This window comes from Tenrec ecaudatus, chromosome 15 (genome assembly GCF_050624435.1).
Source record: "Tenrec ecaudatus isolate mTenEca1 chromosome 15, mTenEca1.hap1, whole genome shotgun sequence".
NCBI classification, from domain to species: Eukaryota; Metazoa; Chordata; class Mammalia; order Afrosoricida; family Tenrecidae; genus Tenrec; species Tenrec ecaudatus.
This window is the reverse complement of record NC_134544.1, coordinates 79,665,510-79,737,598: the sequence shown is the minus strand read 5'-3', so window position 1 is coordinate 79,737,598 and position 72,089 is coordinate 79,665,510. Positions and strand designations below refer to the sequence as shown.

At 41.5% G+C, this 72,089-nt stretch overlaps 2 pseudogenes; both read left to right on the top strand.

Annotated features, from left to right (window-relative positions):
- The first annotated feature begins 25,613 nt into the window (after positions 1-25,613).
- Positions 25,614-45,256, top strand: LOC142427536 (COMM domain-containing protein 2 pseudogene; annotated as a pseudogene).
- An 18,774-nt stretch (positions 45,257-64,030) lies between these two features.
- LOC142427535 (nicotinamide phosphoribosyltransferase pseudogene) overlaps positions 64,031-72,089 on the top strand; it is a 9,751-nt pseudogene continuing 1,692 nt past the window's right edge.

Here is a 72,089-nt window from a genome sequence, read left to right as displayed (position 1 = left end):
TTACTACTGTCTTGCACTTTGAAGCATGACAAGGAAGGATGTCAACTTCTAACTGGGTTGTGAACCAAATCCATTCACCTGACACCAAGCAGGGTGAGCATCCCTGGGGTTCCTGGGGGCAGCGCTGGGCAGAGGAACTAGAGGAGAAGGAGGATGGATCTGGGCTTCCTGGAGTCTGAACCCAGGAAAGCACCAGTGTACAAGGACCCAAGCTGCCCCAATGGTCAGGGTCCGAGCAATTTGCGCATCTCCATGAATGATAGAATTCACTGGTTACATAACCATTTATAATTAGAACTTAAATTATGAGCATTCCAATTTGAAAAAGGCTGGTGCCATAATGGTTACAGTTTGGACTGCTAACTCGAAGGTTAGCGGTTCAGAATTACAAGTCACCCTGGGGAGAAAGGCAGAGTTTCCAATATTGTAAAGAGTTACAGTCTCAGAAATCCACAAGGGGCCGTTCCACCTCCTTTTAAAGGGTCGCTGTAACCAGATTCCACTCGCTGGCACTGAATTGTGTTTAAGGTTTTCGTTGCTGATGACAGTGACAACTCTGTCCATTTGCTGCATCCCCACTTTGATTAAGCCTCCTTGAATTCTTTCTGATCATTAACCAAGAATGTAGATCATCTTCCCCTTGGGGAGAATGCCTTAGAAAATAGATTGCCTGCACTCCTCTCCAGCCAGCACCCTCCAAGGGCCTGCCTAGATGTGTCCTTGATGGAGCTCACCTTACTGAGGGCAGCACAGGGGCCGTTGTCATGAGTCTGGCCTTGATTGCCTCAGTTTGAAGGGCCTGGACGATTCATGTAAATCCTTCTATCCAAAATGTGCATGTCCCAATTATGGTCCCATTCCTGCTGATACAGTCCCACCTGTAGCTGTGATGTATTGATCTGTCACCAATCATGGTCTGTGACATGGCCTTTTGTTCTGTGCCCTGCTTATCCAAGGTCTCGACTGTGCATTTGAACTACTAATGGCCTCCCTTATCCATATGATGTATGTGTGTGTTTCTTTTGTTGTCTCTTAAAGTTTAGTAAATGTTCTCCTTAAATTATATTTGACAGTGGGATTACTTTTCTACCCTAAAGCACAATTTAGGATCATCAGTGACTCAAGGTCCAGTTCTTTGGGACAGCATCTTAACAGCCACCCTGCAGGTGAGGTCAGGCCCTGCAACCCTCCTGGCTTCTGTCCTGAATGGGCATATGTTACAAAGGTCTTTTAGTTCTGCGGATAAATGCTCTCTCTGCACCTTAGCCTCACACCAAACACACTCAACTCTATGTGGGTTGGCAAATCTAGTGACCCAGATAAGTATTCAGATGTACCCCCAGTTCACCTCCTAGCCTCCTGCCCAAATGCACTCAGCTCTATTGTTCTGTGGCCTGGGAATCCCACTGGTCTGTCTCAGTCTCTTGGTTCTGCTGCCACCATGTCTCTGTTGCTGCTTCTCCCCATCACTTCCTCTCTTGTGTCACAGCTCCCTGTCTTCTGGATTGAAAAGTTTTAGTGCAAGAATCTAGGATCCAAAGGCCTCTACTTCTGCCTCTTCTTTTTTGATGGTAGTGAGATCCCAGTTTCTGTCTCTGAAAGGACTCAATTAGTCCTAACATGATTTCCAATGTGACTAATTCTCAGGTTTGGTTTCAGACAGTTTATTTACATAACCACAAGGTACAAAGGTACCAATATATTGTTGGGTAAACTGCCCACTTCTCTTGAAGCAAAAAAACAAAAACAAACTCACTGCCATCAAGTTAACACAGACTCTTAGCGACCCTATAGGACAGGGTCGAATAGCCCCTGAGTTTCCAAGATTGTAACTCTGCAGCGGAGTAGAAAGCCATGTCACTCATGGTAGAAGGAAGCCCCATCCTGCTTTCGAGGAGAAATTGGTGGTTTCCAACTGCTGACCTTGCAGTTGGCAGCCCGACAGTCACCACTTTGCCACCAAGGCTCCTTTGCCTCGTTAGCATTGGCAGGAGACAAACCCACGTAAATGATTTGGAGGGAGTTAAGGGGACATAGCTAGAAAGACTGTATACTTGTATAGACCAATGTCTAACTCAGTGATTTTCAGCCTTCCTAATGCCGTGCCCCTTTAATGTAGTTCCTCATGTTGTGACCCCACAATAAAATTGTTTTTGTTGCTACTTCATAACAATAATTGTGCCACTGTTATGAATCAGGTGACCCCTGTGAAACGGTCGTTCAACCCCCAAAGCGGTCTGTACCCACAGGTTCAGAACCGCTGATCTCACTGCATTAGGAACTACAAATAATGCTACATTAAAAAGTTGATCTCTATTGGGATTCAAAGTGCACTTACTATTGAGGGAAGTATACTTCTTTATTTCAAAATATATACATAAATTTCAGTCTAACAGATGCCATGTGTTTATTATGGAGCCTTGGATTTGACATTTGTTAACAGTTGGACCTCAAGGTCAGAGGTACACACCCATTAGCTTCCTGTCCTGACTTTAGAGTCTCGGAAGCTCTGTACAGCAGTTCTCCTGGGTCCTAGCTGCAGATTATACGTCTAACTCTACAGGATGGTGAGTTTTAAAGTGTTTCTAAGTAATTATACAATTTCTAGTTCTTATATAAAATAATTTTTTATTTGTAATAGCTGTTTATATAGCCCATTTTAAATGTTTCCAGATGCTTAACATAGTCATCTTCAAAGTTCATTGATTTGTTAGTCTCCTGGAGAGTCACACAGTAAGGAATTGGTAGTTCTGTATGGGGTGAGGTAGGGATCCAACTTTTTGGTTTCTTCCTTTTTGACATTTATATTTGATTGCCCAATCTCTATTTGTTATAAAGTCATCTTATATTCACATGTTTGAAAATTTTGAGTTTTACATTTATTGCTCATTCAGGGGTCCTCGTACTACAGCCCGTGGGCCATATGCAGCCTGCCAAGGACATTTATAAGGCCCGCCAGGTGTTTTTGCCGCTGCTGCCTATCCTGCTTAGCAGCTGACTCTCCCAGTGTGCCTAGGAATTTGTTCAAAGTTTTTTTTTTTAAAACTGTAGTCCGGTCTTCCAACGGTCTGAGGGACAGTGAACTGTATCAAAAGTTTAAAGACCCCTGGCTCATGTTATAAGCATGCTTTCCATCACTCAATAAGGGCATCATTAACATTATTGGGGACTTGGTGTAAGAAGAGGGACAAAATAACATCATCTGGACCTACACGTTATGCGTTACTCACATTGTATTCTCTCATCAGCCTGCAGATTGTGCATCACCAGGAGCATATAGAAAGAAGGAAGAAGAGCCTGATTGGGATATTATTATTTTCGGGAGATCCTCATGAGAGATTTTAATTTGTGAACATAATTGAAGCTGATCCAGATGGGACAAACATAGAGCATCCCATTTGCCGGCATTGTCGTTAGGACCAAAGAAAATGACCAAGGCCCAGGTGATTCTGAAGTGTTTTATCCTTTTCTGTATTTTCCTACTGGGATTGTAGAAGCCTGTATAATACTGATTCAGCTCAGTGGAAAAGTCGAAATTTGAAATTAGAGATAAGCTTTGACTCTGACTTTGACATTTGACTGGAGAAGATTGAGAATATATTGATCATAGGATTAATACATCAATGAGGATTCTTTGGATGGCATTATCTTCCAACTCATAATGCATCTTTCTATGGCCAGCTCATGAGAATCTTTCAATTGATACGCTATACGTAGTTTTTAAGGAGAAATAAAACCACATCTTTAGGAGAATTCGCTATTCCGTCGGATTTTTGTCTGAATAATTGTCTTTAACGCTTCTCTCTGAAGGTGGTATTTACACATTTCCTAAACAGCAGCATTCTCATTAATTCATCTAAAACGGACCTTGTAGCGATACTGGTTTAAACTTGGTTGACACCTTCTCACCTCCTCTAACTATACCTGCAGGAGAGAGGATCAACCATCAGCACCAGCTCTGATTCCTATACGGAAGAGCTTAAACATACCTGTACCCTCCAATGGTTTTCCAGTTCTGACACCAGTATCTTTGCCACAGCCCTCTTCTACTCAGCTCATTAATTTTTTGCAGTTGCCATGGACTAATTGAAGCCCAGAGTCACAGGTACATGTTTTATTCAGTACCAGAATAAAATTTGGCGTCAGAATCAATAGGCTACACATTGGGATTCATATTACAGAACCATGTAGCAAATTTGATCTTCTTCAGGGAAGGGAAGGTCTGTTCCCTCTGTCCCTCTCAGACATTTTACATCCTGAAGTTAGGCTAATTTCTTACTTCCATCTGTATAGACTCCTCTTAACTCCTTAGGGATATCCTCCTCTTGATCTTGCCTGCCTGCTCCACTATCTTGGCTGAAAATCCTTTCTGGACCCGTCACCATTGGCTCTGTCACCGTGTCCCATCTACCCTGGCCATTGTCTCCATTACACAACTCTTAACCAGTGGACAGTACAGTTCCTTTTGCAGCAGCAGCAGTAGACCAGTCCCTATGAGGTAGAGGTTCAAGATGCTGCATGATTTGCTCTGCAGCATCTCACAAAACTAAATAGCCATCCAGAAAACAAATACCTCTTCAAGATGTGGAAGCTGGTGAGTCCCAAATCTATATGGTGGTCAGGTATCAGTCTGTAGGGTTCTCCTCATTCATGTGTGTGCCATGGATGATGAACCAGATCATCAGGTCAGACCACAGTCCACTGCCTCACAAGGTGAAGTTGTTGAATCTGGTCAAATAATAGGTTGACGTGGCTGAGGAACCCAAATGGGAATGTCATGCAGCAGACTGTTGGCTCATAGAGTCGAGGGAGCTCTCAAGTCAGGTCACACAGGTGGCCTGGAGTTGCCATTCAAGGAAATGGCTCAAGAATTTCCGGAAGCTGGCAAATCTCTAATCCAAGGGTTCATTCTGAACTCCGTGGCTGCAGGGGCTAACAAAACCAAATCAACAGATCAGATGACAGGCCAATGTCTCTGTCTCTTCTCAAACCATGCCTGCACACAGTTCTCTTTCTCTCTTGATATAATGGCTTCTTTGCCCAACCTAGCACCTTTTGCCCAACCTAGCACCTTCCCTGCCCAGGGCTCCAGAGGTCAAGCCAGTGGAAGAGAACTGCAAGGGAGAGTATGTGGTGAAAGATGGCAGGTCCAAGAGGACCTTGCAATTAAAGTTAAGACAAAACTGTGTGAAGGTGACTGAGAAGAATTTGTCCTAAGGTTGTCAAGAGGAGCTTGTGCTCCTCTTAAGAACTTAAGAACTTAGAAAGTTATTCTGCATTCAGGGAGATATTGCCTATGAACTTTCTGATCTTGGTTCTGAGCTATAGCTTCTTGTTTCTGACCCCAAGATGTACCTGTTTCATTAATAGACCACTTTGATCTATTGAGTTTTGTGTGGCCATAGCAACAGATTTTCAAACCCAGAAGTGAGACAAAGAGTGGTGTGGGAGGAATGACTTTGGTAAGAGTTGACAAAAAATGTTGGTGAACTGAGGTGTGTTTGACCGCCCCCATCTGAACTGCTCCTGATAATCATTGCCACTGGAGATACCGAGCCTTTTATAATGATGATAGTGCTAGACCTCCCAATTCCATTTCACAATGTACTGTAAACTTGTTTTGTCAATATAAACAAGTGTGTGTGAATATAAATCTAATTTGTGTGAATATAAATCTCAGCTATTTCTAGCTCATTCAGATAATTTCACTAGTATTCAAAATTCTAATTTTATGAGTGGGTGCATTGTTTTGGGGCATGGAGGTCCCCAAGACTTGAACGGTGATCCTCAGGAGTGACATTGCAATTGTGGCAAATATTAAAGACAGACCAGTGGGGCACGGGGCTCCTCATCCTATGTCAGGACTGAGAAAGTGAATGTATTTTCCAGTGGGTATAGGTACTGGAGTTTTCAGATCTTTCCATAAGGTGTACACGTCATGCAATTAGTGTATACATAGTCAATGGGTAATAATGTCATAAGTGAGTAACATAATAAATAAGCAAGATTGTGAATCACCATCTTGACCTAGTGCTAGTTGACTTGAAACCCACCCTGTGCCCTCCCCAGGCATTTGCTACATTTATGGTGGGTTGGCTACAGAACCTGATTGCTCTGATCTACAGAGAACCTTCAGGCACAGTGAAGTGGCCAATCACAGAAATGATTCATCTACTATGGGATCTCCTTTAAGACTGCTCCTTAATGGAGAGCTATTGTAGGGGGTGGGGGTGGGGCACATTATTTGGCCTGGAAAATGTGTATTTGAAAATATTTCTTTCTCAGAACAAAGGAGATCTTTCTGAAAATAGGGCTAGTTTTCCATCCCCATAATTATGAATGTAGAAATAAAGTTAAATACTTTCTACCATGTCCTCAGTTTACCACGCATTATGGAATGTACAGTTTTTACTACTGTTTTGCTTTCTTTAAGATATTTTTAAAAAATCTTCAAATGGAAAATACACCATTAAATCGACTCCTCTTACTGCAGGAATCAGTGCCATTCAATGATGTGGCTGTAAAGTTCACTTGGGAGGAATGGCAGCTCCTGAACCCTGCTCAGAAATCCCTATATCAGGATGTAATGTTGGAGAACTATCACAACCTGGTTTCTGTCGGTGAGTATTCTGAAGTCATTGGCTTTTCCTAGCTTATGTGTTCAAATCTTTGTAGTGTCTGTGATGTTCTCAAAGAGGGAGATCCTTATTGCATTCTCTGGTTCTAAGTTAGTAGGTAAGGTCTTCTATCCTTGAGAGACCACCCTTTACTTTGTTCCTTTGAACATGATTTTCGTAGAAATACTATATTCTTCAGGTTTTACAAACTTTAGGTTAATTTTGGTGTGTCTAAGATTGTGTAATTTCTCATGAACAGGTTCAGTTGTCACCCCAGAAGCGTTCTCTCAATTGTAACAAGAGAACTGTGGTCGGTATTAGAAACAAGCTGTAGTGGGATTTTTTTCAGGTGCATGGTCAAAATACCTTAAGGGGAATTGGCTGGGGGCATTGATTCAAGCAGCAGAAGGCCTCACATCCACGGTAGGTGTTGGAAAATGCATAAAAGTGTGTACTTCTTTGAATAGGAGAGCTCACTTTTCCTAGAAGTTGAGAGAAGTTCTACTGTAGCTCTTATGAGATTAGGTTTCTATTTATTCGATTTATAGTACTGTATGTTTGCTTCCCTAATTTTCTTTCTTTAAGATTCTCAAATGTTCCCTTTTTTATTTTCTTCTACCTTACTATGAAAATCCATCTTGCAAGCCTCTCTCCAAACAGAGAACTCTGATTTTGTAACTGGCCTCAATGCAGCACATTCCTCCCCTACTGAGTTTTTCTAATAGAGATGATCAAATTGCCTTCTCTGTTGGAATACTTTAACAGACATGTTTCTCCATATTTTGCTTCTGTTGGCGAAACACATTTATGACTTCTGTTATTTTCAGGTCTTTAAAATCACCTGTCTATCAAGAAAATTGTTATCAGCTTAGGATATACTTTAGCACACTACCTCCAATTTTGTTCTACTTGTAAGATTTTAAAAACATTTCTATTCCTCCGATAATTTTTTAAGTGGAAAGGACATTTTTAACATCCTGCATTGTTATTTTATATTTTTCACTAAACGTGTACCTACTATATATTTCTTACCATGCAGTGTGCCTTCCTTGGGCCCACCCCTTCTTAACAGTTCGAAAACCCAAAAGATGACCTTTGCTGCTTCTAAATAACATTTTGGCTGTATGTTCCAATAGATATTTTTGTTGTTGTTCAAATAATCATAATATATTCAATATTGCTTTCTCTCTTCTGTCTTTTGAGTAGCCTTTTGGTTTCCATATGTAAAATGTCGTTTGTGTCGTCCCACATCTCATCTGGTCTCAGTCATTAATCTTCACTCATCAGTCTTTTATTCCTCAAGTTTATTCTTTACAGTTTCTCAGCTCTGTGATCTAGGTATTTTGGCTAGCTTCTACTTGGATTTGAGCAGTTGATCATCTGTCCCACAGTTAACCCATGGCTGTGTTTTGACTAATGAGCTTCTCCACTATTTCTTTCTATGGATGTGATTTGCTTTTCGTTTGTTCCATTCAGAAAGTTCCATATGTATAGTTTCCATTTCTTTTGTTTAATAAGGAATTTGCTTTGAATTCATCATTAGTCTCAAAATTTTATCGGTAAACTTGTGTGTCATTTCTGTCACTAAGGCTGCATTTTCCAAATACTTATATTGTTCCCAAATTTTACATTCATCTGTGTACATGATTGTATGTATTGTTGATCAATGTCAGGCTGCAAAAGGTATGGAAAATTTTCTAATGTATATATATATGTATGTATGTATGTATGTATATTTAGTTAATTGTATTGATGCTACCACGGTTTCAAAATATTTTCTTCTTGAATTCCTTGATATCACCTGCCCGTATTCCCTCCCTCTCCCACCCTCAATTTCGTTATTGTGGAAAACAGAACCTGGATGAAAGTGTAAGCAACCTTACCTCTATACTCCTGACTTCAGGGCTTGGGAGACCAGTGCTAGTGTTAGAAGAAAACCTCCAAGCCCCAAGGATAAAGCTAGAGCTGAAATGCACAATCTCCAGATAGAGTTTTCTCCACAATGCCCTCCAGTAAGATGTTAGTGTACAGCTCCTACAGGCGCCTAACTTCTTGCTACTCAGCTAAAAGATGCCTAGCTTTAAAAGCAATCAGGTTCCCTTTGTTGCTTTCACTCAAGCAATCAACTATCACTTTGTCTCTTAAATTCCCTCTGGATGGGTCCTAAGGGATGGTTGTATAATTGAAGGGCAGACATAAAAAGGCTTTGTATTCTTTCACCAATTTATATAGTGTCAGGGCATGCAGCCCCGCTCCCACTCCTTACACACAGGGACGCCTACCTACTTAACAAGGTAGGCAGTGTCTTTACCCTGAATGTCCCTGAAGTAATTGGGTGAGCAACTAAATACCAGTGCTGAGGCTGAGGGCAAGTGAGGGAAGTAACTATCCACTGAGCAGGGAGAACAATAACACCATATCTGCTCTTATAGATAAAGCTGCTCGCAGATGGTAATAGTCATGTGCTTATATGAGGCATCATTAAGGTAGCACTGTAATGAAAGGATATTGTGGGGATGATTTTTAATTAGGAGAATGTAATTGGAGCTCTTCTCCAACTTACAAATGTGAATGCTTCCCTCCAACCAGATACCTGGCCTTGCAATCTTTAATTCTGAGAATAATTGGTCTGCCTCCACTCTCTTCTTGAGCTGCAGTTTCCCACAGCCTGATACTTATCATGAAGTGTTCTAAAAGAGTTCAACATATTCCCACATTCACATCAGTCTGCCCTGTTGTCCATGCCTTCTGGAGGCTCACACACCTCGCTACTATATACACTCACTGTTAAATCACCTCACTATCTTATCCAGCATCGGATATGAAGCCACTCTACCCAGTTTTTGCTGTCTGCTTTATCTTCCTTAAGTGCACACGCTATTCTTAAGGGCCTTTTGACTCTGGGGCTGGATCCCACACTTCGTTTGCTTAAACAATTGGTGCACAAATCTAAATAATACTTTTAGTAACTGGTCTTACTTGCAGGCATATGAATATTAACCTTCCGCTGACAGAATTACACTTTAGGGAAGATCTTACCATGTACTTTTTGAAGATGGATATGATTTTAGTCTTCTTTAATTTGTCACTCCCAGCCTTATAAACCACTTGACTATCTAATTAAAAAGAGCCAGTATCAGTCTATTTAGTTGAATAATTCATACACTATCAATTTTTAAACATTACATTTTGTTTTAACAACTTGCAATTTTTTCTTGATAATATTTCATATATTCCATCTTCCAATTATTAGAGGATGTTTACAGCTACTTTTTCTCATTTTCAGTCATGCCATGTCAACCACAGAAGCTCCCCAAAGCTCTCCTACATCCACATCATTACTGTTGATTGTACTTTGAGGATTTAGTACTTCTTCAGTGTTATTTCATTGCCATTAAACTTGAGGGGTGCATGTTCCAGAAGTAGATCACCGGGTCTTCCTCCCAGTCCTTGTTTCTGGAGATTCTACTAAGACCTCTACACCATGGGTGGTCCTGCTTGTGTTTGAAACACTGGGTGGCAGTGCTTCTGGCATCACAGCAACATGCAAGCTACCACAGGACAACACTGAAAGATGGGTGGTGTCAGCTAGAATACAGGCTCCAGAAACATAACCAATATGTTTCTGTACCATAGTACCTTTCATATATACCTGTAAAAATAGTTTTCTCCCAAGTAGAACATTCTACATTTTTCACATTCCCAACTTTGTCTAGTACTTAGTTGTCTTTCATTAATGATTGATGAAATGAATACATCTGACCTCTAGCAACTGGAATTAGCAAGCCTTATCACATCTGTGGTCTATTGGTCTCGATGTCTCCCTTCTATTATGTTTGTTGTACATTTTCATGCCCCTCTTTATGCAAATACCAAATCTGTGCTCATTCATCACTTTCATATCCAACCTGATTTCTACAATAACTTTACTCTTTGGATTGTTTACACTGTTGTATTACTTCCAATGGGAAATAAACATTAAGCATAGTGTTTTATTCATATAAGAGGGTTGTCACTAAAGATCTACTTTGTATCAATGCATATTTTAAGAGACCCGTTGTCAATCAAAATGTTGAAAAGAGTCCATGTTCTTTTCTTTTATAGAAATCCACAAAGATGATGATCATTTGCTTGAGCACTTGCAATGTGAAAGATGCATAGACAGAACGGAACGGTGTTATAAATTTAATACATTGGAAATTATTGTTTCTCAACACCAAAATAATTTTCCTCCAAAGGAAAATGATGAGATGTTTGGCTTACATGAAAAAAATCATAAAATCAGATTTAATCATTCCTGAATTAAATCAGAATAGAAGCAATAAAATACAGAAGTCAGTTGTGCTCAGTGAAGATGAGGAAACTTTTCTCCATGTTGAACAAGAGCAATATTGTACTGAAAAGAAATTCCCTGAGTGTGAACAATCCAGGCTCATGAAGTCACAATGCCATCAGCATCAGAAATCTGATGAAATTGAGAAACCACATACAGGTGATAAATGTGGGACAACCTTCATCGAGGAGTCTGTGCTCTATGAGCACCGGATCACTGATACACTAGATAAGAACTATGAATGCAGTCAGTGTGGGCAAAAATTCAAGAAAGTGTTCAAAATCAATGAACATCAAAAAGCCCATGAAGGACAAAAGCAATGTGGCAAAGCTTATCACAGTAAATACTACCTCAAGGGATATCGGGAAACTCTTGTAGCAGGGATGCCCTATATATGCAGTGAATGTGGGAAAGGCTTCACCAGGAAGACTGATCTTACTGCTCATCTGCGAACTCATACTGCAGAGAAACCCCATGTATGTGGTCAATGTGCAAAAGCCTTTATCAGGAAGATGGACCTCACTATTCAACAGCAAAGTCATACTGGAGAGAAACCCCATGTCTGTGGTGAAGGTGGCAAAGGTTTCAGTCGGAATGCACATCTCAAAAGTCATCTACAAATTCATGCAGGAGAAAAACCCTATGTACTTGGTGAGTGTGGTAAAGCTTTCAACCAGAAGCAGCACCTTAGAGCACATCAGATAATTCACACAGGAGATAAACCCCATGTATGTGGTGAATGTGGCAAAGCTTTTATCGGGAAGAACGTCACTGTTCATCAGCGAACTCATACTGGAGTGAAACCACATGTGTGTGGTGAATGGGGAAAAGCCTTTATCAGGAAGACTGCTCTCACTGTTCATCAGCGAACTCATACTGGAGAGAAACCCCATGTACGTGGTGAATGTGGAAAATCCTTTACTAAGAAGAACAAGCTCAGTGTTCGTCAGCAAACTCATACAGTAGAGAAACCCCATGTATGTGGTGAATGTGGAAAAGGCTTCATTCAGAAAACACAGCTCAAAACTCATCTACTAACTCATACAGGAGAGAAACCCCATTTTTGTGGTGAATGTGGAAAAGGCTTTATCAAGAAGACTTCTCTCAGTGATCATCAGCGAACTCATACTGGAGAGAAACCCCATGTATGTGGTGAATGTGGAAAAGGCTTTATCAGGAAGACTTCTCTCAGTGATCATCAGCGAACTCATACTGGAGAGAAACCCCATGTGTGTGATGAGTGTGGAAAAGGTTTTATCTTGAAGACTGTGCTCTCTAATCATCAGCTAACTCACACTGGAGAGAAACCCCACGTATGTGGTGAATGTGGCAAAGGTTTCAACCGGAAAGCACATCTTAAAACTCATCTACGAACTCATACTGGAGAGAAACCCTATGTATGTGGTGAAGGTGGCAAAGGCTAAATGAGGAAGACTGCTCTCACTGTTCATCAGCGAACTCGTACTGGACAGAAACCCCATGCATGTGGGGAATGTGGAAAAGCCTTTACCTGGATGGCTTTTCTCACTGATAATCAGCAGACTCATACTCGATAGAAACCGTACATATGTGGTGAATATGGAAAAGGTTTTATCTGTCCCATCCCGTGGGACATCAACAACGTGGGAACCTGAAAGAGGGACTGGGAATGAAGATGTGTAAGGGCGAGGAGAGATGGAAGCACGACAGGAATCTGATCAAGCCTCCTTTATTGAGTTGAGAGCAGAGGTTTAAATTGCCAGCGAAGGGCGGGCACCATTATGTCACATGTAAAGTAAGGTACAACTGAGGTAGCCAATAGTCGTGCATTGCCAAATAAGGAAGAAATGGCCGGCAACTGATCGAACAGATAAGTATGCTAATGAAGCATACCTGGTGCCTGGGAGGTGGATGCCATCAGTCATATATTGACCAATGAACATAGCAGCTGCTAGTGAAAGAGCACCAATCCTAGCAAGGGTCAAGGCAGCCACCCTCTGGCGGGAATGGAACAAAGGGCAGTAAAATCTCAGGGCAGTTTGTATGGCAGAAAACTGAGAGTAAATTCATAAAGGTCGTACATGGCTTAAATCCAGGGTGGGGGGACACACACAGTTCCCTACATTTATCAGATAGAAGGACCTCAGTGTTCATCAGGGAACTCATACTGGAGAGAAACCCCATGTGTGTAGTGAATGTGGCAAAAGCTTCCTTCAGGAAGGAAATCTCAAAACTCAGCTACAAATTCACAGGAGAAAACCGCTATGTATGTGGTGAGTGTGGTAAAGCTTTCAGCCAGAAAACATACCTTATAGCACATCAGAAACTTCACACAGACGCTAAACCCCATGTATGTGGTGAATGTGGAAAGCCTCTTTCAGGAAGAATAAGCTCATCGTTTATCAGAAAACTCGTGCAGAGAGAGAAACTCCATGTATGTAGTGAATGTAGCAAAGGCTTCATTCAGAAAGCACATCTCATAACTCATCTATGAATTCTTCGTGGAGAAAAGCCTTAATATGTGTTGAGTGTGGTAAAGCTTTCAGCCAGACGTGATGCCTTACAGCACATCAGAAATTTCACAAAGGAAAGAAGCCCTTTGCATGAATTAAATGTAGAAAATCTTATATGTGGAAGTCAGGTTTCCTTAAACATTAGACAATTTCCAAGAAGAAAACCTTTCATTGGAGTTAGTGTAACAAAGCTTTCAAAACAGAGGAAGAGGTGCTAGAGTTTGGCCTGGGCAAGCGTGGAAACAGACAATTGTGACCATATGGGGATCCATGTTCTGCATTGCTGTCCCTCTACTGGCATGACCACCCTTGTGGGGAGAAGACCTTCCAGACTTCCACAGAGTTCATAGGTACCTCATTGCTCTTCCAACTTTCAGTACCCAAAAGGGAACTGAACCTGGTGTTTCTGGATCACAGCTATACCAAGCAGAGTGCCCACCAGATGACACGTGTACCTGCCCCACCTGCATGCTCTTTGTTAGCTACCGGAGACAGCACAGAAGTACCATAAAATAAGAATAAAGAGAATAGAAGATGTATGGGGACAATTATTCCAAAGGATGAATGGAACACAGTGAACCTCAGACTCCACAACCGTGAGACCAGAAGAACTAGATGGTGCTCACCTTCCACTGCTAATTACTCTGAAAGGAATCACAAAAGAGAGTCCTGAGTCGAGTGGGGAAGAAAGTGGAACAAACCAAAACCATAAAATAGATCAGGCTTACTGGTCTGCTGGAAACTTGGAATCTACAGATTGTGGCCTTTAGCGATGTTTCACTCTTGGACCTGTACTCACTCCTCTGCCTCAGCTTTCAGCCCAACAATATATAGACTTGGAGGGGAAGAATAACATACACTCCCTGGAAAATCAACCATACAAAATCAAAAGAAAAGCATTTGCTTATGGCTAAAAACACATAAAAGCTAGAAGAAACATGAAAGAAGGATGTATAGTATAAAAGGACAGAGAGGGGGCAGAAGTGCGAAGAAGGCTGGTACATCTTGGGGACTGCAATCAATGTATGAACTGATGAATAGAAAACCAATTTACTCTGTTAAGTTTTAAATCATAAAAAAAACATTTAAAAAAATTTAAACGCTTATGTCTCATCAATGATTTCAGGTAGGATAGTTACCATGAAACTGCATTGAATGTGGGTAAAACTTTTACCTGTGCTTCTAAGTTTTCTTCACAGAAACACACAAAACTGAAAACATACAAAATTCACTCAAGATAGGAAACTACAGGAAGTCATGTGCCATCTCATACCAGTGATCTCAATAAGAAGGAAAGCTCTGGCAATATAGTGACTTTGCAAATACCCTCTTTGGTTTCTCTCAGTGTGTCACTAGACTACATTGGGATGTTAACGAATGTAGTTCTGATTGGCTGGCCTTTACCCCGAAAGGACTCATGTGACAATAGAGGATTTGTACAGCAGAGAAACCATATGAATACAGGGCATGTGGCAGTGCGTATGCATTTAGTGATTGGCAGTTACTGCAGTATCCAATTATATTTTCTTTGATGTTCCCCAAAGCTCATAGGATAAACTGACGCAGTGATTGGACAGAAGGGCTGAACAAAATGTCTGTCACAGTGTATGACTGCAATGTAAATCCTGCAGGAAATCATGAATACAGCTACTGGGAAAGCCTGATAGACTCATCCTGTGTGCATATGTACCTTGATACCAAGACCAATATTTCATTTTACATTTGATCATTCCTTTGTCCCATATTAACTACATTAACTGGAGAAATACTGTGACCATAGAACAGGAATGTGAATGGCCTTGCTCCCATGCAGAATTCTTTGGAAGGTGGATTATTCAGATGCAGTTAAGTTAAAATATGACCCTTTATCTTTTGAGAACCTTTTTCACCCATTTTAAATCTTGCAGTTTTAAACATTCCTCTTATTTTCAACTGAGCTTTACCTCTGTTTTAGTATGTTGTTTTTAAAAATATATTGCTTTGTGTATGAATTCCATGGTGTCTAATTGTGGTATTGTTGGATCAAATGGGACTTCAAGCTTTGGTTATTTTAAGTAGTGCCACATTGATTTCCACAGTGGCTGTATGTATCTCTAAGTCCACCGCCAGTATATATGAATCCCAATCCCTCCATATCCTCTCCAGCATTTGTTGTTTTGCTTCTTTGTTTTGGGCTTGCATTGCAGGGGTTAAGTACTATCTCATTGTGGTTTGAATTTGCATCTGAAGGCTAGTGAGCATGAGCATTTTTTATATGTTTGTTAACCATCTGTATTTCATTTTTGGTGAAGTTAATCATGTGAACTTCATTTGCTTATCATTATTAATCATTTGTACTTCAATTTTTTTCATATCTTTTCCCCATTTTTTTATTTGGTTTCTTGTTATTTTCTTATTGAGATATAGAGTTCTGTATTTTTTTGTAATTATTCCTTTGGCTGATGTGTCATTGATTTAAAAAAAATTCCCTGTCCATGGGCTCTCATTTTACTCTTCTCATGCAGTCTTCTGATGTGCATAAGTAATGCAATTTTTATTTATGTCCAAATTGGGAGTCTTTATTCTAGGTGGTGGCCTTTGGGAGGATTCAAACCTCAATTAAATTACTCAAAGCTGAAAATTATATTCAGGTGGGTCTATAAGGGCAAAAACCGCTGCTGGTTTGGCGATCAGGAGTGGTTGAGGCTATTACAAAGCTTTCAGTGTGTAAGCAGGGAGGTTGGAGGTTTCACATTCCTTTCAGCACGAAGTTTACAGACGCTAAGATAAGCGTAAATTTTTCACTTTGTGAGGCAGAGTGGAATGGGGTATGGAAAATGTGCACATTCTGAGAACAGGAAGATATTGACATTTGAATAATAAAACATTGCGATGGCGCAAAACTGGGTGTGGTAGACAAAGAGGTTACATACTTTAGTGATGAAAGAGGCCAGAACAGCATTTTAAAAATTCTAAAATGGGGCATGAGTTAAGCTTAAGAGTTCTTTACATCAATTATGTAAAGCACATTTGTACATTCATTTCCCTCATCATTCTCAAAGCATTTGCTCTTCACTTAAGCCCCTGGCATCAGTTCCTCATTTCACCCCTCACTCTGCACTCCCCCTTACTCATGAACCCTTTACAATTTATAAATTATTGTCATTTATTACACAGTCCGATGTCTCCACCCACTTTTCTGTTGTCCCTGCCCCAGGGAGGAGGTTATATGTAGATCCTTGTAATCGATCCCCATTCCCACCCTCACTCCTGCCACTCTCCACCCTCCTGGTATTGCCGCTCTCACCACTGGTCCTGAAGGAATCTTCCGCCCTGGATTCCCCGTGTTTCCAGTTCCTATCTGTACCAGTGTACATCTTTTGGTCTAGGCAGATTTGTAAGGTAGAATAGTGATCATGATAGTGGGTGGGGAGGAAGCATTTAGGAACTAGAGGAAAGTTGTATCATCTTTCCTACCCTGCACCCTGACTGGCTGATCTCCCCGCGATCCTTCTCTAAGGGGTTGATGTCCAATTGCCTACAGGTGGGCTTTGGGTCCCCACTCTGCACTCCCCCTCATTCACAATGACATGATTTTTTTGGTTTGGAGGAGAAAACAATGGGACTGACAGTTCCAGGGGGACATGGGAGAGGGGAAGGTTGGGGGAAAAGAAGTGGTGTTAACAAACCCAGGGACAAGGGAACAAGTGATCCAAATCGGTGAAGAGGGTGTAGGAGGCCTGGTAGGGCATGACCAAGGATAGTAACAGAGAGGAATTACTGAAACCAAAATGAAGGCTGAACATGATGATCGTTGGATAAGAAGAATGTAAAAGGAAATAGATGAAAGAGCTAGGAGGCAAAGGGCATATAGATTGGTCTAAATAAAAGCATGTACATATGTAATTATATGTATGAGTATGTGGAGATAGATCTGTGTGCATATATGTATAGGTTTAGTATTAAGGTAGCAGATGGGCATTGGGCCTCCACTCAAGCACTCCCTCAATGCAAGAATACTTTGTTCTATTAAACTGGCATTCCATGATGCTCACCTTCCCGACACAATAGCTGAAGACAAAGCAGGTGCATAAGCAAATGTGAACAAAGCTTATGGTGCCCGGCTATCAAAAGCTATAATGAGTTCATTCTCAAAGGTCTTAGCCTTTCAAATGGGAATGCAGTTCTACACTGCACAACGGGACACAGTGAATCAGAATCACCTCTATGGAATCCAAAACAGTTCTAGATTGGTTTTGTTTTGTTAAATTGTTATGAGCATATAGAAACCCTGGGTGCACGGTGGGTAAGGCATTGACCACCTGAAATCCAGCATCTGGGAAGAATGATTAAAGGGTCTGCCTCCAAAAAATGTACAATCCAGACTCTACAATGCCCCTGAGTTAGAATTGACTCGGTGATTGTGTTTGTGGCCTAATTGTATGATTTGAGTCTAGAGAATGTTTCCTCCAATTTTGTGGAGCTGGTTTAACAGCCCAAAACTGAAACGATTTTCAGGAAATAAAAGCTTTTTTTCACAAAGCTTTAACCACTAAGTGAAAGAAGGAGGGGAAAGGACAGCAAATGAATTGTCAACGTCATTCCTTCTGTCCTGGGTGTGTGGCATTTTCAGGGTGTGAGTTTTCATTGTTTCCTGCATAGTCATAGGTGACCGTGTCCTCAGACTACAGTTTGATAGATGGATGTGTTGACGGAAATGACCATGAAGGAGACATTTCCTTCTCTCAAGTCATCAAGGAAGTGCATTGATACAGTGACTGCAATACCAGTCTCAAACATAGCAAATAATGTTTTGATAATCCTTTGTAATTGTTAGGGGTCCTGTAGTCAGTTCTGATTCCCTGTGAACCTGCATAGAACATTCATAAACGCTGCTTGGAGTTAGATTTGGTCAGTAATCCTCAAGGTGCACTAAACCTCCCAATATTCTGAAATGTGGAAATTGTTACGGAGTCGCGCCCAACATAGACCACTGACCCACAAGCAACTGCAAAGTAACAAAGCAAAATATTATTACAGAAAGACAAAAATACAAATAGACAAATCTGGATTTGGGCTACAGCATGGCCACACAGGGTCCAAAGCTGAAGCGTCCGGCAAAATTTTTCTTTCCCTTTTATACACTTAAAACCAGCAAGGCGAGGGGGGTAGAGCAAGGAATGGGAAAGGGTGTGTACACAAGATAAGAGGGATGTGGGTAGTTCCACACGTCCTGCTCAGCTACCTTAGACCAGATGATCTTGCAAAACTTTTTGCTTATATTTACAAGCGAATATAAGCAAGGTCACAGTGACTTGCTTTTCTAAAATAACATATCTCTCTTAGAATGGGGGATGGCACTTAAGCTTTTCAAAATGGAGTAACTTATTTTACTCTATTAAGCCTTAACATTCCCTCCTCTTCTAGTAACTAAATCAAATCCTTCATTCCCTAACTTTTTTATTTGCTAAAACCTGATAATTGGTTTTAAGAACCATCAACTTGATATCTTGTAGCGAGTTCCGATTAACTTGAGAAGGACGTTGAACACAAACAGGCCCACAGTGAGGGCAAGTACGAACAGAATAAGGGGCCCAGCAATGGCACTAAGTAAAGATGTGAGCCAGGGATAGGCTGAAAACATTCGTTGCTACCAGTTTTCTTGACTGGTTAGGGCCTTTTCTCTATCTTGCAGTCGTTTTCGGAGGTGACTTATACTTTTTCTAATTACACCGGAGTGATTTACATAAAACAGCATGCTTCTCCTAATGCCATACACAAACCCCCTTGTTTATGAAACAGCAAGTCTAGGCCTCTTCTATTTTGTAGCACCACTTCGGCTAGGGAGCTTAGGGAGGTTTTAAGAGCAGTTACTGACTTTTCTAGAGCCTGGAGATCATGATTAACTTGCAGGCTGAGGGAAGTAAAGTCAGCCCCTTCTTTAGTCTGGGGTGATGAATCCAATGCTGCTTTCCAGCAACCTTTGACGCAGTCGGGGTACTCAGGGCAACAGGGTAGGGTCCTTCCCAGCATGGTTCTAGTTTACTTAATGCATCTCAGAACTTGGGAAAGCATAAAAACACAGTATCTTCAGAGAGTTACCAATATACTTCAGTTAAAACTCAGTGATTTTCTATAATTCCCCCCTTTTTATTTTCTAGCTAACACTGAAGAGTTTAAAGGCAGCTATCTGCTGAAGCTGTAGTTTTTCCCAAAAGCTGCAGGGCACAGAAGCGGTTAAGCTGAACTTTATGCAAGGTTGGGATCATCCTGCTTTTTATGTTTGTTTCTTTTGCAAACCTAGAACAGTTTTACCCAGAACAATCGCACCTTGCTTACCACCTAGAACATTCTCAGTTTCGTTATCACTCAGAATAAATAATTTCAACTCCTTTATTACCTTCTCCATCACATCACATCCTCATCACATGCTCTTCACATCCTTATCACATACTCTTTACATTCTTATCACATACTTTATCATTCTTTACTGGTCTGGGGGCATACTCAGTTTTTCTGACTCAGTTTGACTTGACCTTGCACAAACTTTAACTTTTTCCTTATTTCTGCTTGGATTTTCCTAACAATTTTAGTTTTGTTTGCAATAAAAGTAACCTTAGGCCTAGTCGGTGGGTTTTAGAAATAGGGAACTGCGGTCGGTTGGGGTTGAAGAGGGGCTTTCGGCTTTCCTTGTCGCGGGCTGGAGTCTGGTCGGACGGCACGTTGTTTCTGATTGCAAGGCCTGTAATGACTTAACCATGTTATGCAATTTGATTTCGCTTAACACTTCACTTCCAATCTTAGGTAACAATGAGGGTGGAAACCCATACATTATTTCAAATGGAGAATAACCATGCTTTTGAGGTGTACATCTCACCTGAAGCAAGGCAAAAGGTAGGAGGCTAACCCAATCTCCGCCAGGTTCTAACTTTAATTTAGTGAGAACTTCCTTAATTGTTCTATTTGCTCTTTCTACCTGTCCAGAGCTTTGTGGTCGGTAACTACAATGCAACTTCCAATTGGTTTTTAGCACCCCAGTTAGTAATTTTGTTAACAGGGCGGTGAACGCCGGGCCATTGTCAGATCCTATGAACATGGGGAGTCCGAATCTGGGAATAATTTCAAAGACTAACTTTTTAACTGCAATGAGGGCAGTCTCTCTCTTTGTTGGATAGGCCTCTGTACAGCCAGAAAAAAGTGTCCACAAAAACAAGGAGATACCTGTAGTTGCCTGGTGCTCGTGGGACTTCAGTAAAATCTACTTTCCAGTGTTCACCTGGAGCTTTTCCTCGGTATCTTTGTCCTGGGTGATGAACTGGGACAGGATTAGCATTTACCTGGGCACAAACGGGCACCTTGCAGCTTCACTTCTGGTTAGCTGGTACAGTCCTTTAATTACATAATCCTTGTGCAGGAGCTCTGCTAATTTTGGCCAGTTCTTGTTCAGCTTGTGAGTAATGGGGAGGCTCGAGGCTGTTAGAGGGTTCTAGCAGAGGCAGGATGGTTTCGGAGCTGGCTGCTTGGCACGCAGCCTGATCAGCCAGTCTGTTGCTGTTAGATACTTGGTACTGGGTGATTCTGGAATTTGAGAGCCATCTGTCTTGAGGAGCCCGGAGGAGTTGCTCTACATTGTGAGGAGCAGTGATGACGAGGTTCTGGTCAAAAGTGTGCTTTGAGGCTTCTTTCACCAGCAGGGCGGTGGTTGCAATTGCCCTCAAGCAGTTAGGCCATCCAACAGCCTCTGGTTCGAGTCTTTTGGAGAGGTACGCTAAGGGCCGTTTTCAGGGCCTGAGAGCCTGTACCAACACATCTTTTGCTACTCCATTTGCTTCTGCAACAAAAAGGTGAAAGGGCTTTTCGAGGTTAGAAAGGGCTAGGGCAGGAGCACTTACCAGTGCAGTCTTCAGCTTCTGGAAAGCCTTTTCTTCTACCTCTGTTCATATTAGTTCAGCCTTTGCTCCTCCAGTAGCTGTATAGAGTGGTTTGGCTATTTCTGCAAAACCCAGGATCCACAGGCGGCAGTATCCTACTGCTCCTAGAAATTCACGTACCTGTTTTTTTGGTGGTGGGTTTGGGTAGAGCTTGGATGGCCTGGATTCTGCTATTGGACAAAGTCCGATTGCCATCCTTTAACTCATACCCTAGGTAGGTGACGATTTTTGCACACAGCTGGGCCTTTTTGGCAGAAACCTTATAGCCTAGTTGGCTTATTGGGTATTGTTTTTCTCGAATTGGAGTGGCAGAGCTCTGTAATTGAACTACAATGGGTGCCCGATGTTTAGCCAGCCCCGGGGGGTTTGTTTCTGCCCACACATTACAGATTGTGGCTTTCCATCTTTCCAGGAGTCCCCCAGGGTCTTGGTATTTCTTTTCGGCGTCTGCTGCAAGGAAGAGGCGAGACTCTTCTTCAATTGGAAACGAAACCAGCAGAGCCCTGACCCCGTTTGTACCTGCATGGAGTCTTCTTTGAAGGAAATAGTGGCCTTCAGCTTGCTGAGCAAGGTCTTGTCCCAGGAGGGGGGTAGGGCATTCTGGAATGACTAAGAAAGAGTGAGTCACAGTTCCTTTTCCCAGGTTAGAAATTCTAGCTGACGACCATGGGTATGTCTTCACTTTTCCCGTGGCTCCAATAATTTTAGCAGTGTCCTTGGAATGGGTTGCTCCGGTGTCTACTAAAAAATTGATTGGTTTGTTTTCCACCATGAAAGTTACCCTGGGTTTAGGTGGGGGGATGCTGAACCCCGGTCCCGTCACTCCAGCTCCTCCACTAAGACAGGGGTGGAGGGTTTCTTGGGTTTCCTTTGTCCTCGGTTAGGGCACTCGTTTTTCCAGTGTCCTTCTTCCTTGCACACAGCACACTGATCCTTTCCTAAACGCGGCTGGGTGGGCTTTCGCTGTCTTTGGCCGAAATCTCTTTTTTTTTTTTTTTGGTGGGGCGAGGCTCCAGGCGCGGCGGACCCCAACTTCTGTGGCTAGAAGCACCTTTGCCATTTTTTGAGTAAGAGCTCGGGATGCCTCAGCTGGATCTTCTCTGTTGTCAAAAACTTTTTGGGACACCGCCAGGAGCTCAGAGAGAGATTTACCCTCAAAGCCTTCTAATTTTTGTAACTTTTTTCTAATATCAGGAGCTGAGTGTGCGACAAACTGCATAACTAGAGCGGCCTGATTAGCCGGGGCGCTGGGGTCTATGGGTGTGTACACCCTGTAAGCCTCTTGCAGCCTTTCAGGAAAGGCAGTAGGGCTTTCTTTAGGCCCCTGTTTAACCTCAGTGACTTTAGACAAATTGGTAGGCTTTTTCCCTGCACCTTTCAGATCCTTTAATAGAGTTGAGCGGTATTGGGTGAGGCTCCTATCTCCTGCAGAGGTATTAGGGTCCCAATCTGGTCTCGTTCTGGGGAACACTTCCTCTGGCCAAATATATTTCACACAATAGTCAACATTTTATCAGTCAGATAGCATTCTGCAGTGAAGAGGTTCACCAGCCTTTTTCACTGTCCTGTGAATAAGTCCACCACCACTGATCTACTCTGTAAAGATTTCACAACACCTCATCGCCTCTTTCCATATGCAGTATTTGCTGGTATTGAAAACCAAGGCAAATCAAGTTCACTTCCCCTCAAACCTTCTACAACTTACCACATCCCCTCAAGTTGAGCTTTACTATCGTTCACATTCTGGCACAACCAGACATTCTACTTTAAGACAAAACTACTCTCTTTTCCCCTCTTTTAAAACAAAACAAAACAAAAAACCTATTACCAATCATCCTGTTTTCCCCCTTGCTTTTCAACCCATGCTAAGACTTTCAACTCAGTTCTTAAAATGGTTTTCGTTCAGTAGTCTAGAATATACTAAGTCATTTAGAGACTTAGGTGTCCTGGGTTTCAGAACGAAAAGGTTCTGGGGAGGCAAAGGCAAACGTTTAAAACCACAGGGTGTTGGGATGCAGGTAGTTCGGCAAGTCCTGCTCAGCTTATCTTGAACCAGATAATCTTGCAAAACTTTTTGCTTACATTTACAAGCGAATATAAGCAAGTTTCTAAAAAAACATACCTCTCTTAGAACGGGGGATGGCACTTAAGCTTTTCAAAATGGAGTAACTTAAGACAACTTATTTTACTCTATCAAGCCTTAACATAAATGATGGCAGAAAATATGATTCCAAGGAAAATACAATCCAATTGGATGCAGTTGTGTTCTGTTAATTGGCAAACAAGAATAAAAGTTTGCAGGATAAAATTCTAACTACTGTGTTAGTTTGGTTTTTCTGATCTTAACTAGTGCCTGATTGAAAAGCTCTACAGATGAATAGAGCCTTTTCTTCCAAGGTTGCTTTGTTTTAAGTCTGGCATGCTGTCCTGACTGTAATCTAGGAATGCATACAGGGCTGAGGGCCAGGACCTTGATCTAGAACCTGAATCTCTCCTTTGGACTGAGATTCCACCCAACATGGTCCCTGAGTGTTTCCTGAAAGTCATGAGATAAAGAAAGTGAAAGTTATATTAAAAGTTGCTGATTTAAATTAAAATTATGAAATAAAATTATTTCGGTTAACATGGTCTACAACAGTGGTTCTCAACTTGTGAGTCACAACCCTTTTGGGGGTCGAACAACCCTTTCACAGGGATCTCATGATTCATAACAGTAGTAAAATTACAGTTATGAACTAGTAACTAAAACAAGTTGAACTGTGTTAAAGGTTTGCGGCATTAGGCAGGTTGAGAACCACTGCTCTAAGCGATGTGTAATGACAATGCAATTCTGAACAAGATTCCAGCATCCATCGTTAAGGACATGGAAATTATCAAGTTTAAAAAGAGAAATCAAATAGACCCAGGATAAGCAAGGTCACAACAAGCATTAAAGGATCCATGGGTCTTTGAATCTGCTGTAACCCCCTGCATCTGCCTGCCACTGACCTGATGGGAGACCCAGCACCATCAGGACGAGAAAGGAGGCAGACATTTCTGTATCAAAGACTCTGACTCAGAAGTCTCTGGGATCCCCTGATTGCAGGGTGGTGAAGGTGGTGGCCTCATTTAAGTAACAAACTACAACAGGCATTTGCCTATGAGTGTTCCTGGCTGTGATACGAGTGAGGGACTATGAACAGTGTGCTAATGCGCAGGCACCACAGCTCCACCAGAAAGTGTCTCCAGAGCTGGTTGTTGAAACAAGTTGGGTGACAGAGATGGGAGTAATGTGACCCACAGGCATGCCTTGAATTAGTAGGCTCCATAGAGTCCAGTATTTTCAATTAGAAAATTATATGTTTGGTAAAGTGGAGGGGCAGTGAAAAAAAAGAATCCCTCTCCTAAATGGATTAAAAAAGTGACGGCAACAATGGGTTCATTCTAAATTGTGAGGATGGCACAGGAGAGTGCAGTGCTTTGTTCTGTTGTGTGCTCGGTTCCTGTCGGGTAGGGCTGACTCAATGACAGCTAACATGACAACAGCCTTAGAAGCCACGAGTAAACACTAAACACAAGCGTTTTTATTTTAATAAAAAAGGGAAGAGGTTTCTTAAAAGTTAAAAAAAAAAAAACTCAGAACAGACAAAAGTGTCAACAAGATCACTGAGGAATTCCTACCCCTCATTTTTTTTTTACATTTTATTAGAGGCTCATATAACTCTTGTCACAATCCATACCTACCCCTCATTTTATCGTTCTTTTGGAGGTGAGCTGGAGGGAATTCTGTAAGGTCCACACAGCATGCCATATGGCAGAGTACTATCACGAATGTGGACTCTAGTATAAGAGAAACACACTCAATTGTGCGTGGCCTTTTGTCTTTCAAGGAAGTGAAAATCATCTAGTTCTCTACACTGAGAGCTCAGCTGGAAGATCACAGAGGATCCAACAGAGCAAGGCATTGATGACAGTTGAGTGGGTTTCAGACTACTTTGAAGGTCTATAATCGATTGAATGAAAATAAAATTTCATGAGATAGATGAAAACTAAAAATAAAATTTCATGAGAGAGGATGAATAAACACCTTTTTACTGTTCTGTTGTTTAAATTCAAGTTGTTGGGTTCAAACGTAACAATAGGGGCCCCAAGGAGGCTGAAGCTAAGGCTCAGAGGAAGCACAGCAAGAAATGCCAGTGCAGCAGCAAGGAGACCTGACTCCGTGTGTGTGTACAAGGTGCTCAAGTAGGTCCACCTGGACTCCAGCATCTCGTCCAGGGCCATGGGCACCGTGAACTTGCTGCTCAACAACCCACTGGAGCGCATCACCTGCCAGGCATCTCAACTGGCACATTCCAAACAGCACTCCACCATCATCACTGCCCAGCACATCCAGGGGGTCGTGCACCGACTGCTGCCTGGCCAACTGGCCAAGAATGTAGTGGCCAAAGGCCACCAGCTCCAAATAAACTGTCCTTCAGCCACATAGTACTCAAAACCCACTTCTGTTTTCATGCCACAGAAAGGTCGAAAAATTTGGCACTATCTAGTTTTGGGTTTGTTTGTTTCAGTTTGGTTGTTTGACTCTTTGGCACACAGTTTATTTAGTTAGTTTTTGTGATGGAGATCTTTTCTTTTTGAACACATTTTGGGGCACTTGATCCATACATTCCACAATTGAACAGTTCAAACAAAAATTGTACAATCATTAGAATTATTTCATACCATTGTCTTCTTTCCCACCACGATTAAATCGCCTTTCAAATGACCTGTGTAGTCACCTTCTGTTCTAGTGCTCAGTTCCCTCCTTCCCTCATTCTTTACTCCCCAAATCCCCTCCTCCTCCCCAACTCAGCAACCCCATCCCCACCCCACAGCTGACATGCCTATAAGCCCTCCCATCATTTCTTATATGTAGGCATCCACTCCTTCGGTGCTCCACCAACTGATAAACCCAACAGAAACTAACGAAAAGAAACAGTGTGGGAAGGATAAAACCATAGTAATGTACCGACAAAAATACAACCAGTAAAAATAGGGCCACCCTCAACATCTTAAAAGCCAGGGAAGACGTCTTTGTCATAATAGATCTTGCACCTAAAACAGACTCTGGTCGGGTCCAGAGGGAGGTCACAGAAGCAAGACCCCGGGGCTCACCTCTGAGATGAAGAGGTGCCAGGAATCTCAGGGAGGAGGCGGCGCGGTGTGGAAAGGAAACAATGGGGGGGGTTAGGAGACCCGCAAAGCGACGAATCTGGGAACCCCGAAACCCAAAATCCCAGACTGGGATTTTCTCCTTTCTCCAACAGGGATTCCCACCATGAACCCCAAGCAACCCAAAAGCTGACAAATAGGACCGGCCTCGGGGACACCGCCCACCTCTGCCCATGAGCGGGGCGCAGGCAGCGGTTGGGGGGAGGAGACAAAGGGTCCTCGCAGACCGCTATGTGCAGCAGGGTCACCCTAAAATGGCCTACGCCCACACGCACGTCCCCGGAACCCCCTACCTGGGAGGGCTGGCAACAGGGTGCTCAGGCCGTGGGCGCTTCTCGGCACCACGTGCAGCATCCAGGTCAGCAGAATCTGCGATGTGAGCTGCAGTCCCGGCGAGGACACTGCCACTTCCGGCCCTGTCTGGGCATGACCCGGGGTGGGAGGAGCTTGCAGGGTCTGGGAGGAGTAGGGTCTCCGCCTTCACTTCCTCTCAAGGCAGCTCTTGTCCCGCCCATTTCTACCGCTGCACAAACCCCAGTGCCTGGCGAGGGATGGGCGGGGCCGGGCCGGGCGGGGCGCGGCGCAAAGGTGAGGAGGTCCAGCGCAAATGGGCTCAAGGCAGCACCCAGCGGTCGGAAACGATAGAGATCTACATTTGTTTTATGAAAAATAAAATTAACCAAATATGTAGAAATTATCAACTAATTAAATTAAAACCACATGCAAGTAAAATTTTGCAGAAGATAATTTAATAATGATTGCAGCAGTACATCAACAAGGAGCCTCCAGAAATGCAATGTGGATTCACAAGAGAATGTGAAACAAGATATCATTGCTGACATCAGGTGGGTATTGACTGAAAGCTACCAGTTTTATTGTTGGGTTTTGTTGACTACGCAAAAGCATTTGACTGTGTGGGTCTCTGACAGGTATACTTATGTCACTTAAATCTGTCATAGATTTATGTCAACTTGAAGGTGTATGAAAATATAGTGGTGGAATACAACCCGTCGATCAGGTCACAGCCTGGTGATGCCTCCTGGGGGGTGTGCCCTTCTAATAATTAGAGAAACTTGGAACGTCCCTCTCTGCCACTCCATCTTCCTGCCAGATAGAAGTCTGCCCCCCACACACACAGGGTGGCCCCACGTGGGCTGCTCAGCCTGAGAGCTATTTGTTTGATAAAGTGCTATCATGCCTTAGATCATTCACCTTCATGTCTTTTTATTCCTATCCTTAGTAATTAACATATCTAAAGTGCACAAGTATATGTATATAGTTCAATAAATTTTAGCTCTGTATACACATAAGTTTTCTATTGTTATGAAGAGTTACAGTTTTGGAAATTCACAGGGACAGTTCAACCTTGTCTCATAGGGTCACTATGAGACAAAACTGACTTGATGACAGTAATTCTTTTTTTGTGTACACATGTATGTATCATACAGTTCAGCACACCAAGTCCCCATGCATGTTTGAGCACTCTCCACAACCCCTCCCCATATTGATTATCTTCATCTGATAATGGTGTTATTCTGGGTTGCCTAGAGAAACAAATTCAGAGACTCATGTGTATAAGAGCTTTATGCAATGGAGATCCCCTCATAGAGGGGTTTAGGAGAGGAGACGGGTTAAATAGGGTGCGAGGTAGTACCGATGAAGAACACAGCTTTCCCCCAGATCCTGGATGCTTCCTCCCCCCAACTACCATGATCCGAATTCTACCTTGCAGGGCTGGATAGGGCAGAGGTTGTACACTGGTGCATATGGGAGCTGGAGACACAGGGAATCCAGGGTGGATGATACCTTCAGGACCAAGGGTGTGAGGGGCGATGCTGGGAGAATGGAGGGTGAGTGGGTTGGAAAGGGGGAACTGATTACAAGGATCCACGTGACCTCTTCCCTGGGAGAGGGACAGCAGAGAAGGGGGCGAGGGGAGACTCCAGATAGGGCAAGATATGACAAAATAACGATGTATATATTACCAAGGGCACATGAGGGAGGGGGGAGAGGGGAGGGAGCTGAAAAAAAAGAGGACCTGATGCAATGGGCTTAAGTGGAGAGCAAATGCTTTGAGAATGATTGGGGCAGGGAATGTATGGGTGTGCTTTATACAATTGATGTATGTATATGTATGGATTGTGATAAGAGTTGTATGAGCCCCTAATAAATTGTTTAAAAAAAGAGCTTTATGTACTGTACAATTTGTATATTAAGAAAACATTCCAGCCCCATGCAAATGAAGACCATAAGTCCGATATTAGCCCGTATGTCCAGTAGCAGACTGTAAATTCCTCTTTAGACTCATGCAAAGCATGGAATGACGCTGAGTGCAAGAAGATTACAGGCCAGTGGGTTGAAAGTCTCCGAGATCCATGTCAGTGGAAGCATCTCAACGCTGGCACATGGCTCCTCCAGCTCCCGGACTCTACAGTAGGTCCATATGTCCTGTCAGTAGGAAAGTCTAGCAGGAATTGGGTGTGTGCCCCACTTCCAGTGAGCTATTTATCTCTAGCTCCTCCAAATGAGGTCATCAAGCTGCGACCCTTCACTCTTTAAGAGTCTCAAGTTGACAACAGATTAGGTAACTACCACACGCATTAATCAAGCTCAAGGTGGAGTTACCTCACCTTACCACCTGTGGCAATGACAAGGTCACAGTCCATGTATGAATGATCTATACAAGCATCCCCAGCTGTCCACACCATAGTATCCCTTTTACCTTGTGAACAGAAGACAAAACAGTAACAAAGCTAGAAAAACTAACCCAGCAAGTTGAAACATGAGTGCTAGTTCTTCAAACACCTGTGAGTAGAGCTCAGGGTGAGATCAACACAAACATCTCATTCAGAAGGGGCAAGTCTGCAGGGTGCACAGGATGGTTGAAACATACGAACCAACCCAGTCGAAGTAGCAGAGGGCAAGATCGTTATTGATAGTTCACTGAACTTGGAGTTATTCCCAGAAAGCAAGTATTAACATAGATTTATTTCCTATTTATTTCTGGAGTTTTCTTAACTTTTAACCAATAAGCTTTCATTACAACTTTATTAAGACATCATGCTTCCACCAGTAGACTGTTGTTAGCTTTCATTGAACGGGTTGCGAATCATAGAGACTCTACGTACAATAGAATGAAACAGTGCCTTGTCCTGCACCATCCTCAGTCTTTACAATGTCTGATACCATTGTTATAGTCACAGGGTTCGTCCACCTTGGTGACCCTGTACTTCAACATCTATGAGGTCCTTTTCCCAAGAATAGTCCCTCCTGATATTGTGTCCAAAGTCTGTGTGAAAGAACCTTGTCTCTTAACTCCCAATGAGAATTCTGGTTGTCCTGTTTCTGCAACAAGTCTTTTTGAAGATATTATTATTATTTATTTTAAGAGGGACACCACTAACTTCCCTTTCAATCTCTCCATTCAGGAACATTATTACTTAACATGATCACTGTTTTTTATCCATCTTAACATACAGTTTGGTGGCACTTTTGAAGACATCAGAGAAGACCACATTTTATTTAGTCTGTTAATCCAAAGATGACAAATCTGGGATGATTTCCACGTTCAGCCCCTTCGAACGCCTTGTGAATAATTGCCAGCCTGCCTTTAGGAACACAAGTAAGGGATGATTCTGGTAGTATATATATTGAGCTTGTATTCAGTTAGTTTAACTAGTAAAATTCAGAATCATGAAAGTTCATCATGTGCTTCAGTATTCCCAATATTTATTCAATTCATGCTTGTCTCATTCATATGCAATCCTTTTATGAATATCCTCTGTGAGGCCTTTGTATGAATTTGTGTAAGTATGTTTTGCAGGATAGAATCAATGGATGTTGGTTTCAGCATATTGTGTTTGTTAGTCCAGGTAGATTAGAGAAACAAATTCATAGACACACATATGTGTATAAGAAAAAGCTTTATATACAAAACTAATTGGGTATTAAAGAAACATTCCAGCCCAGTCCAGATCAAGTCCATACACCCAATATTAACCCAGATGTACAATACTAGTCCATAAATTTTTCATTACACTCATGCAGCTTAGCAATAATGCTGAATACAGGAAGATCACAAGCCAGTGGGTGGAAAGTCTTATGGATCCAGTGGCGGTAGAAGCACCTCGGTGCTGGCAAGGGTCTCTACATGGCTCCTACATCTCCCAGGCCTCTGGCTCCATCAGCCTCTCTCCAAGGGGCTTTTCAAAAGTGAAGTCTAGCAGGAAGTGTGTGTGTTCCACCCCCAGTGAGCTATTTATCTCTTTAGTGCCTACAAATGAGGTCATGAAGCTGCGACCTGATTGACAGGCTAACCTCCACCCCTTCACTCTTAAGTCTAAAATTGACAACAGATTATGTAACTACCACATTGAGTGTGCTTTTTTGGGTTAGGTCTGTTTATTCATTTCCAACTTGTAACAACCCTGTATACAAAAGAACAAAAATAATGTACATTATTGAGCCATCTTCAATATAATTCCTAAGTTTGAGCCCATTATTGAAGCTACTGTGTCAGTTCATCTCCTCATGGGCCTTACTCTATTTGACTGTCCTCTACTTTGCCAAGGATGATACCCTTTTCCAAGTACTGGTCTCTCTTGATATCATGTTAAAAAAAATGTGAGAGGAAGTACCATCATCTTGTTTCTAAGGAATATTCTGGATGTACTATTCCAAGAAAGATTTGCTTGTTCCTTTAGCCAAACCAAAACCACTAGCATTAAGTCAGTGCTGACTCATAGCGACCGCCCTGTGCGTTTCCAGGACTGTAAAGGTTTACAGGAGTAGAAAGCCCAGTCTTTCTCCTGAAGAGCGTCTGCTGCTGGTGGTTCATCAGTTAACCTTTACTCTGCGATCCTCATGGTTGGTTCCTTTGACAGTCCATGGTAATTCCAATATTCCTCAATAGCACCACAATTCACATGCAATGATTCTTTACTATTCTTTACTCAATGCTCAACTTTCACAAGCACATGAAGCAATTGAAAATACCATCACTTGAGTTAAACTTGGTATGACGACATATGGCAGTACATTTGATTTAAGTAAAGACATGGTTACCCAATTTAGCAATATTTTTGGTCATTTGTATGTTGTCTGGCCACACTAGAACATTCCATTGTTTAAATATAGACTAATGTAGGTGTCGTGAATCAGAAGAGATATGGCCCTGGTTTGTGGTGAATATTTTCATTTCTTATCTATTTACATAGCCATTTATCCTCCTTTCTGTTTGGCTGTTTGTTTCTCTCTCTAGTGATGTCTCTACCTATCACTGGGAATAAAAATGTCCTCGATCTGTGGCTGCATATACCTCCCAGAACAGACTACACTCTTGTGTGGATTAAGAGAACGGGGCAGTGGATAAAGAGAAGACTTCAGAAAAACTCTGGATTATCCTAAAGGCACTGCCAGCAGCATTGAGTGGGAGGAGCACACCCAGGGTCCTCACTTCATCCTGTCCACCTTGATGAACAAATGCGCCTCCAACATGCGAATTCCTCTTTGGCAGCCAGATGAAGCCACAGCACACATATGCTTAACAATGCGCAGTCCTCATCAGCCCGGAGAGCATTTTTTGGGTGTCATGAATCTTATCCACAAGAACATGAAGCATGTGCGGATTTTCCTCGTTCTAGTGGCAACTCTGGGTGGTGAGTGCTTCTGGGATTCCAACATCAAGTCTGTGGATGCAGCATCTGAGCACATGACTCACGGTGTTTCTCTTTATCCCCAGGTGTCCTGGCCCAGGTGCAGCTACAAGAGTCAGGCTCTGGACTGGTGAAGCCCTCACAGACCCGGTCTCTCACCTGTGCTGTCTCTGGATTCTTTTTAACTGGCTATTATGTGCACTGGATTGGCCAGGCTCCAGGAAAGGTCCTGGGGTGGGGCAGGGTTTTAGCTTATGATGGGAAAACATACTATATATAATCCGTCTCTCCAGTCAAGAGTCAGCATCACCAAGAACACCTCCAAGAGCCAAGTTTATTTAAAACTGAGCTCTGTGAATCCCGAGAACACAGCCATGTATTACTGTGCTAGAGACACAGTAATGGGAAGTCAGTGTGAGCCCAGGCACAAACCTCCCTGCATCAGGCCATGGTTCCAGACCACACAAGAGAGGAGTCAGGGATGCTTTCCGCTCAGAAGCTGCAGTTTCCCCCACATTTTCAGCACATCTCTAGGGATTATCATGTATACACTCTGGGGAAACTTCATGCATCTGAATGTCTTCTTTTCATTGGAATGGGCTTTGTCTGTCTTTGACCATATATACAACAGAGTTCACAGTTATATGTCTTGATAAGATATGTCTGCAATTGACTGTACTAACTAGTATTTGTTGTCAAAGCCAGAGACATTCCAAAACACCAGACACCACCAGAGTCTATGCCAACTTACAGTGATGCTATTGTGAGTTTCTGAGACTATAACTGTTTACAGGAGTAAAAAGCCATGGAACGTCTGGTTGTTTTAAACTGTGTACGTGCAGATCTCAGCCCAAAGCATAACTACTTTACACAAGAGGGATCCTTAAAGAAACTTTAATGCTGGAAAAATCTCTCTTGTGAGTCCCAATTTTTCTCTAAGCAATCGGATGTATTCATTCATATATGCTCATACATGTATATTTATGCAATAATTTTAACTTACAGTGACCTGGATAATATTGTATGTGTTGATAGTCTTAGGTATGCTTGAATTGGCTTCAACTCACAGAGATCCTATGTGCAACACAATGAAATGCTGCCCGGACGTGCACTATGCGCACAATCATTCCTCTGTTTGGACTGATCACTGCAGCCATTGTGATAATCATCTCATTGATAGTCTCTCTCGTTTTCATTGACATTTTACTTCACCAAGCACAAGATCATTCTCCAGGGACTAGTTCCTCCTGATGACATGACCAAATGAGTGCAATGAAGTCTTGCTCGAATGCTTCCAAGAAATATTCAAGATGTTGGACAACAGAAAAGTGGATAAAGGGAGATGTCAGTGTAAAATATAACAAAATAATCTACAAATTATTAAGGGTTCATGACGGAGGGCGGGAGCAGGGTTGGAGGGAAAAAAATGAGGAGCTGATACCAAGGGCTCAAGTAGAAAGCAATGATCAAGACAGTGTGTTCTGTTACAAATTTCCCGTTGTTGTGTTTCCCCACATAAAACATCTCCCCTTTCCCCCGGCATTGTTATCCGACCTGAGAAGAACCTTGTGTTTTGATTTGTTGTTGTTTTGTTTTTGATGCTGTTAAATGCCAGAGTGCATTCCAATTCTACGTGAGTCAATGGACAACAGAACTAAAGAATGCCTAGTTCAGCACCACAATCACAAGGACTCTTTTTGAGCCCATCGTTACAGCCACCGTGTCAGTCCAGCTCATGATGTAGCTTCTTCTTCACTGATCCCCTACTTTATCATGGAGGAGGTCTTTCTCAAGGGACTGGGAGGGATCATGATAATGTTGCATGAAACAAAGTCTCACTCTCCTTGATTCTAAGGAACTCTCTGGCTGTATTTCACTCGAAACAGATGTTTCTTTTATTGAAAGCCTGTCCACGGTACTTTCATCATTCTTTTTAACACCATAAGTCAAAGGTCATCATTTTTATGGCCTTCCTTATTCATATAATAATATTTAAAATTTTAACTTGGCTTCTAAAAGGGACATTTAAGAAGTCCTGTAATATGATCCTGTTGGTGCAGATATAAAAAGGGCTATGGTGGTGCTGTGGGATAAGATTTGTTTGCTCACTACAAGGTCAGGGATTCAAACCAGCCAACGGTTCCCCGAGTAAGATGACATTGTTTATTGCTGTAAATAATTACAGTCAGAGAAAGCCTAATGAGTACTTCTTAGTCCTCTAAGGTTCCTATGAGGCAGAAAAGATGAAATCACAGTGGTTTGGTTTTAGAGAAAGAGCTTGTTCGTTTCCTAGCTCAGCTGCTTGCTCTATTGGTTTTCCCTCGATGCAGAAGAATGTCTGGGGTGTTTATAGTGCTCAGACCTCAGAAAGAATGAATTAATGCATACATTAGTGGATGCATATGTTCAAACCAAATAATAATGCTGCACTGGAACTCATAATTTTCTAATTGCAAATGTGGACTCTATGGAGCCTACTAATTCAAGGTATGCCTGTGGGTCACATCACTCCCATCTCTGTCACCCAACTTGTTTCAACAACCAGCTCTGGAGACACTTTCTGGTGGAGCTGTGGTGCCTGCGCATTAGCAAACTGTTCATAGTCCCTCACTCGTATCACAGCCAGGAACACTCATAGGCAAATGCCTGTTGTGGTTTGTTACTTAAATGAGGCCACCACCTTCACCACCCTGCAATCAGGGGATCCCAGAGACTTCTGAGTCAGTCTTTGATACAGAAATGTCTACCTCCTTTCTACTCCTCCTGGTGTAGCTGGGTCTCCCATCAGGTCAGAGACCGGCAGATGCAGGTGGCCACAGCAGATTCAAAGACCCATGGATCCTTTAATGCTTGTTGTGACCTTGCTTATCCTGGGTCTATTTGATTTCTCTTTTTAAACTTGATAATTTCCATGTCCTTAACGATGGATGCTGGAATCTTGTTCAGAATTGCATTGTCATTACACATCGCTTAGAGCAGTGGTTCTCAACCTGCCTAATGCCGCAAACCTTTAACACAGTTCAACTTGTTTTAGTTACTAGTTCATAACTGTAATTTTACTACTGTTATGAATCATGAGATCCCTGTGAAAGGGTTGTTCGACCCCCAAAAGGCTTGTGACTCACAAGTTAAGAACCACTGTTGTAGACCACATTAACCGAAATAATTTTATTTCATAATTTTAATTTAAATCAGTAACTTTTAATATAACTTTCAATTTATCTCGTGACTTTCAGGAAACACTCAGGGATCATGTTGGGTGGAATCTCAGTCCAAAGGAGAGATTCAGGTTCTAGATCAAGGTCCTGGCCCTCAGCCTGTATGCATTCCTAGATTACAGCCAGGACAGCATGCCAGACTTAAGACAAAGCCATCTTGGGAGAAAAGGCTCCATTCATCTGTAGAGATTTTCAATCAGGCACTAGATAAGATCAGAAAAACCAAACAATAACATAGTAGTTAGAATTTTATCCTGTAAACTTTTATTCTTGTTTGCCAATTAACAGAACACAACTGCATCCAATTGGATTGTATTATCCTTGGAATCATATTTTCTGCCATCATTTCCACATTTCAGAATATTGGGAGGTTTAGTGCACCTTGAGGATGACTGACCAAATCTAACTCCAAGCAGCATTTATGACTGTTCTATGCAGGTTCACAGGGAATCAGAACTGACTACAGGACCCTAACAATTACAAAGGATCATCAAAACATTATTTGCTATGTTTGAGACTGTTATTGCAGTCACTGTATCAATGCACCTCCTTGAGGGCTTGAGAGAAGGAAATGTCTCCTCCATGGTCATTTCAGTCAACACATCATATCTTCAGAATATCAAACTGTAGTCTGAGGACACGGTCACCTATGACTATGCAAGAAACAATGAAAACTCACATCCTGAAAATGCCAGACACCCAGGACAAAGTGAATGACTTTGACAATTCATTTGCTGTCCTTTTTTCCTCTTCTTTCACTTAGTGGTTAAAGCTTTGTGAAAAAAAGCTTTTATTTCCTGAAAATAGTTTCAGTTTTGGGCTGTTAAATCAGCTCCACAAAATTGGAGGAAACATTCTCTAGGACTCAAATCATACAATTATGCCATAAACAAAATCAAAGTCAATTCTAACACATAGGAACATTGTAGACTCTGGATTGTACATTTTTTTGGAGGTAGACCCTTTAATCATGCTTCCCAGATGCTGGATTTCAGGTGGTCAATGCCCTACCCACCGTGAACCCAGGGTTTCTATATGCTCATAACAATTTAACAAAACAAAACCAATCTAGAACTGTTTTGGATTCCATGGAGGTGATTCTGATTCACTGTGTCCCGTTGTGCACAGAGTAGAATTGCATTCCCATTTGAAAGGCTAAGACCTTTGAGAACAAACTCACTATACCTTTTGATAGCCGGGCACCATAAGCTTTGTTCACATTTGCTTATGCACCTGCTTTGTCTTCAGCTATTGTGTCAGGAAGGCGAGCATCATGGAATGCCAGTTTAATAGAAGAAAGTATTCTTTCATTGAGGGAGTGCTTGAGTGGAGGCCCAATGTCTATCTGGTACCTTAATACTAAACCTATCCATATATGTACACAGATCTATCTCCACATACTCATACATATATTTACATACATACATGCCTTTATTTAGACCTCTCCATATGCCATTTACCTCCTAGCTCCTTCCTCTATTTCCTTTTGCTTTCCTCTTATTCAACGATCATATTCAGCCTTCATTTTGGTTTCAGTAATTCTTCTCTGTTACAGTACCCTTGGTCATGCCCTACCAGGCCTCCTACACCCTCTTCACCACCGATTTGGATCACTTGTTCCCTTCTCCCTGAGTTTGTTAACACCACTTTCTTTCCCCCAACCTCCCCCTCTCCCATGTCCCCCTGGAACTGTCAGTCCCATTTGCTCCTCCAAACCAAAAAAATCTTGTCATTGTGAATGAGGGGGAGTGCAGAATGGGGACCCATAGCCCACTTGTAGGCAATTGGACATCCATCCCCTTAGAGAAGGGTCGCGGGGAGATCAGCCAGTCATGGTGCAGTGTAGTAAAAATGAAACATACAACTTTCCTCTAGTTCCTAAATGCTTCCTCCCCACCCACTATCATGACCACTATTCTACCTTACAAATCTGGCTAGACCAAAAGATATACACTGGTACAGGTAGGAACTGGAAACACAGGGAATCCAGGGTGGAAGATTCCTTCAGGACCAGTGGTAAGAGCGGCAATACCAGGAGGGTGGAGGGTGGCAGGGGTGAGGGTGGGAATGGGGATCGATTACAAGGATCTACATATAACCTCCTCCCTGGGGTAGGGACAACAGAAAAGTGGGTGGAGACATCGGACTGTGTAATAAATGACAAAATAATAATTTATAAATTGTCAAGGGTTCATGAGGAAGGGGGAGTCCAGAGTGAGGGGTAAAATGAGGAACTGATGCCAGGGGCTTAAGTGAAGAGCAAATGCTTTGAGAATGATGAGGGAAATGAATGTACAAATGTGCTTTACATAATTGATGTAAAGAACTTCTCTTAAGCTTGACTCATGCCCCATTTTAGAATTTTTAAAATGCTGTTCTGGCCTCTTTCATCACTAAAGTATGTAACCTCTTTGTCTACCACACCCAGTTTTGCGCCATCGCAATGTTTTATTATTCAAATGTCAATATCCTCCTGTTCTCAGAATGTGCACATTTTCCATACCCCATTCCACCCTGCCTCACAAAGTTAAAAAGATTACGCTTATCTTAGCTTCTGTAAACTGCTTGCTGAAAGGAATGTGGAATCCCCCAACCTTCCCTACATACACACTGAAAGCTTTATAATAGCTTCAACCACTCCTAATTGCCAAACCAACAGCGGTTTTTGCCCTTATAAACTCACCTGAATATAATTTTCAGCTTTGAGTAATTTAGCCGAGATTTGAATCCTCCCAAAGGCCACCAGCTATAATAAAGACTCCCAATTTGGACATAAATAAAAATTGCATTACTAATGCACATTAGAAGACTACATGAGAAAAGTAAAATGAGAGCCCGTGGACAGGGAAATTTTTTTTTTAATCAATGGCACATCAGCCAAAGGGACAATTACAAATACATACAGAACTCTATATCTCAATAAGAAAATAACAAGAAACCAAATAAAAAAATGGGGAAAAGATATGAAAAAAATTGAAGTACAAATGATTAATAATGATAAGCAAATGAAGTTCACATGATTAACTTCACCAAAAATGAAATACAGATGGTTAACAAACATATAAAAAATGCTCATGCTCACTAGCCTTCAGATGCAAATTCAAACCACAATGAGATAGTACTTAACCCCTGCAATGCAAGCCCAAAACAAAGAAGCAAAACAACAAATGCTGGAGAGGATATGGAGGGATTGGGATTCATATATACTGGCGGTGGACTTAGAGATACATACAGCCACTGTGGAAATCAATGTGGCACTACTTAAAATAACCAAAGCTTGAAGTCCCATTTGATCCAACAATACCACAATTAGACACCATGGAATTCATACACAAAGCAATATATTTTTAAAAACAACATACTAAAACAGAGGTAAAGCTCAGTTGAAAATAAGAGGAATGTTTAAAACTGCAAGATTTAAAATGGGTGAAAAAGGTTCTCAAAAGATAAAGGGTCATATTTTAACTTAACTGCATCTGAATAATCCACCTTCCAAAGAATTCTGCATGGGAGCAAGGCCATTCACATTCCTGTTCTATGGTCACAGTATTTCTCCAGTTAATGTAGTTAATATGGGTCAAAGGAATGATCAAATGTAAAATGAAATATTGTTCTTGGTATCAAGGTACATATGCACACAGGATGAGTCTATCAGGCTTTCCCAGTAGCTGTATTCATGATTTCCTGCAGGATTTACATTGCAGTCATACACTGTGACAGACATTTTGTTCAGCCCTTCTGTCCAATCACTGCGTCAGTTTATCCTATGAGCTTTGGGGAACATCAAAGAAAATATAATTGGATACTGCAGTAACTGCCAATCACTAAATGCATACGCACTGCCACATACCCTGTATTCATATGGTTTCTCTGCTGTACAAATCCTCTATTGTCACATGACTCCTTTCGGGGTAAAGGCCAGCCAATCAGAACTACATTCGTTAACATCCCAATGTAGTCTAGTGACACACTGAGAGAAACCAAAGAGGGTATTTGCAAAGTCACTATATTGCCAGAGCTTTCCTTCTTATTGAGATCACTGGTATGAGATGTCACATGACTTCCTGTAGTTTCCTATCTTGAGTGAATTTTGTATGTTTTCAGTTTTGTGTGTTTCTGTGAAGAAAACTTAGAAGCACAGGTAAAAGTTTTACCCACATTCAATGCAGTTTCATGGTAACTATCCTACCTGAAATCATTGATGAGACATAAGTGTTTAAATTTTTTTAATGTTTTTTTTATGATTTAAAACTTAACAGAGTAAATTGGTTTTCTATTCAAGTTCATACATTGATTGCAGTCCCCAAGATACACCAGCTTTCTTCCCACTTCTGCCCACTCCCTGTGTTTCTATACTATTCATCCTTCTGTCATGTTTCTTCTAGCTTTTATAAGTTTTTAGCCATAAGCAAATGCTGTTCCTTTGATTTTGTATGGTTGATTTTCCAGGGAGTGTATGTTATTCTTCCCCTCCAAGTCTATATATAGTTGGGCTGAAAGCTGAGTCAGAGGAGTGAGTACAGGTCCAACAGTGAAACATCGCTAAAGGCCACAATCTGTAGATTCCAAGTTTCCAGCAGACCAGTAAGCCTGATCTATTTTATGGTTTTGGTTTGTTCCACTTTCTTCCCCACTCGACACAGGACTCTCTTTTGTGACCCTTTTCAGTGTAATTAGCACTGGAAGCCGAGCACCATCTAGTTCTTCTGGTCTCACGGTTGTGGAGTCTGAGGTTCACTGTGTTCCATTCATCCTTTGGAATAATTGTCCCCATACATCTTCTATTCTCTTTATTCTTATTTTATGGTACTTCTGTGCTGTCTCTGGTGGCTAACAAAGAGCATGCAGGTAGGGCAGGTACAAGTGTCATCTGGGTGGGCACTCTACTGCGTGATATAGCTGTGGATCCAGAAACACTAGGTTCTGTTCTCTTTCGGGTACTGAAAACTGGAAGAGCAATGAGGTACCTATGCACTCTGTGGAAGTCTGGAGGGTCTTCTCCCCACAAGGGTGGTCATGCCAATAGAGGGACAGCAATGCAGAACATGGATCCCCATATGGTCACAATTGTCTGTTCCCACGCTTGGCCCAGGCCAAACTCTAGCACCTCATCCTCTCTTTTGAAAGCTTTGTTACACTAACTCCAATGAAAGGTTTTCTTCTTGGAAACTGTCTAATGTTTAAGGAAACCTGACTTCCACATATAAGATTTTTTACATTTAACTCATGCAAAGAGCTTCTTTTCTTTGTGAAATCTCTGGTGTACTGTAAGGCATCACGTCTGGCTGAAAGCTTTACCACACTCAACACCTATTAAGGTTTTTCTCCACAAAGAATTCATAGATGAGTTATGAGATGTGCTTTCTGAAGGAAGCCTTTGACACATTCACTACAAACAGGGTTTCTCTCTCTGCATGGTGAGTTTTCTGATGAACGATGAGCTTATTCTTCCTGAAAAAGGCTTCCCACATTCACCACATACATGGGGTTTAGCTTCTGTGTGAAGTTTCTGATATGCTATAAGCTATGTTTTCTGGCTGAAAGCTTTACCACACTCACCACATACATAGCGGTTTTCTCCTGTGAATTTGTAGCTGAGTTTTGAGATTTCCTTCCTGAATGAAGCTTTTGCCACATTCACTACACACATGGGGTTTCTCTCCAGTATGAGTTCCCTGATGAACACTGAGGTCCTTCTATCTGATAAAACCTTTTCCACATTCACCACATATGTACAGTTTCTATCGAGTATGAGTCTGCTGGTGAACAGTGAGAGAAATCATCCAGGTAAAAGCCTTTCCACATTCACCACACACATAGGGTTTCTCTAGTATGAGTTCACTGATGAACCGTGAGAGCAGTCTTCCTGATATAGCCTTTGCAATAGTCACCACATACATAGGGGTTCTCTTCAGTATGAAATCGTAGATGAGTTTTGAGGTGTGTTTTCCGGTTGAAACCTTTGCCACATTCACCACACACATAGGGTTTCTCTCCAGTATGAATTCGCTGATGAACAGTGAGAGAAGTCATCCAGGTAAAGGCTTTTCCACATTCACCACATATATGGGGTTTCTCTCTTGTATGAGTTAGTAGATGAGTTTTGAGATATGTTTTCCGAGTGAAGCCTTTTCCACATTCATCACACACATGGGGTTTCTCTCCAGTATGAGTTACTTGATGAGTTTTGAGCTGTTTTTTGAGAATGAAGCCTTTTCCACATTCATCACATACATGGGGTTTCTCGCCAGTGTGAATTCGTAGATGAGTTTTGAGATGTGTTTTCCAGTTGAAACCTTTGCCACATTCACCACATACATGGGGTTTCTCTCCAGTATGAGTTCACTGATGAACAGTGAGGTTTTTCTTCCCGATAAAAGCTTTTCCACATTCACCACATACATGGGGTTTCTCTCCTGTATGAGTTAGTAGATGAGTTTTGAGATTTGTTTTCCGAATGAAGCCTTTTCCACATTCACCACATACATGGGGTTTCCGCCCAGTATGAGTTCGCTGATGAACAGTGAGAGAAGTCTTCTTGATAAAGCCTTTTCCACATTCACCACACACATGGGGTTTCTCTCCAGTATGAGTTCACTGATGAACAGTGACCTCAATCTTCTTGAATGTTTGCCCACACTGAGTACATTCATAGGTCTTACCTAGTGTATCAGTGATCCGGTGCTCATAGAACACAGACTCCTCGATGAAGGTTGTCCCACATTTATCACCTGTGTGCGGTTTCTCAATTTCATCAGATTTCTGATGCTGATGGCATTGTGACTTCATGAGCCTAGATTGTTCACACTCAGGGAATTCCTTTTCAGTACAACATTGCTCTTGTTCAACATGGAGAAAAGTTTCCTCATCTTCACTGAGCACAACTGACTTCTGTATTTTATTGCTTCTATTCTGATTTAATTCCAGGATGATTAAATATGATTTTTACGATTTTTTCATGTAAGCCAAACATCTCATCATTTTCCTTTGGAGGAAAATTATTTTTGTGCTGAGAAACAATACTTTCCAATGCATTAAATTTATAACACCGTTCTGTTCTGTCTATGCAACTTTCATATTGCGAGTGCTCAAGCAAATGATCATCATCTTTGTGGATTTCTGTAAAGCAAAAGAACATTGACTCTTTTCACCATCTTGATTGACAACAGATCTCTTAAAATATGCATTGATACAAAGTAGATCTTTAGTGACAACCCTTTTATATGAATAAAACACTATGCTTAATGTTTATTGCCCATTGGAGGTAACACAACAGTGCAAACAATCTAAATAGTTAACTTATTGTAGAAATCATGTTGGCTATGAAAGTGATGAATGGACACAGATTTGGTATTTGCCTAAGAAGGAAGAAATTGAGACCAATAGACCACAGATGTGATAAGGCTTGCCAATTATTCAACTAAATAGACTGATACTGGCTCTTTTTAATTAGATAATCAAGTGGTTTATAAAGCTGAGATTGACAAATTAAAGAAGACTAAAATCATATTCATCATCAAAAAGTATATGGGAAGATCTTCCCTTAAGTGTAATTCTGTCAGCAGATGGTTAATATTCATATGCCTGCAAGTAAGACCAGTTACCAAAAGTGTTATTTAGATTTGTGCACCAACTGTTTAGCAAACAAAGTGTGGGGTCCAGTCCCAGAGTCAAAAGGCTCGTAGGAATAGCATGTGCAAGTAAGAAAGATAAAGCAGACAGCAAAAACGGGGTAGAGTGGCTTCATCTCCGATGCTGTAATAAGATAGTGAGGTCATTTACCAGTGAGTTTATATTGCAGCGAGGTGTGCGAGCCTCCAGAAAGCATGGACAACAGAACAGACAGATGTGAATGTGGGAATATGTTGAACTCTTTTAGAACACTTCATGATAAGTATCAGGCTGTGGGAAACAAAATCAAGAAGAGATTGGAGGCAGACCAATTCTTTATTCTCAGAATTAAAGATAGAATTAAAGATTGCAAGGCCAGGTATCTGGTTGGAGGGAAGCATTCACATTTGTAAGTTGGAGAAGAGCCCCAATTACATTCTCCTAATTAAAAATCATCCCCACAATATCCTTTCATTACAGTGCTACCTTAATGATACCTCATGCAACACATGACTATTACCATCTGCGAGCAGCTTTAACTATAAGAGCAGATATGTTGTTATTGTTCTCCCTGCTCAGTGGATAGTTACTTCCCTCACTTGCCCTCAGCCTCAGCACTGGTCTTTAGTTGCTCACCCAATCACTTCAGGGACCTTCAGGGTAAAGCCACTGCCTACCTTGTTAAGTAGGTAGGCATCACTGTGAGTAAGGAGTGGGGGCGGGGCTGCATGCCCTGACACTATAAAAATTGGTGAAAGAATACAAAGCCTTTTTATGTCTGCCCTTCAATTATACAACCATCCCTTAAGACCCATCCAGAGGGAATTTAAGAGACAAAGTGATAGTTGATTGCTTGAGTGATAGCAACAAAGGGAACCTGATTCCTTTTAAAGCTAGGCATCTTTTAGCTGAGTAGCAAGAAGTCAGGTCCCTGTAGGAGCTATATTCTAACATCTTACTGGAGAGCAGTTGTGGAGACCACTCTATCTGGAGATTGTGCATTTCAGCTCTAGCTTTATCCTTGGGGCTTGGAGGTTTTCTTCTAACACTAGTACTGGTCTCCCAAGCCATGAAGTCAGGAGTATAGAGGTAAGGTTGCTTACACTTTCATCCAGGTTCTGTTTTCCACGATAACGAAATTGAGGGTGGGAGAGGGAGGGAATACGGGCAGGTGATATCAAGGAATTCAAGAAGAAAATATTTTGAAACCATGGTAGTATCAATACAATTAACTAAATAAATATATATACATTAGAAAATTTTGCATACCTTTTGCAGCCTGACATTGATCAACCATACATACAATCATGTACACAGATGAATGTAAAATTTGGGAACAATATAAGTAATTGGAAAATGCAGCCTTAGTGACAGAAATGACACACAAGTTTACCGATAAAATTTTGAGACTAATGATGAATTCAAAGCAAATTTTTATTAAACAAAAGAAATGGAAACTATACATATGGATGAACAAACAAAAATCAAATCCACCATATCCATAGAAAGAAATGGTGGAGAAGCTCATTAGTCAAAACACACCCAAGGGTTAACTGTGGAACAGATCATCAATTGCTCAAATCCAAGTAGAAGTTAGGAAAAGTAGCTAGATCACAGAGCTGAGAGACTATGTAAAGAATAAACTTGAGGAATAAAAGACTGCTGACAGATCCAGCGCGCTGGCTTCCCTCACAGTGGTCACCGAGTTCGGGCGCATCGCGGTGGAATTCCTGCGGTGAGGGTCAAACCCCAAGATCGACGAAGGCGCCGCGAGGAAACTCAACGTGAGTAGGGACACCTTCCAGCATATTGTGGAAGGGTTAACATATCTCCTCAATGAGAGCTCGAAGTTCATGACTTCCGAACTGGATTTCCAGGACTCTGTGTTTGTTCTGGGATTCTCTGAAGAACTGAACAGATTGTTGCTTCAGCTTTACCTGGACAACCGAAAGGAGATCTGAACGATTCTGAGCGAATTGGCACCAAGGCTCCCCAGTTACCACAGCCTTGAATGGAGATTAGATGCACAGCTCGCAAGCAGAAGTCTCAGGCAACAGATTAAGTCATCAGTGACGATAAAGCTACACCTCATCAGAATAGAGATCAAACCACCAGAGTTCTGCAGACTGTACCAAGTGACCCTGTTCCATTTGGTGCAGCAGCTGGAACAAGCACTGGGAGAGATGAAAACAAAGCACTGTCGGAGGGTTGTCCGAAACATCAAGTAGCACCATCAAGCTGAAGACACGGATCCCTCTGCATCGTCGGGGAATTGGGGATGGCAGTAATTACTCTCCAGATTTTTTTTTTAATTGTTGATGGTAATACATATCGATTAGATGAGATTTCTTTCTGTGCCAAGATACTGAGGACGTGGTAATGAACTAAAGTTCCTTTCCTGGTGCAAATTGTGTAAGATCCTTGACCAATTAAACTCTGTTTTGTATTTTAAATGTGTAAATAGGATTAAATCAAGTGGAAATGAATCTATACTGTTTATATCTTCTGTATATTTGAATGACTGTCCTGTTTTTGATACTTCTGTTGACTGGTTGATTTTCTTTATTATTTACATCCTCACTGACCAAAATTGAAAATAAATTCTGGGGATTTTTCTATTACTAAAAAAATAAAAAGACTGCTGAAAGAAGACTAATGACTGAGAAGAGATGAGATGTGGGACAACACGAAAGACATCTTACATATGAAAACCAAAAGGCTACTCAAAAGACAGAAGAGAGAGAGCAATATTGAATATACTATGCATTGTTTGAATAACAACAAAAAAATCTGTTGGAACATACAGAAAAAAATGTTCTTTAGAAGCATCAAAAGTCATCTTTCGGGGTGGGCCTAAGGAAGGCACACTGCACAGTAAGGAATATATAGTAGATATGTGTTTAATGAAGAAACCAACAACTCAGGATGTTAAAATGTCCTTTCCACTTAAAAATTATCGGAGGAACAGAAATGTTTTTAAAATCTTACAAGTAGATACTATGCTCATACTTATGATCACACTTGCTCCAATCCTTTTATCTTTAGTAGTTTGAGTTATTAATTTTTGGATGGTGTGATATGTGTCTGCAGTGAATAAACCGAGCATTCGAAAATGTAAAAAAATAAAATAAAATCTTCCAAGTAGAACAAAATTGGAGGTAGAGAGCTAAAGTATATCCTAAGCTGATAACAATTTTCTTGTTAGAAAGGTGATTTTAAAGACCTGAAAATAACAGAAGCCATAAACGTGTTTCACCAACAGGAGCAAAATATGGAGAAACATGTCTGTTGAAGAATTCCAACAGAGAAGGCAATTTGACCATCTCTATAGGAAAATAGAAAAAATTTATTTCACCAGAATGAAGAAAACTTTAAAGAAACAGGAAAACAAATGAGAAAATGGACACTAAAACCTTTAGAGAAACTCCAAGGGGGAAGCTAAGGAAGCCCAAAAGAGACGGACTCATTCATGGTGGGAGTTCAAGAACCTAGACTGTGTTGCGAACAACAAAAGGGCAAGCCATTCTTACTCAGTAGGGGAGGAATGTGCTGTATTCCGAGGCCAGTTACAAAATCAGAGTTCTCTGTTTGGAGAGAGGCTTGCAAGATGGATTTTCATAGTAAGATAGAAGCATATAAAAAAGGGTAGGTTTTGAGAATCTTAAAGACAGAAAATTAGGGAAGCAAACAAACAGTACTATAAATCAAATAAATGGAAATCTAATCTCAAGAGCTACAGGAGTACTTCTCTCAACTTCTAGGAAAAGTGAGTTCTCCTATTCAAAGAAGTACACACTTTTATGCATTTTCCGACACCTGTCTTGGATGTGAGGCCTTCTACTACTTGAATCAACGCCCCCAGCCAATTCCCCTTAAGGTATTTTGACCATGCACCTGAAAAAAATCCCACTACAGCTTGTTTCTAATACCGACCACAGTTCTCTTGTTCCATTTGAGAGAACGTTTCTGGGGTGACAACTAGATAACCTGTTCATGAGAAATTACAGAATCTTAGACACAGCAAAATTAACCTAAAGTTTGTAAAGCGTGCAGAATACAGTATTTCTACGAAAAGCATGTTCAAGGGAACAAAGCAAAGGGTGTTCTCTCAAGCATAGGAGACCTTACCTACTAACTTAGAACCAGAGAATGCAACAAGAATCTCCCTCTTTGAGAACACCACAGACACTACAAAGATTTGAACACATAAGCTAGGAAAAGCCAATGACTTCAGAATTTTCCTCACCGATGGAAACCAGATTGTGATAGTTCTCCAACATCACATCCTGATATAGGGTCTTCTGAGCAGGGTTCAGGAGCTGCCATTCCTCCCAGGTGAACTTTACAGCCACATCGTTGAATGTCAGTGATTCCTACAGTAAGAGGAGTCGATTTAATGGTGTACTTTCCATTTGAAGATTTTTTAAAACTATCTTACAGTAAAGAAAGCAAAACAGTAGTAAAAACTGTATATTCCATAATGTGTGGCAAACTGAGGACTTGGTAGAAAGTATTTAACTTTATTTCTACATTCGCAATTATGGGACAGAAAACTAGCCCTATTTTCAGAAAGATCTCCATTGTTCTGATAAATATTTTCAAATACACATTCTCCAGGCCAAATAATGTGCCCCACCCCCACCCCCTACAATAGCTCTCCATTAAGGAGCAGTCTTAAAGGAGATCTCATAGTAGATGAATCATTTCTGTGCCTGGCTACTTCACTGTGCCTGAAGGTTCTCTGTAGATCAGAGCAATCAGGTTCTGTAGCCAACCCACCATAAATGTAGCAAATGCCTGGGGAGGGCACAGGGTGGGTTTCAAGTCAACTAGCACTAGGTCAAGATGGTGAATCACAGTCTTGCTTATTATGTTACCCACTTACGATATTATTACCCATTGACTATGTATACACTAATTGCATGGCATGTACGCCTTATGGAAAGATCTGTAAACTCCAGTACATATACCCACTGGAAAATACATTCACTTTCTCAGTCCTGACATAGGATGAGGAGCCCCATGCCCCACTGCGCTGTCTTTAATATTTGCCACAATTGCAATGTCACTCCTGAGGATCACCGTTCAAGTCTTGGGGACCTCCATGCCCCAAAATAATGCACCCACTCATAAAATTAGAATTTTGAATACCAGTGAAATTACCTGAATGTGCTAGAAATAGCTGAGATTTATATTCACACAAAGTAGATTTATATTCACACACTTGTTTATATTAACAAACAAGTTTACAGTACATTGTGAAATGGAATTGGGAATTCTAGCAGTATCACCATTATAAAAGGCTCAGTATCTCCAGTGGCAATGATTATCAGGAACAGTTCATATGGGGGTGGTCGAACACACCTCAGTTCACCAATATTTTTAGTCAACTCTTACCCAAGTCATTCCTCCCACACCACTCTTTGTCTCACGTCTGGGTTTGAAAATCTGTTGCTATGGCCACACAAAACTAAATAGCTCAAAGGGGTCTATTAATGAACAGGTACACCTTGGGATCAGAAACAAGAAGCTCTATCTCCGAACCAAGAGCAGAATGTTCAGAGGCAATATCTCCCTTCCTGAATGCAGAATGACTTTCTAAGTTCTTAAGTTCTTAAGAGGAGCACAAGCTCCTCTTGACAACCTTAGGACAAATTCTTCTGAGTCACCTTCACACAGTTTTGCCTTAGCTTTAATTGCAAGGTCCTCTTGGACCTGCCATCTTTCACCACATGCTCTCCCTTGCAGTTCTCTTCCACTGGCTCGACCTCTGCAGCTCTCTTAACCTTGCCTAGGCAGGGAAGGCGCTAGGTTGACCCAAGAAGCCATCATATCAAGAGAGAGAGAGAACTGCCTGCAAGCATGGTTTGAGAAGAGACAGAGACATTGGCCTGTCATTTGATCTGTTGATTTGGTTTTGTTAGCCCCTATAGTCTCGGAGTTCAGAATGAACCCTTGGATTAGAGATTTGCCAGCTTCCAGAAATTCATGAGCCATTTCCTTGAATGGCAACTGCAAGCTGCCTACGTGACCTGACTTGAGAGCTCCCTCAACTCTATGAGCCAACAGCCTGCTGCCTGACATTTCCATTTGGATTCCTCAGCCGCTACAACTTATTATCTGACCAGATTCAATAACTTCACTTTGTGAGGCAGTGGACTGAGTTCTGCCCTGATGATCTGGTTCATCATCCATGGCAAGCACACGAATGAGGAGAACACTACAGACTGATCCCTGACCTCTATACAAATTTGGGACTCACCAGCTTCCACATCCTGAAGAGTTATTTACTTGATGGCTATTTAGTTTTCTGAGATACTGCAGGGAAAATCATAGAACAGCTTAAACCTCTACCTCCTAGGGACTGGTCTACTACTGCTCCTGCAAAATGAACTGTACTATTCATGGGTCAAGAGCTGTACCAATGCAGATACTGATCAGGGCAGAAAAGACACAGCAACGGAGCCAATGGTGGCAGGTCCAGAACAGATTTTCAGCCAACATAGTGGGGCAGGCAGGCAAGATGAAGAGGAGGATATCCTCAAGGAGCTGAGAGGAGCCTATACAGATGGAAGAAAGAAATGAGCCTAACTTCAGGGGGTAAAATGTCTGAGAGGGACAGAGAGAACAAACCTACCCTGAAGAAGATCAAATTTGCCTACATGGTTCTGTAATATGAATCCCAATGTGTAGCCTATTGATTCTGACACCAAATTATATTCTGGTACTGAATAAAACATGTACCTGTGACTCTGAGCTGCAATTAGGCCATGACCACTGGAAAAAATTAATGAGCTGAGTAGGAGAGGGCTGTGGCAAAGATACTGGTGTCAGAACTGGAAAACCACTGGAGAGTACAGGTATGTTTAAGCTCTCCCATATAGGAATCAGAGCTGCTGCTGATGGTTGATCCTCTCTCCTGCAGGTAATAGTTACAGGAGGTGAGAAGGTGTAAACCAATTTTAAACCAGTATCGCTACAAGGCCCATTTTAGATGAATTAATGAGAATGCTGCTGTTCAGGAAAATATGTAAATATCACCTTCAAAGAGAAGCGTTAAAGACACTTAATCAGACAAAAATCCGATGGAATAGGGAATTCTCCTAAAGACGTGGTTTTATTTCACCTTAAAAACTACGTACAGCATATCATTTGAAAGCTTCTCATGAGCTGGCCACAGAATGATGCATTATGAGTTGGAAGATAGTGTCATCCAAAGAATCGTCATTGATGTATTAATCCTATGATCAAAATATTCTCAATCTTCTCCATCCAAATGTTGAAGTCAGAGTCAAAGTTTATCTCTAATTTCAAATTTTGACTTTCCCACTGAGCGGAATCAGTATTATCCAGGCTTCTACATTCCTAGTAGTTAATACAGAAAAAGATAAAACACATCAGAATCACCTGGGCCTTGGTCATCTTCTTAGGTCCTTAGGACACTGCCGGCAACTGGGATGCTTTATGTTTGTCCCATCTGATCAGCTTCAATTATGTTCACAAATTACAATCTCTTATGAGGATCTCCCCAAAATAATAACATCTGAATCAGGCATTTCTTCCTCCTTTCTCTATGCTCCTGGTGATGCACAATCTGCCGGTTGATGAGAGAATACAATGTGAGTAATACATAACCTGTAGGTCCAGATGCAGTTACTTTTTTGTCCCTCTCCTTACACCAAGTCCCCAATAATGTTAATGATTCCCTTAGTGAGTGATGGAAAGCATGCTTATAACATGAGCCATGGGTCCTCAAACTTTTAAAACAGTTCACTGTCCCTCAGACCATTGGAAGGCCGGACTATAGTTTTAAAAAAACTTTGAACAAATTCCTATGCACACTGGGAGAGTCAGCTGCTAAGCAGGATAGGCAGCGGCAGCAAAAACACCTGGCGGGCCGGAAAAATGTCCTTGGCAGGCCACATGTGGCCCACGGGCTGTAGTGTGAGGACCCCTGAATGAGCAATAAATGTAAATCTCAAAATTTTCAAACATGTGAATATAAGATGACTTTATAACAAATAGAGATTGGGCAATCAAATATAAATGTCAAAAAGGAAGAAACCAAAAAGTTGGATACCTACCTCACCCCATACAGAACTACCAATTCCTTACTGTGTGACTCTCCAGGAGAATAGCAAATCAATGAACTTTGAAGATGACTATGTTAAGTAAAGTATCTGGAAACATTTAAAATGGGATATATAAAGAGCTATTATAAATGAAAGATTATTTCATAGAAGAACTATAAATCGTAAAATCACTTTAGAAACACTTTAAAACTAACCATCAAGTAGAGTTAGACATATAATCTGCAGATAGGGCCCAGGCTTCCGAGACTCTAAAGCCAGGATAGGAAGCTAATGGCTGTGTACCTCTGACCTTGAGGATAGCAGTCCAACTGTTAACACATGTCAAAGCCAAGGCTCCATAATAAACACATGACATGTTAGACTGAAATTTATGTATATATTTTGAAATAAAGAAGTATACTTCCCCCAATAGTAAGTATACTTTGAATCCCAATAGAGATCAACGTTTTTAATGTAGCATTATTTGTAGTTCCTAATGCAGTGAGATCAGCGATTCTGAACCTGCGGGTACAGACTGCTTTGGGGGTGGAACGACTGTTTCACAGAGGTCGCCTGATTCATAACAGTGGCAAAATTAGTTATGAAGTAGCAACAGAAATAATTTTATTGTTGGAGGGTCACAACATGAGGAACTACATTAAAGGGGCACGGCATTAGGAAGGCTGAAAATCACTGAGTTAGACAGTTGGCCTATACAAGTATACAGTCTTTCTAGCTATGTCCCCTTAACTTCCTCCAAAGAAGCCCTGGTGGCATAGTGGTGACTGTCGGGCTGCCAACTGCAAGGTAGCAGTTGGAAACCACCAATTTCTCCTCAAAAGCAGGATGGGGCTTCCTTCTACCATGAGTGACATGGCTTTCTACTCCGCTGCAGAGTGTAGCTGTGGCCTGGGAAGAAACCCGAGTGCCTTTGGGCAGGAGGTTAGGAGGTGAACTGGGGGTACATCCGAGTACTTATCTGGGCAACTAGATTTGCCAACCCACATAGAGATGAGTGTGTTTGGTGTAAGGCTAATGTGCAGAGTGAACATTTATCCGCAGAACGAAAAGACCTTTGTAACATATGCCCATTCAGGACAGAAGCCAGGGGGTTGCAGGGCCTGACCTCACCTGCAGGGTGGCTGTCAAGATGCTGTCTCAAAGAACTGTACCTTGAGTCACTAATGACTAAATTGTGCTTTAGGGTAGAAAAGTAACCCCTTTGTCAAATATAATTTAAGGAGAACATTTACTAAACTTTAAGAGACAACAAAAGAAACACACACATACATCATATGGATAAGGGAGGCCATAAGCAGTTCAAATGCAACTGAGGATTCAGTCGAGACCCTGGATAAACAGGGCACAGAACAAAAGACCATGTCACAGATCATGATTGGTGGCAGATCAATACATCACAGCTACAGGCGGAGCAGTAGCAGCAGGAATGGGACCATAATTGGGACATGCACATTATTAGATAGAAGGACTTAAAAGATTGGTCCAGGGCCTTCAAACTGAGGCAATCAAGGCCAGACTCATAACAACGGCCCCTGTGCTGTCCTCAGTAAGGTGAGCTCCATCAAGGGTACATCTAGGCAGGCCCTGGGAAAGAACTGGCTGGAGAGGAGTGCAGACAATCTATTTTCTAAGGCATTCTCCCCAAGGGGAAGATGATCAACATTCTTGGTTAATGATCAGAAAGAATTCAATGGAGGTTGAATCAAAGTGGGGATGCAGCAAATGGACAGAGTTGTCACTGTCATCAGCAACAAAAACCTTAAGCCCAACTCAGTTCCAGCGAGTGGATTCTGATTACAGCGACCCTTTAAAAGGAGGTGTAACGTCTCCTTGTGGATTTCTGAGACTGTGACTCTTTACAAGATTGGAAACTCTGCCTTTCTCCCCAGGGTGACTTGTAATTCTGAACCGCTAACCTTGGAGTTAGCAGGGAAACAGGGCAAAAAAAAAAAAAAGGGAAAGGGGCAAGAGTGAAAGGTAACAATAAAATATAGATATCACCTGTACACTGGAAACACAGGGAATCCAGGGCAGATGATCCATTCAGGATCAGTGGTGAGAGTCGAGATACCCGGAGGGTGGGGTGGAAATGGGGAACCGATTACAAGGATCTACATGTGACCTTCTCACTGGGGGAAGGACAACAGAAAAGGGGGTGAAGGGAGACTTCGGGCAGTGTAAGATGCCAAGGGTTTAAGTGGAGAGCAAATGTTTTGAGATTGAAGAGGGCAATGAATGTACAAATGTGCTTTACACATATGTTGTATGTATGGATTGTGATAAGAGTTCTATGAGCCCCTAATATACAGATTTTTTTTAAAAAAAAGAATCTCAACAAAAAGAATAAGTATCCTCCAAGTTTTCCCACTCTGAGACACAAAGCTACTGTCATGTAATTATTATGGACTGCTCCCCTCAAAAAACACTGGACATACACATAAATATACTCCAAGCTCACAGGATATACTGACAAAAGAGCACAATCTATGAAATATCATAATAGCATGTCCTTCTTTTTGCTGATTTGGAAAATATAGTTCGATTCCAATTTTCGCATAAGTAGACTGAACTTCAATGCATTTGACTGGTAAACTGTCTTAGGATCCTAGTACTCACACACCAGGCTTTGAGATGTTTTCACATTTTAGATTTTTTAAAGACTTTTTCACATTTGCAGGTCATGGAAGGCAGACTAGCTGAACATGATGACCACTAGCATTCTCTCAGCTGTGGGACTGGCCTCTTTGACTTGTCAGACTTTTGTTCCCACATTTTTTAAGGATAGACCAGTCCCTGGAGAAGGCCATCATGCTTGGTAAGGGAGAGAGAAGCAAAGAAGAGAAAGGACTTCAACAAAATGGATCGACACAGGGGCTGTCACAATGGGCTCAAACGTGGGTACATTTGTGAAGATGGTGCAGGACAGGACAGTGTTTCATGCTGTTAAATAGAGGGTTTAGGGGTTGGAATGGACATGATGCCACCTAAAAACAACATAGAAAAGGTTTCACTTTCATGATAAAATTTCACTGCATCGCCAACTAGCTATAACATAAAGTCACATGACCTGCCCCCGTCACTCTACAATTCTGCTACAACAGTGTAACCTAATGTCGATCCAATGAGCCTTTCAAAATCTCATCCACAGCAGTGCATCAGGTGCCATGTTTTAAAGCCTTCCCATTCCTTCATGATGAACCAAACCAAATGTAGTGCTGTCGAGTACATTCTAACTCATTTTGACCATTTAACAGGGAGTGAAACTGCTCGTTAGTGTTTCCCAGTCTGTACGTCATGCAGCCTCATTGTCTTATTTTGATGCGCCCTGTATGCTGGAGCCACAGAGGGTATGGCCTGCAACCAATCAATTCAACCAATGAACCACTAGAGTCTCTTCCACACAACATGTTCATGATAAAACACTGCATTTATTCCGCAACCACGATTTTGAAGCAATTTCCCCCAAAATATGGCCACATTGGCTCATTTAGTCTCTTGTCTCTTTTAAGTAGATGTTGCTTCCAATGGGATATAGCTGAAGAAAGTCACGAACCATTAAGTACATGTTCAGTACTGCTCAAATGGTAAGTTGTTGAATCGAGTCAGCATACAAGTTCCCATGTCTACGTACAACTAAGTGCCTGGCAACTACATTTCTGTTCATACACCGACAGTTTGTTATTCTGTCAGTCATCGGTTACAGAGATTATCTAGAGATCTGTGTAGTACGAGGAGGAGATGAAGAAAACATTGTATTCAGTTCAGATAACTGGAACTCATTTTCCTGTAAAAGCCATGAGTCTCAAACAATACTGCTTACCTCAGGCCCATGTAACTGGCTCTTGCATTTATTCAACTGATTGAAGAAATATAACACCCAGACAAAGCAGACACAGCATTGAGCAAATCAAAGCAAACCATGACCAATCATGATCACTTTAGGAAACTAGCCAGTGAACCTTGGCATGATGAGGAAATTCTAACAATGTAGGGGGGTTCTGTGATGAGTTTGCAAATACTTAGCTTGATTTCCTTTCTCAAACGTACAAGCAAAGGCGTCTCAGAGCACCCAGGTCTTCATGGCCAGGAGAGGGAAGTTCCATGATCACCCACCAAATGAAAAGCTCATTAGCAATAAGTATTCTTGGAAATCCCACACAGGAAAAATAAATGGAGCATGAAGAAGCACTAGCAAGAAAGTAAAACAAAAGAGGCGTTATTACAAGAAATGCAAATGAGGACTTTCAGGTTCATGACAAAATTGTGATGAGCCCAAACTCACCATTTCAGTCTCAGAGAAAAAAGCTGACCATGTTGAACTCAGAGTACGGAGGTCACAGGGCATGTTTTGTTGTTGTTTTGTTTTTCTGTTGTACATTAAAAATAAAAATCACTGTCATTGAGTCAATTCGGACTCAAATCATTCCTATAGAGCAGTGTAGAACAGGCCCAGTGCGTTTCTGAAACTGCGAGGCTTTAAGGGAGTAGTAAGCCTCATCTTTCTACTGTAGACCAGTTAGCAGTTTTGAATGTCTGAACATGTGGGTACCAACCCAACACATAGCACACTACACCACCATGGGTGCACAAGTTGAAAACAGAGGGGGGTTGAACATAGGCACTCTCTCAGCTGATTTCCATTGTGAAATCATTCTGCGTACCTGCCTATCGGGCCCTTTTTCTTAGTGGTGGTTTTCGTTATCTGCCCTCAGTAGTCTAATTAATTGAATTCATTGAAAACAGTGATTTGAAGGATATGATGGGAATTAACCAATGGATAGCCCAAAAGAGTTTGTTCCTAGAGGAGAAAATACCAGACCACAGGCTATCAGGAAGGAAAGTATTTATTTTGTTTTAAGGATAGTCAAACCCCAGGCTGATCTAATAAATTTAAATAAGGATAAAGGACGCCAGAAAGGTGTGTCATTGAGACTTCAATGAAGAAATAAAAAAAGACTGAAATAAATAAAAAAGTAGCATGTTCCAAAAAAATCATACCATTATGTGCTCATCTTCCCAATACGATCACTGAAGACAAATCGATATATCATTAAAAGTGATGAAGAAAGTTAAAGGTGCCCAGCTATCAAAAGATACAGCATATGGAGTCTTAAAGGCTTGAAGGTAAACAAGTGGCCATCTAGCTCAGAAGCAACAAAGCCCCAAATTTGGAAGAAGCATACCAACCTGTGAAATCACGAGCTGTAGAAGGGATTAGCAATCAGGCATCATCGGAACAAAAAAATAAAATCATTGTGAATGAGGGTGAATGCAGATTGGGAACCAAGACCCATCTGTAGGGAACTGGACATCCCCGTACAGAAGAATTTCAGGGAGATGAGTCAGTCACAGTGCAGTGTAGTAACGATGAGACATACAACTTACCTCTAGTTCCTAAATGCTTCCTCTCCCCACCCCCACTATCATGATCCCAATTCTACTTTACAAATCTGGCTAGACCTGAGGATGTACACAGGTACAGATAGGAACCAGAAACACAGGGAATCCAGGACAGATGATGCCTTCAGGACCAGTGCTGAGAGTGGCAAAACTGGGAGGGTGGAGGGACGCTGGGGCGAAAAGGGGAACCAATTACATATATATTTATATCTAACCTTCTCCCTGGGGGATGGACAACAGAAAAGTGGGTGAAGGGAGACCTCGGACCAATGGATGTATGTATGGATTGTGATGAGTTGTATGAGCCCACAATAAATGATTTTTTAAAAAATAGCATATTCCACAACAACTATTCTTCACCAATAGATCAGTTCCCAAAACTGTCACCAAAAATTTTTTTTCGCACTTCACAACAGTCCACCAAAGGTGAATCTAATTGCATTTAGCCTCAAATAGCTAATAAGTGGTCAAGAACAAGGCCTGGCGCTGTCCACACATAACCCTCCCACCACATCCGGCCAACTCACAGCAGAGCTATCAGACAGTGTAGAACTCCCTGTAGGACTCCCACACCTGCCCATCTTTACTGCAGCAGGCAGACTCATCTTCTTCTGCACATTTTGGGTGAGTCTGCACAGCTGCCCTTGCAGTCAGCAGCCCAATATTTAACCCACTGTGACAAAAAAGTTCCCTTGTTCATATATCCCACATACAATAAAGTATCATTACAGGAACACATAAAAGACCAACAGAAAAAGAAAAGAAGCCCCAGAAAAGGCCCACCAATCTGTAAGGGACGTTAATTCCTGACACAACACAGGGCTCTGACAGCAAGCACTCACACTTCAAGATGTAGGTCCTTAAAGGAGGTCCCTGAGTAGTGGGAACAACTGAGCGCTCAGCTACCAAATAAAATATTGGAGAATGAAGGCAACCTTAGAAGAAATCGACCAACTTCTGAAGTTAGCCAACGAAAATCTTACGGAGTATAGTTTTACTCTGAAACCACATAGTCACCATATGAAATCCAATGATAGGCAAATGGTATTTATCAAGTATTATCTAATTGAGATTCAAGGAGCTCATTGGTAGCCAATCCTTTATGCCATGAATGCACAAGGGGCTTTCAAAAAGGTTAAGGAAAAATGGAATAAAAATGGACTTTATCCATGAACCTTTTAAGCCACTGCATATCTGTTCCTAATAGATTATGCTACACAGTACAGGATCATGCTAAATAGAATAATGTAATACATTTTTAATTCCTCAAATATTGTACATCTTAAAAAACTTTAGGATACCTGTTCATCTTCCATGAAAACTCAGGAAGAATATTAAGCTATTTACATATACCATCTCTCTTGAAGATCTATTAAAGTTGATATTGATTTTATTATCTAGCTATGGTAAAGAGATCAGTTAGGTTACAGTATATCTGTACAATTCACATAAAAACTTGATATCCGAAAATTAACGGAATGACTATTTTTCTGGGTCCTGCAAATTTTACAAATTCAACTGTGTGGTTTCTCATGTTATAGTTAGAAATTCAACCTCATTTTATAGTTTTTTATAGTCTGAGTTTTCCTTCTCTGAAAGATTTCCAACTTATATAGGTTCTGGGTTTTCTAAGTGTGTGTATTTGCACACGTGTCCCTTGCTTAGTTTTTGGTGTCCCTGAGCATTACAGATGGTTAACATGGATAGGTGTTCAAGAAGAGATTGGAAGTTTGTGTCTACTCAGGGTCTCCAGGGAAGAAAGCCTGGGTGATGCACTTTGAGAAACCAGTCACACAAACCCCTCTGCAATATCCCTGCACTCTGACTCACATGGAGTCTGCAGGAGCTGGTGTGGGTTTCAGGGCATCTGCTTGATTTGGTTCATTTCTAGGGGGGAAAATGAATGCTGGCTTCATTTGCTACCCTGAAAGCTGGCAGTTCAACCACACCAGCACATCTGCAAGAGGAAAATGAGGCTGGTTGCTTCTGTACAGATTTTGATCTCGCACACCTACAAAGGAACACTATGAGTGAGAATTGACTTTGGGGCAGTGAGTTTATTTTGGCGGGTTAGGGACAATGAAAGTTTCTAGGTGGCACAAATAGCTTGCACTAGACTGTTCCACTGAGGCTTGATGGGGTAAACAGCCCGCATTACTGTGGAAGCACAGGAGATCTGCTTCCACAAATATGATGCTCCAGAAACACTATGGAACTCACATGACATAGCCACGAGATGGAATTAACTTCATGGCACCTAACCAAAGGGGAAATTGAACATGATGATCGCATATTCATGTCTATGTATGCACATGGATAGTGTGTTGGAAATATGACTAAATCAGAATAACAAACATAATTCCCATTAAGAATCGCCATGTCTATAATGAAAAACATGTCAGAGTGGCCCATCTAAATTAGTCTGTGAAGAAGCCATCTTGCTCCAGTGGTTAGAGGACTGGCAGCTATATGAAATGAAAGCAGTTGTGTTCCATGAGGTGGCCATTGGTAACACATGGACTATAGCCTAGAAACCCTAAGGAGGAGTGTAAGGTGCTATGGCATCACTCACAGAACCCACTGTAGAGCAGTGGACAAAACAAGCCTCTTATCAAGAACACGTGGATAAAAGGCTAGAACATTCAAGCACTACCATGCAGTGGGGCACAGAGAAAATGGTAGATTTTAAATAAGATCCTTTCTTACTATATATGAGTTATATATATATATTTGGATGTTGCCTTTTATTAGAAATGATTATGACACAATTTTTAAAATGAGCTGCTATTAATAGGGCACAGTTCTTGCATAGTAAATTCAAAGAAAATGAAAAAAAAACAGTTAACATATGAAAAAATCCAACAGGATAAAAATCATTTACATACTTAGAATTTGGTCCCAAGAAACTGTTCTATGGAGGTCTGAGGATTAATCAGGACCACTCCGAAAAGGATCGAATGGAAAGTTTTACTGGAGCTGGCCGCACTCCAAAAACACTCTCCAAAGCCCTCTGTGACACTGTGCCCTGTAACAATAACAGGCAGGCCACCCCGGCTTAGTCAAGAATGGGTGCCATGTAACACTAACAGGCAGGACACCCCCCTCCCCTGTCAGAAATGGAAAATCTTTAAATTGCAGCCTGCCCAGGATGTTTACGCTCCAAGAAGCAGCCTAGCCTACCTACAGTATCGTTTGGCAGACCACTGGGTTCAAACTGACCTTAAATGTAAACTTATTTTGTTAGACTTAAAAACTGTTTTGTTTCACTTTTCTGAGAATGCTTTGCCAGTTTCACACAAGAACTGGCCTTCCCCCTCCCCTTGCTTGGAAAGACGCCCCACAAGGAAGTATAATAACTTCCCTTTGAAGCTGTTCGGTGCTCTCGCCTTACAGACTGAGCCTGCCTCAGTTGCTGGTGAGAGCCCAGATTCAAATTTGTCTGAATAAAGCCTTAACGTTTCCATCTCTGTTTCAGTGAGTGGACTGGGGAGGGTCTCGCTAGCTAACACCCTCTGCCTGAGGGTCAAGTTACCTACAACTTTGCTTCCTGGTCAGAAGGCATTCAATGAGGTTTACTCTATGTGGGACTCTGCAATTCCAGTGAGGACTCAGTCTGTGCGGGGATCTGGGGCCGTCACTGCTATGGTACCGTTTTTCAAAGGAAGGTGCTGAGAAGTTAAGCTCTAACACAGACCTCGGTCAGCAGTGGAGAGGCCTGATGACTGCAAGGCTGGCCTCTCCCTTCGGTAAAGGCCATTCCGGGGTCCCCTGCTCTCCTGCCCGAGACCTGACGTGGAGGGAAAGGGCCCAGGCAAGAACCCCACCCAATCGCACCTTTCTGGAGCCAGGGGTGAGGGTGCAGGAGGAGCTCTGAGCAAGAAAAGCGGCCAGCAGTCTCCAGACCCAAGTGAGGCCTGCACCCAATTCAGAAAGGGTTTCACCGGAAATGTCCCAGGGGGTAGCAGCGACCTAAAACACTGACCGACAGAGTGCGGGAAGCATAAAGTCCGGGGGAAGCCGGACACAGCTGGGGACGCCAGGCCTGCGGGGATTCCGCGCCCGGGATCCGCACAGAAACGCAGAAACTCACCCACTGGTAGAAACTCCTGGGGCGCTCACTGGGCTCCTTCTCAGGCAGAAGAAGTGAGGTCAGCAGGAAATTGCATCACCTGGGAGGGGGTGGGGTGGTGTCTGAGCGAAGGGGCGTGGCCTGGAGATAATGAGGGCGACCTGGAGGGTGGGGCCTGGAGGTGCGGCTCAGGGCCTGGAGTGGCAATGGATTCCTTCTCAGTGGTTTCCTCTTAGTCTGGAAACCCTGCTGAAACGTGTTCTCTTTGGGTGACCCTGCTTGCATTTGAAGCACATTTGCGTGTGTTTTGTGAGTTTGAGCAGGGCTTTGTAGACTGTTGTCGGACATAAGGGCTAATGGTCGGACTTGTGGGATTCGACTGACCTGAGTTGGGTTGCTTTCTTAATGTACACTCAGCTCTTATATAAAACTCTCTCTTATATACATATGAGTTTATGAGGATTTGTTTCTCTAGTCTACCCAGACTAACACAGTGCTCTCCTGTCAGGTCTGAATCACTGACCTTATGCTCACAGATTGACACACTGCCAAGTCCTGCATCATCCCGAACATTGTGGCTCAGTCTGAGCCTATTGTTGTAGCCAATGTGTCCATTCATCTTCTTGGGGGTTTTCCTCTTTGAGTTGCTGTACAGCTTTTCCGTCCATGTTGTCCTTTTCCAGGGACTTTCTCTCTCAAGAGCATGTCCAAGGTACATGAGACAAAGTCTTGCCATCCTTGAACCCAAAGATCATCTGTTTGTTATTCTGGAAATCCATAGTACTAGCAGCACCCTTTACTAGTACCTTCATTCACCTGAGCATAATGAGCCCACTAAATTCAGTTTGAATCTCCATGCTTTCAGCCTTGATGGCTTATTTCTGACCCCTGAACTGCAATGTAAAAAAGGTCATGTAAAGTTCTGAAGGGTATTGGTGAGTCTCTTCTGGATGGAAGAGGAGAGACTTACTCATTATAGCACTTTCTCTGGAGCTTACGTATCCTGGATTGCGTTTGACAGATATTGGAGTAGTAGGCTAACATTTCATGATTCACATCTGGAAAAGAGAAGGTTGTGATTCAATCCTGTGGGGTGTTAAAATTTCATTGTTGTCCCCATCCTAATCATGGTCCTTTGCTTCCTCTGGAAGTCAAACCTGAGGCCGTGTTTAGTTAACCTGCCACCAGCCATGATTTTGTGAGCCCCCTCTCCCCATCAACACTTTATTTTTCCTTGTTAAGAGAGCAAAAGAGCTCTCTTCAAACAAGGAAAGGCTTTTACAAAAGATGCAGGCAAGTTTCCAACTCTTTTTTAGTTATATATGATTACTGTTTATTTTGAACTGAGTTTTTAAATCAGCATAGCTCAGGAAACCTCCAGTCATCCTCCTTCCTTCCTCCCAGTTACTCTCACAACAGCAGTGAGGAAGAGCATTCATTCTCACCCCCAATATTAAAAAACAAAATAAATTAAAACGTTTCAAAGTACTCAATCTTTTTTCTATTTCCGACAAAAGTAATAAATATCAAACAATTGGAGTTTTCTTGGAAGTGTCAGGATCTTTTGGAATTTAAACTCTGAAAAAGTTCTTCACTGCAGTACTTTGTGGATCCTTACAATTATTATTGTCCATTCCAGGATTGCGTGGTTCCTGCAATAAACTGTTTGATTATTAACTCAAACTCCAGTTTGGTCTTTGGAAGGAGGAAGAGAAAAAGGAAATACTATGTACATTTCTTGAGAAATGATATTTACCAATCACTGCCAAATTCCTTAAAAAAAAAGAAAGAACGAGAGAGAGAAAAGGAACAATAACAATGGACTTACCATCTCTGGGAAAAGTTATCTTTATGCCTTCAACAACTAATCTTTTGTGGCAAGATTCTATTTATTGTAAATATAATAAATAGCTAGAGGGAATCTGACTACAGAATAAGAACAATCATGAACATTGAACAATCTGTTTGAGCCCATTCCCCAACCTGCTTAACTTTGTGTAAAAGTGCAGATCCCACAATTTGTTGAGCTTCCCCTTGGATATGGGATGTTGTCACAGAATGTCGGAATACCTCATTTATTGCCTAGAATTATTCTGCATTTTCTTTCCTGAGACTCTGCCTCTGTTGAGTCCTTTCCTCAGAAAAATATCCCTTTACACCACATACATATCAGTTTCACTATCCCTGGCCAGGCTAGCATGTCCACCTTCAGGTCACAGATCACATGGAAGAGAAGAACTTTGTTCAAGGAACCAAAAGTCACCATAGATACGTCACCAGACCAAATAAGACAACATTTGGAACCACGAACTACAAAGACCCTATCTTGTAAAGAATCGTAACCCCACCCTAATTTGTATTCACTGACCATCCCTGTGAAATGTGTTAAACATTCATCATCCTATATATTACATCCTATAAATACCAATTTATTGGTATAGTTGCCTAAAACTGTAAACTTGGTCCACTGTCTTCTTCGGGAGCTTACCTTGGGGAATCTTCCTGCTCAGTCCTTGCTCGCTCCAAGGAAAGCAGACCCCTGTCACTGTCATGCAGCTCCTGTCTTTGTTTCTCAGCAAGAGTCATGTTGGTACCATGTCACACATTTCTTTTTTTAAAAAATTGTTTTATCAGGGGCTCCTACAACTCTTATCACAATCCATATATACATCAGTTGTGTAAAGTACATTTGTACAGTCATTGTCCTCATCATTCTCACAACACTTGCTCTCCTCCTAAGCCCCTGACATCAGCTCCTCATTTTTCCCCTCCCTACCCACCACCTTCCCTCATGAACCCTTGATAATTTATAAATTATTATTTTGTCATATCTTTCCCTGTCTGACTTCTCCCTTCACCCACTTTTCTGTCGTCCATCCCCCAGGGAGGATGTCACATGTAGATCCTTGTACTCAGCTCCCCCTTTCCTGCATGCTTTTCACACATTTCTTTTTCCTGAGTGCTTTTCAACATAAAATTATAATTTATCTTCTAGAGTCGCTATGAGTCAGAATCAGCTGTATGGCAGTGAACTTCACGTTGGTTTTATCCCAAAGAAGATGATGGGGTCATCCTTTCGCTTTTCAGTGTCTGAGAAGGCTAGGAACATCTGTACTTTATTCCATGGGCTTCTAATATGCAAAGTACCTCATCCATTTCCAGGTGAAATTTCAAGCATAGTGAAAAATGTTACATCACGAGCAGAGTTCTGTAGGATCCACTGACCTTGTCCATAAGTCATGAATTTCCTGTGGAAAGTCTTCTGCCTAGTGGTCACTTCTCACTAGTCGTGTCAAGATTCCAAAAATAGGTTGCCATAGGATTCCATTACTTGTCATCAGTGATTATTTTCCCTTTTCCCGGTTGTCCAAGATTTGGACCCAGGAGTGATGAATCCCTCACAGATCCTCTCCCTAAGCTTCACGGTGCCTGATGACTCCATGTTGCCAGAGCTGGAACTCCCAAAACCTGCAGAAGAGGTTTTAGTAGTTTGTGAGCGATATATTCTAGTAGAAGAAACCCCACCCATCCATAAGGAAGTGATGCTCAAGCTCCAGAATGCCCACCAAGCAGTTCTCGCTGCAGCTGAGCACAATGACCCCGAGGCCACAGCGGTCCATTGCTGTGTGAGAGCAACAGTGAGAGGACTCAGTGCCGTCACAAACACAATGTCCCTGACATAATGACAGTGATCTATAGGGATCACATGGTTTTAGAAAACACAGGGATAAGACTTCTGGAGCCAGAGCAATGGGGAGGCACAGGACCATCTTGCCAACCTCTAAGGTTTCCGTTCCCTCCAAAATATTTGCTCCAATAATGACCTCTTCCTTAATATTTATAAAAACCCCAAAAATATTGTAATTTTCATTAATTTGTAGATTTTATTCATACACTAAATCGCATGTGTGCAAGTATACCTTTTTTATATATAAATGCTGTTTGCCTCATTGGTAGCTATGGCATGTATTTAAGGATTTTATATCCTGGATTGGTGTATGGGACTGAATGAACATGAAAGCACCCAATTCATAGAAACCCTATAAGACCCTGTGGATTGCCAAGATTGTAATAGTTTAAGCTGCAAAGAACTATGCCTGATTTCTCTACAACAGTAGAAAACTGGATAATTTTAATTGCCCTTTCATGGGCCCATATTTTTCTATAATTTCCAAGTTCCACAAATTTGAAAGTTCTGTGGGTACATTGATTAAATTACTGACCAAATATCACTTCATGATTTGGAGCAGTGGGACAAAAAGAAAACAACATATCGTGGATTATAGAGCCCAAGCCAAGTTTTTTTTTCAATGTGGAAGGAAACCGCCAACTTATATGGATAATTTGCAGCACGTGATTAAAAACGTCGTCTACAAAGGGATACTCCAGGAGTTATATAATCATTTATCAATTTGAGGATTAAGAATGTAGGAGTGGAGTCTAGCCTGTCAATCAGATCATAGCCAATGAGGCTTCTGTGTGGGCATGGCCTTCTCATGGGAATTCTGGGAAATCCAGTATTTCCTCCTTTGAGGCAGGAAAGACTCTCTCTCACTACTTCACACTTTGGGAGACATAGCAGCTGAGAGGACACATGAACCCATCCTGTGCAGCCCTGGGCACTGGGGAAGTCATTGGGAGACCCCTGCCAGAGCTGAGATGTTTCCAATGACACTGGATGCAAAGACTTGCTACCCACTGGCCTGTGATCTTCTACATTCGGCATCATTGCATGTGTTTCGTGAGTCTGAAGAGACTTTATAGATTGCTGTTGGACATATAGGCTAATATCAGACTTATGGACTTGATCTGGACTGGGCTGGGCCATTTTCTCAATGTTCAATTGTTCTTGTATATAAATCTACTTCTTATACACACAGAGATGAAAGTGACCTGGACTGAAAAAAAGAAAAGAAAGAAAGTGACCTGGACTAATGTGCAGAGATACACGCAGTCGGAATCTTATGTTGTTCAGACACCCACCAACCCCAGATGCCATGAGATGACAGGCAGTCTGCTGCAGTGACCAGGATCAAATGATTACATTCCAGCCTACATGGGAGAAAATACTCAATTCAGTGATCTCCAACTGGCAACTGGGAGACTGTCCTGTGCTTGAATCTCTGGATATTGACTAAACCTCTGGGTTGTTTTTGTAACCTTGCCGTTACTTATCCCTTCAGCAGAATCTTCTCAAAAGAAGCCATTTGAGTACCACTCTTTAATTGTATTTCAACCTTAAAAATTAGAATATATTAGAGATTATACTGTGGTTACAAGTAAGAAGGAAAATACATGAGGTCAACTCTTAGTCTGGAACTTTTTGCAAACACTGATATGAGGGATAGACATGAAGGAGAAATCTAAATGGGAAATAAGCTTTAAAATGGCACTTTCAGAGATAGTGTCACTGCTTGCATTGTCAAAACTATGAATAATTTTCCAAACTGGATCAATCTGTGAGCTTGGTTAATTAATTCAAGGTGAGTTCTCTGAGCAGTTATTCAGTGGCCATGCACAGACCACAACTCGAGAGACTGAGCAGGAATATTCAGACTTAACAAGCACCCATTTCACCTGGGGTAAGGCCACTTCAGTGGCCATGACAAGCCCTAAATGTGGAGGTAACATTCCACCCTTGGTCTGTGAAAGCCAGCACATCTTCAGGCAGTGCTGTAACTCCTCTGAAAAAGCAGAGTTGTGGTCAAAGACGCTATTGCTCTGTGTTCTCCTGTGCCTGGTGACAGTTCCCCAAGGTGAGGGTCTCAGATAGCAAAGCTGGTTTATGGGGCCTGTGGTGAGTGCATGTGACTGACAGGAACTTATTCTCTTTATTTCTAGGTGTACTGTCCCAGGTGCTGCTTCAGGAGTCTTTTCTAGGTCTGGTCAAGCACAGCCTATTGTTCTCCCTCACCTGTATGGTCTCTGGTTACTCCATCACCAGTAGCTACTGCTGGAGCTGGCCCTTGGGGAAGAGTCTGCAGTGGTAGGGCCCCATATGCTATGGTGGTGATACATAGTATCACTCATCTTTCTGAAGTCCACTCTCTAATCACCAAAGACAATTACAAGAACCAGTTCTCCCTTTTGCTGAGTTCCCTGACTGTACATAACACAGCCCTGTGTTATTGTGCAAGGTACACATCCATTGTGGGGACTCAATGTGAGCCCAGACACAAACTTCCCCTGAAAGGGAGGCAAAGAGCAGCAGGAGGCACTAAAGACCCAAAACATCACAGGTCCCCACCCTAGACAGGCACTGAAGAGCGGGTCAGGAGGATTTCCTGTTGGAGTCTGCATGTTCTCTAACTGGCTCTCAGCATCTCCAGGGACAGTTTTCACTATTCATTTCTTCCCTACATTTTCTAATCATCACTGCTAACTTGAAAGGAGGAACTAGTAAACTCTGTTTGCAGTAGAAATATTAACATGACTCTGACCCTTAATTATCTTTCTATATGACCCATTTTATTTTTATTTTTGACAAGCAGATTATCTTTCTCATTCTCATACTACGTGTCACGTAAAAACGTCTAACAATGAATGGAAACACAGGCAGGTAAACACTCATGAGTGCAATGCATTGTTTAAAATTACTTGAGCTTAAAGGGTGACATTGATCTAAAGTGTTTATATTCCAGACCTGTTGTGAAGGCATTGTTTATTTGTTTTTGCCATTATTTTTGGACTTGTATGTAAGAATAGATGTTTTTCTTTTCTTAAAAATCATTTTGTTGGGGGCTTGTACAACCCTTATCACAATCTGAACATCCATCTATTGTGTCAAGCACATTTTTATATTTGTTGCCATCATCATTTTCAAAATCTTTTCTTTCTACTTGAGGCCGTGGTATCAGCTTCTCATTTCCCCCTCTCACTCCGCCAACCCCCTCCCTCATGAACCCTTAATAATTTATAAATTATTATTACTTTGACATGTCTTACACTGACTGATGTTTCCCTTTACTCACTTTTCTCTTGTTAGTCCCCTGGGAGGGGGTTATAGGTAGATCATTGTGATTGGTTCCCCGTCTCTTCCTACCTTCACCTTCCCCTCTTAGTATGGCTACTCTCAATATTGATCTGTGGGGTTTATCTGCCCTGGATTATCTGTGTTTCCAGCTCTTACCTGTACCCATGTACTTACTCTGGTCAAGCCAGATTTGTAAGGTAGAATTGGGGTCATCATATGGCGGAGGGGGGAAGAGAGAAAAATTTTTATGTTTCATTGGTGCTATACTGCACCCTGACTGGCTTGTCTGCTCCCAGCGACCCTTCTGTAAGTGGTTGTCCAGTTGGCTAGAGATGGGCTTTGGGTTTCTACTTTGCAGTCCCCCGCAGTCACAATGATATGATTTTTGTTCTTTGATGCCTGATACCTGATCCCTTTGACACCTTGTGATCACACAGGCTGGTGTGCTTCTTCCATGTGGACTTTGTTGCTTCTCATCTAGATGGTCACTTGCTTATCTTCAGGCCTTCAAGATCTCAGATGCTATATCTTTTGATAGCCAGGCAACAACTGCTCTCTTCACCACCTTTGCTTATGCACCTGATTTGTCTTCAGCAATCATGTTGGGAAGGTGAGCATCATGGAATGCCAATTTAATAGAACAAAGTGTTCTTACATTGAGGGAGTACTTGAGTAGAGCTCCAATGTCCATCTGCTACCTTAATACTAAACCTATAAATATACGTACATAGATCTATTTCCCTATCATCATAAATATATTTACATATGTACATGCCTGTATTTAGACATTTATAAATGACCTTTGCCTCCTAGCCCTTTCTTCTATTTCCTTTTACTTTCCTCTTGTCCCACTATCATGCTCAGCCTTCATTTGGGTTTCAGTAATTCTTCTCGGTTACATTGCTTGATCAAGCCCTACACCCTCAATGCCATCGATTTTAGATAACTTCTTGTTCCTTTGTCCCTGGCATTGATAACACCCATTTTCACTCCCTATGTCCCTCCTTATGTCCCTCCCTATGTCCCTCCCCTGGAATCATCGTTCCTGTTGTTTTCTCCTCCAGATTAGATGGTTTTCCTTAAAAAGTATAATTCAGTGCCACTTCACTTATGGGTAATGTTTCTTTAATAAACACTACATACACAAAATTTTGTATCTTATTTCTTCTTACGTGAACTTCTGGTAGTTTTTTTATCTTGCGGCATTGCATTTAATTTGAACTATAAATTTACTAGTAAACATTTGTTATACTCTTTTTAAAATTAAATGTATTAGGACAAATTAACATAAGTACGTTCTTTTTATCTGTTTTTCCCACCCATCAGTCAGTTCTAGTATTGTTATGAAAACAATCCTTAGTTTTTTCTGGTGACTTGAATACTGCTTTGATTCTGGAAGTTATAATATTGTTGAATATTGGAGAATTTTAATGGCTTTCCTTTAGTAAGACAGTCTAGGAAGAACTCATGATGATTTCTCTTCAAAAATTAGCTAATGGAAACTTTATGGGTAGCAATAGAACATTATCCAGTATGCTGCTGGAAGTTGAGCCACAAGTTCAGAATATTTTCAAAATATAACCTGGAAAGTGCTGATTCCTCAAGGTAAAGACATCCTTGGTGACATGGATGGAGAAACGGTTTCAGGACTTTCATTGCTGATGTGATAGGACTAAAGCGAGAAGCTGTAGTATGCATGACAAAATTATGGGCATTCCGTAGGCTTAGAGAAATACCAGAAAGAATGACCCACTCAGGGATCAGTCTCTGGGACATCAAGGTTAGTTGGCACAAAGAAGTCCACAGAGACAATGAGGTAAATTCTACATTATTGAACAGTGATAGAAGTCTTCAGAACTTGTGAGGATTCTTTTAAGGTGCAGCCATTCACCTGTCTCTTCCCCCGAACAAATAAGAGTCGAGATGACCACAGACTAAATCCAATGGAATAGCGTGGAAACACTAAATCCAATGAAATAATGCGCCATACAGAAATCAGCCTACAAAATCCTGAGGCCAGAAGAAGATGCCATCTGCCTACCATTATTGACCAATCTAAGAGGGGTCATGAGAAATAAATAAATAAGCAAAGGGGTATAGGTTCTACCATCACATTAGTGATGGGTTAAGTAAATGTTTGGTCAATTATAGCAGGCTAATTTTTAAGTTAATCATATTTTATGGCCCACAAATAATGTCATAAATATAAAAATGGCCCTTGGAAGGATAAAACAAAATCAACATTTCCCTACCCTTACCTTAGGAGGCCTGGATAAAGTGGTGAAATATGTAGAACACCATTTCAAAAGGACAGGGCTTACTGGTTGGATAGAGACTAGTGGAATCCGTGAGCGATTAGACCTCAGTAACCCTTCAGGCTTGGGACAATACTTATTCCAGTTGTTCAATGTTTCACTGAACTGTAGATAGCATGGTGAGAAAAAAAAAACACAAGGGAGCACACACTCAGGATGATTGACCATTTGAAAAAAAATGGCAGCATTTATCCAAGTACAAAATACTCTGCCAGAAGAAGTAGTAAAAACAAAGTAATACAAATTGGAAACCAGGGGGTAAGTGGGAGAAGTGCTATTGTATTATGGGGATTGCAATCCATGACATATAAGAAAATGGGTATGGATTGTTGAGAGGAAAGCAGATTTGCTCTGTTAACATTCATCCAAGTCAAGGTAAAAACTAAATAACATAAGATGCTAAAGAAATTAATGTCTATAAAATAAGACTATGGAATTATGAAGTATGCTTCCAATACACTTGGAATTTTCATAAATCACTAGAATGCTGAATATTGATATCTTGAGTATGCAAAACTTTAAATGGATTGATGTTTTGGGAATCCATAAATCTATGGTTTACTGTTTCTGGAATGAAAAATTGAAGAAAAAATGATCTTGTAGTCATTGTCCAAATCATTTCATCCTGAAATACAACGTTCAAAGTCAGTGAAAGGTTAATATCCATAGACTGCCAAAGAAGACTAATTTAAAGTTTACTGAAGTTTAAGATGAAAAAATGAAAATTTTTAATGAACTGCTGCATTCTAATATTTAATCACATGAAAAATCAGGAGCCACTATAATTTCCATTAGTGATTGAAATACAAAGTTTTAAAAAAGTTGTCACAAAGATTCAAAAGTTTCAAAATGCAACTTTGTTGATTGAATTTTAGGGATTGCATGATAGATAGAATTCTTCATGACAAGTAATTTATTAATCACAAGCCTTACTTTTAAATACTCCACCACATGAATATGCAAATAATCAGAGATCTACTAGATCAAATATGAGTATGTTGTGTTTCCTGAAGGATCGTTTAACTAGCATACCCTCCCCGACAGAAACTCTGAGGAGACAGCTCTCACACCATGGACTGGATCTTGAGAATCCTCTTCTTGGTGGTGGCAGCTACCGGGCAAGAAGTCACCGGTCTCAGGGAGGAGGAAGTGGTTGTAGCTACTCTAGATTGATTTTGTCCACCTGTCTTCACTCAACAGGCAGTGACTCTGAGGTCCAGCTGGTCCAATCTGGTGCTGGATTGAAGAAGCGGGGTGCTTCAGTGAAGATCTCCTGCAAAATTTCTGGACACTCACTCACCAGTTACCTTATTGGCTGCGTGAGGCAGACCCCTGGACACAGGTTTGAGTGGATGGGAGAGATCTTCACTAGTAATGATGGAACAAGATACCCACCAAAGTTCCAGGGCAGAGTCACCATGACCAGGGAAACAGTCATAAGCACAGCCTGCATGGAGCTGAATGGTCTGAGTTCTGAGTTCTGAGTATTGTATGAAGGCACTCAGTGAGATAACCCAGTGAGACAGCTGTGCTGGGCTCACAGAAGATAGTCCACCAAGGTACAGGCTGCCAAATTTTTCAGTTGGGTAATCAAGAGGACAAAAAGAAAAAACAAACATGTATTTACTTAAGTTGTTTGAGACAGTTCCCAATGCATGTCGCCCAAAATAAAAATTTAGGGAGGCGGGAGGGGGACAAAGGTCCCTTACAGATTTATTTATTTTCCCATTGGGAAGAAGAGCCTAGGATCCAGTTGGAGCCAGTGAGCTTGGTAGCAAAGCAGATTCTGTATGCAAGGGTTTATTCCAAATAAAATGTATACGCATATGATTGGTTAATCAGTGGATTGCTGCAAACAAGTTCTCTAAGCAATACAGTTGTCTTAGTTTCCTTAGAGAGTCTTTAAAAAGAAAGAAAGAATGAAAAGCACGGTCTGTGTTTTGTACTGTGTGGAAGAAAAGTATTTTGAACCGAAGGCTATTATCGCGTATTTAAGAAACTCAAGGGGACATGAAACTTTGGCTGCTCGATATAAAATGGTGGTTTTTAGATGAATTGAGCATTTTAAGGAAGGTCTTGAAGATCTCAAAGATAGATTCCAAGTAGAGGTCAGATCAGAAGTTTATGGAGAATGGTGGGACTGCTTTTATTTTTGTTTGTTTACTTATTGTTGTACAGGTTATATCTTGTGTCATTTCTGGGTGGGCATAT